Source organism: Eurosta solidaginis, chromosome 5 (assembly GCF_040869045.1).
Source record: "Eurosta solidaginis isolate ZX-2024a chromosome 5, ASM4086904v1, whole genome shotgun sequence".
Classification (NCBI taxonomy): Eukaryota; Metazoa; Arthropoda; class Insecta; order Diptera; family Tephritidae; genus Eurosta; species Eurosta solidaginis.
In genome coordinates, this window is record NC_090323.1 from 140415651 (window position 1) to 140476598 (window position 60948).

General features: G+C 41.1%; 1 protein-coding gene across 1 annotated transcript; it reads left to right on the forward strand.

Moving 5' to 3' along the window:
* The first annotated feature begins 3838 nt into the window (after positions 1-3838).
* MEP-1 lies at positions 3839-49976 on the forward strand. Its single transcript, XM_067786952.1, has 6 exons — positions 3839-6415; positions 23648-23902; positions 24010-24255; positions 24315-24494; positions 24561-24927; positions 45973-49976. The coding sequence occupies exons 1-6, from the start codon at positions 3839-3841 to the stop codon at positions 45975-45977; spliced, it is 3630 nt and encodes a 1209-aa protein (XP_067643053.1). The 3' UTR covers positions 45978-49976.
* The last annotated feature ends 10972 nt before the right edge of the window (positions 49977-60948 follow it).

The following is a 60948-nucleotide window of genomic DNA, read 5'->3' on the forward strand; positions in this document are numbered from 1 at the left end:
CCATTGGAACACGAGGTTCGTTAAGAGGCATCACTCGATACTTTTGTTATTGCCAAAGCAACCCTGTCATGTCGAATGTGATTCTTAAGGAAGTTTTGTTTAATTTTCTTTTACTGCATCCTATATAATTATGCGGTGAAGTGACTGCATAATTACGATTTTTGGAAAGAGAATTAATTAATTTAATACAATCAATAAAATAAACACAAATACCCCACGAAAATGTATAGCAGGCGTTTTTATAAATACATCTGACAAAAAAAAAACCAACGACTACCTTGAGTAAACATCGAGTAATTTGTCAAAGTATGCGTTCTGACGGCTCTTATTAATATATACTCTTTGCTTTTATGAGTAAATTATTGAAATTTAACATTTTTTCATTAATTCGTTTAAATTAGATGATACGAAGATTGCTATTTATATTTTGAGCCTTGGCAACCAATGATGACATGATACGAAACATTCATTCTCTCTCAATTCGTTTCCAGGAATGGGTCTTAAAGTTCATTCAATTGTAAACATTGGTTCATTCGATTGTAAACAAACTTCATTCGTTTCCAAGAATGGGTCTTGAAGATCAGAGTTGCGTAAACCGCGCAAAAAAAATTCCAAGAAAATCGGTGCGTATTCATTATTTTTCATTTCAAGTGTATTCAACTCCATAAGCGGATCAAAAATTTGTAAAAAAGGTACAATAAATAACAAAATTAAATGAGCTGTTATATTAACGCACGAAAAGAGATAAGTACATTTTATCTTAGCTATCAAAAAATTAAATTTCACGTGTTGTCACGGAAAAATTTTTAACGGGTAAAATAAGCTTTTTTTTGTATTTGTGATCCTGAAAAAATTGGAGTTTTTTTATATCCCATTTGACAATCTTGAGTAAGTTTTCGGTGAAAATCATAAATTAAACCTTTACCATGTAAAATACCCCAAAGTTATTCCGAAATGCCCAAATTTGATTTTGAGGATGATGGCATCTATGGTCAATGTTATAAAAAATGCACATTTTCACGCGCTCTCAGAGAGCGAGAAGTTTCATATCATGTCATCATTGTTGGCAACACTAATTGTTTGCCGGCGCTATCTGGCGTTTTCAATTGAAAGTTTGACGTTTTTAAGCATAACCTTCTTCAGAAAATTTTGACATTTGAGCACAACTTGTGTTGTTTACAGTAACTTAAAAATAGTATCTCGGCGAAAAAATGAAATTTAACTCGTGAAAATTTTCGTGCGATGATTTTTTACGACTTTCGACGTGGATTATCAAGACGGGAGTGTTTTGAACAACTTACTTCCACTTTTGGTGCTGAAGCCCCATCCTTTGCCACTGTGACACGCTGGTCTAACGAATTCCATCGTGGCCGCCGTTCGCTCAGGGACGAAAGTCGACAATGTCTCCAAAATATTTTTGTTGTGCAACAAAATATTGACGCTGTGCACGAACTTATATTGCAAGATCATCATACGACTTATCGTGAGATTGAGGCATCCCTGGGCATTAGTATAACGAGCATCAATAAGATGTTGCATGAACATTTAGGTGTGAAAAAAATTTGTTCGTGTTGGATCCCGCATAATTTAACAAAAGCTCAAAAAGATGCTCGTGTCAATTGGTGCAAAGAAATCCTCAAAGAATACAATCGCGGTACATCAAAAGCTGTATATAACATCTACACAGGTGGCGAATCTTGGATATATGCGTATGAGCCCGAAACAAAACAGCAATCCACTGTATGGGTCTTCCAAGATGAGCCAAATCTGTACATGTGGCTACCGTGCCATTAGAGCAACGAAGAACGGTGAATTCCGAATGGTACACAACCATTTGTTTGCCAGTAGTGCTTGGTGAAATACGGAAGAAGAAGCGGCAACGAAGGATCATTCTTCATCATGACAATGCCAGCTCTCACACATCAGCTGAAAGAACCGTCTATTTGACTGGTCAAAACGTCGAATTAATGAGTCACCCTCCATACAGCCCTGATTTGGCGCCAAATGACTTCTTTTTATTTCCGCAAATCAAGAATAAATTGCGTGGCCAACGTTTTTCGGCGCCTGAAAAGCCGTTGATGCATTCTAAAACCATGTTTTGGAGATACCTCAATCGGAGTGGAAAAAGTGCTATGAAAATTCGTTTGAACGCATGCAAAAGTGTATTGATTATCATGGAGAATACTTCGAAAAACAATAAAGCCATTTTCGATAATAAATTAATGTCTTTTCATTATTAGGCTCAAAATATAAATAGCAACCCTCGTATTAATAAACTAAATATCACAAGGGGAGTGATTTGTGCGCTTAAAAGAATCTAAATGTTCGGAAACAAAATCTTCCTGAAGAAACGGTTCGCGGTTAAATTTTAAACGGTTAAAAAAAGTTAACTTCCACTTTCGGAATCTTAATGTAGGCGTAAAAACTTCACTCGAAAATAAGGCGCAAATTTCCGTTGGTACCATAAACTGAATAGTTACCAAAACTACAAACGAGCAAAAAACTCAAATTTAATCTCAAATAAAAGTAATTAAATTGTAATAAAAACCAACCTCAGAACTAAGACCTAGTTTACATATATAACGAGACTATCTTCACTTTCATACTTAAATATAAATAAATAAATACAAGGCGCGATAACCTCCGAAGATATTTTAGGCCGAGCTTCTCTTCCAATTTGCGTAGTGCTCTTTTTCATTTTTTTCTACAAATTATCTTGACGGGACCTACAAGTTTTACGCCGGCGCCGAACGGCATCTGCAAGGTAGATCAGTTTTCACTGAGAAGCTTTCCATGGCAGAAATATAACTACTCGGAGTGTTTGCCAAATCATTGCCGCATGGAAAACCATTAATGTTGCTTTTCCCGGGGATGGAATCCAGGAACTTCAGTGTGGTAGGCGTTAATCTTTAATTAAATAACTAGATTCCCCATATACAATTGTCTCTTTGATAATTGGTAACTTTGAAGGTTTTATAGTGTTATCGATGTTGATGGTCCTTTGCCGGATATAGATCCCGTACGTTCCGGTAACAAGCACCATTAAGGTACTAGCCCTACTCGATAACGATTAATATGACCACATTGAAACCTCTAAATATGTTTATGATACATGCATATTTGTAACAGGATTCGTTTCGCGTTGGTGAGGTTGACAATTGGGATGTGTAAGGTATCAATCTCCTTGAGTCCCCTAGGGGGATATGAACTGGTCATGCAGCGGCACATGTGTTTTACGAATTGTTAACCGGTGTGTTTATTAACTTAAAAATATTTTATAAATTAAAAATTTTAGACAACTAAAAGAATAATAAGTACAAGGTGCGTTATTCCGCCGAGGAGATTTAGGCAAAACTTGTCTTTCAATTTGCGACTTTTAATTTTTCCTCCAAATTGGCGGAACGGGACCTATGTTTATGTTTTATGCCCACTCCAAACGGAATATGCAAACAGATGAATTTTTGCTGAGATTTTCATGTCTTTAATATAATCTGAGTGTTTGCCAAATTACTGCCGATACTTCTTTCTAAAAATTTTGATATTGCTTTTCCCGGGCCTTGAATACAGGACCACCATACCGATCTGTACCTTTACTCGGCATCTACGTAATATTTTCTGATCACAAATTCCGTATTCTAATTTTTTAAAAGGACAAAACGTTTTAAATTTGAAATTTAGTGAATTTATTTTCTATTAAAAAAGAGTAACTCTGAAATTAGATTGACACATCTGTTTTCTAACTATCTCTAGATTACTTCTTTTCTAAGTTTAAATTTAAATATACTTCCCTTTTTTCAGTTATATTGATTAGAAGAAGCTAATCGCTGTGCAAAAGCAAATGACTGAAGTCGATGGTATAATGCCAGAGGCAACTACGCAACCTGTTTCCTCATTACTTCCCATTTCGGATGGGCATCCAGCACCCGCTAGTGGTAATTACACTGAGGATAGTGCCTCGGGGGGAGCCGTCGTCTCCAGTGATCTACCACCATTGAAAGATCAACAGAATGGTTTAAATAAAGACATTAATAGCAGAGTATCAAATATTGATACTCATGACGAACGAATGGATGTTGATGGTGCTGAAACAGAAGAAGATGATTCTCAAATGACTGCATCATCAAATACAGAAAATGGTCATGGAGTAAATGTTGGTGGTGAAGACAGTAAAATGTCAACTTGCGAGGAGGATGGTAATTCCAATGAGAATAGAGAACAATCCAATGAGGAAACTGGCAATGACATTTTGCCTAATTCAACGGCGCCCATTGTAAATTTGAAAGAAAATTCGACAGGTATTAGCAATGACGAACTACAAAATTCGAATACATGCACCGACAAATCAGCAGGTGGTGAAAGTGATGGAGAAGGAGGTAGAGATGTCGAGGAATCTGAAAAGTCAAGAAGTACTCCAGTGGAAGCGGGTGACCCCAAAGATAGTAGTAATGCACCCAGTGAAAGTCTGGAAAGGCCAGCTACAGTTAGCAGCAACACTGACAGTGTAAGTGAAATTGAGGGTGCGGACGTTATAAGTCCAGATGAAAAAGTAATCAAATGCAAGCCTAATCAAATAGATGATACTGCTGATAAGAACAGAAGCGCTGACCCCCACGATCCCATGGATACTTCCAATGATCCGCTTTCGATTGTTAATGAGGTAAAATCAAAGAAGTCAAATGGCGTTCCGAAAAATGAAGCGAGAGGCGGCTTTGTAGACCTGGGTGATGATTCTGATGATGAAGTACAAGCAGTTTCTGATCAAGATACAGTTAAAAAAACAACGGTTGATTCTAAAAACAATAAGCCGGTGCGGAAAACTCAATCGAGGTGCAGCGACTCCGATGGAGCTGTGGTTATAGCGTCAGATTCAGACACAGAAGCAAATACCTCTTCGGCAAAACGAAAATCATCTAACGAGGCACAAATTATAGATGACGATGATGACGATTGTGTGGTAATTGAGGACGACGCACCATCACCAGCAAATGATCTAAGTAAGCGAAAAAATGTGACAATGGATTCGCCACAACATTCGGATGATTCGCAACCTCCAAATAAACGTCAGCGTAGCGTGGGCCCAGGTTCCAGTAGTAGTGCTCAAATATCTATTAAAGATGCACGATCCCTTATGCCGCCTGAAACTGTAGCTGCTACTGTCGCAGTTGTTGCCGCTGCTAAGAAAGTAGCTGAAGCCAATGTTTATCCTATAAATATTACGCCAGCAGCTAGTGTTGCAGCATCAGGAGGTCCGCCGAAGCTCGTTCCTGTAATGAGTCCAGCCGTTGGGTCAAGCACAGGCCCAGGCATTTCCAATTCCACACCATTCCCAGGACTAAGCACCTCAAATTCATCAAATTTGCTACCTGGTCTTACAGATGATATGTTTGTCCTAGAAGCGCCTTCGTTCATTGTCCCATATATCTACGAGAAGCCGCCGTCGGACAATCTAAAAGATATTGTTAAAGAGATTGAAGATAAATATAAGTTGACCAAAGAAGATCTCGCTGAGGTAGATAAGCCAGACGAATTTGATATGATGACGGAGCAAAATAAGGCAGATAAAGATGAAAAAGTCAATAAGAAAAAAAAGCGGAGGCGAGGCGGCGACGATGCTGATGAATCGTGGTCAGAAGAATCAGATGAAGATTATGACGAAGATGATGACTCTGAATCTGGTGGAGTACGTACTAAGGTTTTAATCAAAGAAGTTGATGATGATATGTCTGCACTTAAAGGAGCTATTAAACCGGCGGCGTCACTTGTTCAATCACCTAGCACGGTAGCACAAAGTGCCGTAGTTGCCGCTAAGCCCGGTCAAGAGAACTACTTCGAAAGTCCCTTAGGTAAATTCTTTATGGACATTGGTGTGGGTCTCGTGCAGGAATTCGTTCAATCTGATTTAATACGTTTGCAAAAGCGCAAAATGCGGAAATGTCTTGGCAGGAATTTGAACGAATTTGAACGTGCTATAACAGCGCTAACTGCCAATTTAGAAGCATCGCGTAAGAAGAACGCACCTTTCAAATTTACAATGAAACGATGTGAATTTTGTAATTTCAAATCGGAGTCTGCTCTCTCCATGGCCAATCATTACGAGACTCCACATATGAATGGACCATTATACAAATGTAACTTCTGCGCTTTTGAGATACGTAACGCCACCGAAATAGTTTATCATATGGAAGCGATACATAACATAAAAGCGCGTCTCATTAAACCCTTGCCGTATCATCAATGTCCAAATTGTGGATTTGAGGATAATGGCAAAGCGAAATTGGCACGCCATCAACCAGTTTGTGCGAAAAAATTCAGACCTGAAATAAATTTGGCTCCTCCGGCTGATTGGGAAGCTCCTGCCAAAATACCGCGTATCAAACCTCGTCACGGCCTTGTGGGCACTGCAACTGCATATCAGGTAAGCAAAATCTTTATTATGTAAAATTAACATATAAACAAGTTTAAAAAAAGAAAGAAAGAAGACACATCTGTTTTCATACATCCCTTTAATTTTCATGCGAAATGTAGTCCCCACCCGACCGCTCAAAGCAATTACACTATATGATACTAAAAAATATTTTTTTTTTGGTGCGTAATACAATTTTACATTGGCAGGCAGAAGGAATATCCGTTTAAACATATTTGGGCGATCTAACAAATCGCACCAGCCACTTGTTTTTGCTACCTCTTGCCAATGGGGGATTGCATTCTTCCATAGCATACGTTGTGGTTCGACCACAATGCTTCGTTAAAAACCAAAATTAACTTAAGGAAATGAGTTCGTTAACGCTATAAACGTTATGAGATGCTCGCCTTTAACGTTAACTTCACTCACACACGACCGAGCGCGTGCTATGGTTTTCCGTTTCCGTTAAAAGCGAAATGAAACTTATTTTGATAACTTGCTTTAACAATACCTTTAGCAAGTGTTTCAACGGAAACAATTGAAATTTTGACTAACGTGAAACTTAACGTTCCGATGCATCCTTGGTATAGCGTCATCGAATATTGGGCGAACAGACTACCTGCGCTTCGATGGGCTCTTCCTGTCCCAATATAGACCCGCCGTATAACCAAGCGCAAGACTGCAAAATGTTGAACATCACGTGCAGATCTTACGACCTTAAACAAAGTTATTCTTATAACTAAAAAGAGAGAACTTTAGCAGGCTCACGATGGGTATTCTGACTTGGTACTAGAGGTTTACGCCGATCACTTTTTCGGCGGCGGCGTACGCCGGTGTTCTTACTTGAAAAAGCTTGATTTTTCTATTTAAAAAAAATAATATTTAGGAAGGGTTTTGTTTGTATGTATTTAAGGAAATTAACGTTTTGGCCATTTCGGAAAGAAAGGGTGTTTGCCTCAAAATCTCCCAGATCGTACAAAAATTTTCAGGAGTAGCTCCTTGCGGAGGGATTGTCCCTCATTCACTTACTCCAGAGAGGCGTCGAACCTAACCACAGTCTTTGGAATTGGTACTGCTGCGTCTGCTGAAAAGAAATAGAGATACATAAAATGGTCACACTTTTGTCTGCATATCTCATGCAAAGCGTAATTTCATCTGGGGTTAACTCCTAATATTCGTCGCGAACACAATTTCTTTCAATCATTTATGGCTACTTGGCGGTCACGCACAAATGCGACTTACGGTTGCTATTAATAGTCTATTAATACTCATGACGCTCGTGGCACAGGGCGCCTCCAGTTTTTTCAGATGTTTTTAAGAGCTGCAATTCCCGATATGCGAACAGTAGCAATCCCGACCACCAGTCGCTACCACGCCTCCTGACCCTCACACAGAAGCTATAGTACTGCGACTTCGAACTCATATCTTCATCGACGCCACTTTCCCAGAAGCTCTAGGTGTAGCTCCGAAGACTTTTGTCGCGCTATGCTACCGAGCTACGCCAGAGACACACCTTGAAACGTTAGGGAGTGACTATTCGGCTGGATGTAATTGCGTAACTCATGGGTGAAAATCATATAATCCTCGGCGCATCTACATAATTAAAATTTTACAAGGACCCTGGATAAAATTTTTAAAATGTAGACCAAAGTTTGCAGACGTTTGTGATTGATTTCAATAGTCTTCGTTAAATCAAACCGATATTTTAGAACGACCGATTTTAAGTTGAAAGATGTCAACTGCTGTTTTCCGGCCTTATGATATAAGAGCTCATTATGGATGACAGCGTAGCTTCAGTTTTCAGACTAGTTCGACTGTCCACTATGTTAGGTTAGTAGCACACACGGCCATTCGTTGGACTGTCTTGGGAAAGCTTTTGCTTCACCACTTTGAGTGTTCTTGCGAAGGACAAAGCCTCACCTGGTAAATATATGTGCCTACGTATTCACATTTGTAAAAGGGGCCGTAACGTGTAGGTGATATTTAAACTTGGTTGATAGGCTATAATCAATGTGATTCACTCCAAGGGACTAGTTTTGGATAGGGCCGCCAACTTTAGGAAATGTCAAATCGGGATGCTTGGGTGTTGAAGGATGAAGTGTAAAAATCTAAATTAGCATTGAATACTTTCGCAAATAAACAACAGATGTTTGAATGTAAGCCCAAGTGATTTTTCAAACTCTTCTCATACGTACATATATCCTCAACTTAAGTATGACGTAAGAATCATTTCAAAGGAGTGTTTATGCCCCTAGAACCTACTAAAGGATTTTGCATCACTGATTTCGCTTATTCTTTCAGCCAATCGCAATATAAAATTTAAAAAAAAATCGGCACCTTTTTTGGGTAAGTTGCTTTTTTTAACAACTTTTTTGAAAAAAATATGCAAAGTGAGCATATAATCTATCTTCTATATATATATATATAAAAAGAAGTGTACATTTTGATTGTCACTCCATAACTCGAGAACGGATAGAAAGATTGCCATGAAATTTTTAGGATAACTTAATAGGAACCCGGAGAGTGTTTGTGAAAAGTTTTTTTTTCGGGAAGTGGACCAGGGACCGATTTATTCTAAACTGTCGTATATATGGCTCGATTTGCCTGAAATTTGGTATGTAGGTAGCGTTATATCTAGAATAAAATGTCGGATAATTTTTCTTCCGGGAAGTGGACCAGGATACATATTGGTGACTAGGGTCTCGAGAAATAGGACAAAAAGTGGACCCGGGCTCCCCTAGAATGTGTTTATACAATATGGATATCAAATGAAAGCTGCTGATGAGTGCTTTAGTACAGGGTAGTTTTCATACCTATTGGTGACTAGGGTCCCGAGATATAGGCCAAAACGTGGACCCGGGCACCCCTAGAATGTGTTTATACAATATGGATATCAAATGAAAGCTGTTGAGTGCTTTAGTACAGGGTATTTTTCATACCTATCGGTGACTAGGTCTCGAGATATAGGCCAGATCGTGGACCCGGGCGCCCCTAGAATGTGTTTTTACGATATGGATATCAAATGGAAGCTGTTGATGAGTGCTTTAGTACAGGGTAGTTTTCATACCTATTGGTGACTAGGGTCTCGAGATATAGGCCAAAACGTGGACCCGGGCACCCCTAGAATATGTTTATACAATATGGATATCAAATGAAAGCTTTTGCTGGGAGCTTTTAAGTAATTTTCATTGTGATATTCGATAAACTGGCAAAACTGATAAATATGCATGCGAAGCCGAAATAAAGACATGAATTAATAATACCTACATAGCTATTTACATATGTCCTATTCGATTTGCCTGAATTTGGTATATAAATTTGCCTATATTAGTATTTCCGATGCTTTTTTCCGGGAAGTAGACCAGAGACGGACTGGGACTGGGATTAGGACTGGGACTGAGACTGAGACTCGGAGTGGGACTGGGACTGAGACTCGGAATGGGACTGGAACAAAATACATACCACCCTCTGGGACTGGCAATAAGATATGAAGAAGATTGAGAAAAACTTGAGAGAAGAGCAAAGAGAGAAGGAGAAGGAAACTGAGAAAGAGATAGAATGAGACGAAGATGGAGATAGATGAAGCGAAAAATACGGAGGGAGGAGTGAATACAAAGATTAGGAAAAAGTGTAGAGGGGCGAGGGTGAGTTAGACGGAAAAAGCTTATTAAAATGTATGCAGATATACAAATTTAGGGCAGAACAACTTCTGCCGGGTCTGCTAGTTTTATTTTATAACTTTTCTGTTAGTGTTTTTTTTTAATAACTTGGTGAAGTGGGTGATGCAAAGTCCGTGTTAAGCTGACATCGAAAGCGCCTTTTTTTTTAATCACTTTGAAACAGTTAGAAAGAGTTAAATTTCGCAATTAGTTTCTTATAACTGGCAGTGATGCGCATCCGTTGATACCACTTTCGACCATATCCGACCAATTTTCGACATGAACAATAAATGGCCTAAACAGTCTTAAACGATTAGAAAATATAGTAATAACAACAAAAACACAACAGTAACGCGCCGGACGCCGTCGCCGCACCAATATTTTTGACATTCGGCGGCGGCGTGCGAAAAACCACAAAAATAGGCGGCGGCGGCTTATATCTCTACTTGGTACTACCTTCTGGCGTCACATGCTTTTAAATTATGACTCGTCACGGATACTAGATGTAGGTTGTGCCGTGCGCCCGTCAGGCTAATCCACCATATATTATAAGTGACACAACGATCACAATAAGAAGCAGAAAGTAGCTAGCTCCTAGAAAGCTTCTAATATTTGCTAAAAGGACGGAGTTATTTTATAACATAAGTCCTAGTTTTTGTTGTTGTTGTAGCGATAAAGACACTCCCGAAGGTTTTGGGGAGTGCTATCGATGTTGATGGTCCTTTACCGGATATAGATGCGGCACGTCCGGTATCAAGCACCGGTAAGGTACAAGCCCGACGATCTCGTGAACGATTTAATATGATCATATTGAATTTTCTAGGCCATTCTTCCCCCACCCCCTATTTCCATGAGGAGCTTGGGTTCGCCAGAGCCTCGGTTGGTGAGGTTAATAATTGGGTTGGAGGAGTTATAAATTGCGCTGGCAATCCCTTAAAATGGTTGTGCTGCACAATCCCTTCAATCATTTGGATTTTTTAGTTGCGTTTTACGACAACCATACCTGCCGTGGGTATATTCTAAGCCCCCTAACCCCTGGTTTTTGATAGGGATTTTAAGTTTGGTTGTTGTTGTAGCAGTGCTTCGCCCTATCTAAAAAGTTCGACTTCTCACAAATTGCCATCAATATCACCTAACGGGAGTTCACGGAAAACTGCAGTTTTAGCAGGGGTTGACCAGAGAGAGAGTGGTATTAGAGGCGTTGGTTCATCAGTGCAATTGAAAAGATGGGCGGTGTCATGTGGGGAAACGTTGCAAGCAGGACATACATTGTGAATCTGGGGACATAAGACAGCCAGGGGCGGTCCTGAGAGCGTTGTTTTGATAGGTCTGTATTTTCTTCCAGTGAGTAACCTTTAGGCTCAGCGACCATATCGGGGACACGTAGCATGCAAACGACCGGCCAATTGCTTTGTAATTGGTAATGAGCGTCTCTTTATCTTTACCCGAAGTGCTCCGGCAAGAGATCTGAAGATTTTATTACGGCACTGGATTTTAGGTGCAATTGCGGTTGCGTGCTACCTAAATGTAGATCCTGATCGAACGTCACACCCAAAATTTTTGGGTGTAAGACAGTCTGTAGTGTAATGCCATCAACGCGGATGTCAAATATGGTCGACATTTTCCATGTCCATGTTGTAAATAAGGTCGCCGGAAAGATCAGGGAGATACATAGTTGTTTAATAAACGGATTTATTTAGCTTGGCCCTGTGTAGCGTTGTTTACGAATTTTGTAATTGAAATTTAAGTAACTTCCCGATAAGCTACAAGCTTGAAACTTGGAATATAGTTCAGAACTGGATGACAATGCAATAAAAAGAAAAAGAAACTCCGCTAGGTGGCGCATTGATCGATATATTTAAAAAAATCGTATTTTTGGTCCGTTGTGGCTCATATTTGGAACACATATTACATACAGAAATAGAAATCGCTTTATGAAAAAAATCTACTGCACGTGTCACTGAGTCGAGTAAAGTCCTTGGAAGGATTATGTATTGAGGAGTTAGGTTGTAACAATTTGTCTGAAAAGAGTCCTTGTAATAATGACTAAATGATCTAAATAGAATGAGAAATTATGGGCAGCTAAATAAAAACTAAAAAATAATAATTAAAAAAATTTTTTTTTTTAATTTTGAGTTAATCGATTTTATTGAAAACAGTACTTACACTAAGTAATATTAAAAGCTAGAAATTAATTAGGTAGGTCCTAGTAGTCATCTTTTACATATATGAAAATATAATTTGTAAAGATATGAGAGGTTGACTATTAACGCTTTTATTTATTTGTCTGATCAACGCCCTAGATTGATGAGGAGTGCCTAGGACCTACTTAATTATATTCTAGCTTTTAGTATTATTATTAATTAATGTAAGTATTGTTTTCAATAAAATCGTTTAACTCAAAATTAAAAAAATTTAATTATTTTATTTAGTTTCTATTTAGATAATTTAGTCATTATTACAAGGACTCTTACCAGACAAATTGTTACAATCTAACTCCTCAATACATAATCCTTCCAAGGACTTTTTTCGACTCAGCGCCACGTGCGGTAAATTTTTTTCATAAAGCGATTTTGGCTACTGGCGATATGAGTGATATCGGATGATAAGGTTATCCTACGTTAGCGGTAACACCCTTGCCATTTTCCATTTTTCGGGGATGGCGAAGGTGGACAGATACAAGTTGAAGACATGTGCTAGAAATTTGAATCCCTCTTTGCCAATTTTTTTAAGCATCGGCATGGCTGTACTGTATGTGCCTACTGCTTTGGATTGTTTAGTATGGTCGATGGCACCTTCAACTTCTTTGCCGGTGATATTAATAGGGGACCTGCCACACACTGCTTTATCAGTTATGTGACATAATGGAAACGCCTTTGCCTCTAAATGATTTTGTAATCGCACATTAAACCTTCTAGGCCATCCCGCCCCAAACGCTACTTTCATGAGGCACTTTGGTGGGTCGTCTAGCTTTGTGATCTGTGGAATGCTACAGCTTTTTAAATGCTCCTCCAATTTCACCCGCTTGTGTTAATCCACAAGCTGTCTGATGCGTTGGTTTATGTCCCTTATTTGGAGGTCGCCGGGGTCGTGCTGTCTTATAAGCGGCTTCGCTGGAAAGTCCAGATTTCCAGGCTTCTTCCAGCAGGAATAAAACGAGCCGAATCGGACTCAATGACCTTGCGGAAAGCACGCTCCCTTTGACGGGCATCAGTCGGGATAGGGAGGGCAGCAAAACGATTGTCAGTATAAGTTTTGTAATCTTCCCACTTTCCTTTTTTAAAATTGATGAAAATGCCTTTTTTACTAGTGATGAAATCGGTATATCGCTGAAGCGAAAGGAGTATGAGAAGGTGGTCGGATGCCAACGTTACCATCGGCTGCCAGTTAACGCAGTTTACGAGTCATGCCCTCACGATTGAGATATCTGGAGAACTGTCACAGCTTCCTAACATACGAGTGGGGCGTCTCCGTTTATCGTGCAGAACGTCGTTTCTTCTATTTGATCCGCCAACATCTCACCCCTGCTGTCCGCCTGCAAGTTTGAATGCCATAGATGTTGTTGTTGTTGTTGTAGCAATGCTTCGCCCCACCTAATAGCTGCGACCGATCATAAATTGTCATCAATATCCTCTAACGGGAGTCCAAGGAAACTTGCTGTTTCAACAGGGTTGGACCATAATGAAAGGGGTGTTAGAGGCGTTGGTTCCACATTACAATTAAAGAGATGGTTGATGTCATGTGGGGACACATTGCAAGCGGGCATACATTTTGTATGTCGGGCTTGATTCTGGATATGTAAGAGTTTAACCTGTTACAGTATCCAGAACGAAGTTGAGCCAGAGTGACTAGCGTTTCCCTGGGGAGTATGCGTTCCTCTTCCGCAAGTTTTGGGTACTGTTTTTTGAGTACTGGATTCACCGGGCAATTCCTAGCATAAAGGTCCGACGCCTGTTTGTGGAGTTCACCAAGGACCTGCTTGTGTTTTTTTTTTGCTTCATACGGCTGGGATCTCAGGTGCCGTATTTCCTCAAAATGCTTACGGGAGATGACTCCTTAAGTCCCTATGCGGCGTTGGCTCATCAATCAGATGTCTGTTGGGATGCCCAGGTTTCTGGGTATTCAACAGGAACTGTTTGGTTAGCATCTCATTTCTCTCCCTGATGGGGATTATTCTCGCCTCATTATGTAGATGGTGTTCTGGGGACTTAAGAATACAGCCCGTGGCGGTTCTGAGAGCGGTATTTTGGCAGGCCTGTAGCTTATTCCAGTGGGTAATTTTTAGGCTTGGCAACCATATAGGGGCGCGTAGCATGCAATCGGCTGGCCAATTGCTTTGTATGTAGTAATGAGCGTTTCTTTGCCTTTTCCCAGTGCAAGGGATTTGAGGATTTTATTACGGCTCTGGATTTTCGGTACAATTGCGGCTGCATGCTCACCAAAATGTAGATCCTGATCAAACGTCACACCCAAGATTTTGGGGTGTAGGACAGTCGGTAGCGTAGTGCCATCGACGTGGATGTTCAAAATGGTCGACATTTGGGACGTCCATGTTGTAAATAAGGTCGCGGAGGATTTAGTCGGTGATAATGCCAGGTTTCGCGAGAAAAAACTGGAGAGATCAGTTCAGATCAGTTCATCAGATCATGCCATAAATCGTGATGGGCATTGAAATCGCCTAAGATAATGCGTTTTTCGTCAGTGAGTAGTGCGCTGATGTCAGGGAAGTATCCACTGGGACAACAAGTGACAGGGGGATGTAGATTAGGGCGGGTCGATTTAAAAATCGCTCATTGCTCTGTGAAAATAGTATTCTAGGGATCAAAATAAGAAACTTTGCCGAAGGGACCATACCTCTTAAACGAATTCTGAAATAATAAAAAAAAATTTGTATTAAAAAAATTTTTTTAGTTAAACGGTTTTATTGAAAACAATACTTAAATGAAATAATAATAATACGAAAAGCTAGAAAATAATTAGGTAGGTCCTAGATACTAGTCATCACACTCCTTATCAATCTAGGGCGTTGATCAGACAATTAAATAAAAGCGTTGGGCGCGTGAAATTTCTAAAAATGTGAGGCGTACCATAACCCGATTAAGGTTCAGTTGGTTTTACTTATGACTATCAATAGAAATATTACGCGTCCAACGCTTTTATTTAATTGTCTGATCAACGCCCTAGATTGATAAGGAGTGTGATAACTAGTACCTATGACCTACCTAATTATTTTCTAGCTTTTCGTATTATTATTATTTCATGTAAGTATTGTTTTTTCAATAAAACCGTTTAACTTAAAATTTTTTTTTTAATTATTTTATTTTCAAGTTTTTAGTCTTTATTTAATTGACTATTATTTCTCATTCTATTTAGTTCATTTAGTGACTCATTATTACAAGGACTCTTTCCTCAATACATAATCCTTCCAAAGACTTTATTCGACTCTGCGCCACGTATGCTTGTCCCTCCTCCAACTCCAAAATATTTTGATGTCACTTCTACTGGACTGTATGCAATATTTGTTCCAAATATGAGCCAAATCGGGCATCATAGGTCGCTTTCTATTCATGTATGTATTATGTGTTCCAAGCATGAGCCAAGTCGGACCACAAATACGATTTTTGTGAATATGTCGATCCTTGCGCCACCTAGCGGCGATTTTTTTTGATAGGTCGCTTTCTATTCTTGTATGTATTATGTGTTCCAAGCATGAGCCAAGTCGGACCACAAATACGATTTCTGTGAATATCTCGATCCTTGCGCCACCTAGCGGCGATTTTTTTTTTCATAAGTCGCTTTTTATTCTTGCATGTATTATGTATTCCAAATATGAGCCAAATCGGACCACAAATACGATTTTTGTGAATATCTCTATCCATGCGCCACCTAGCGGCGATTTTTTTTCACAGGTCGATTTCTATTCTTGCATGTATTATGTGTTCAAAATATGAGCCAAATCGGACCACAAATACGAATTTTGCGAATATCTCGATCCTTGCGCCACCTAGCGGCGATTTTTTTCTTATTGCATTGTCATCGGGTTCTGAACTATATTCCAAGTTTCAAGCTTGTAGCTTATCGGGAAGTTACTTAAATTTCAATTACAAGATTCGTTCACAACGGCCTTGCGGCCGTGCATGCATGCCCAAGCTAAATAAAACCGTTTAAAAACATAGGCATTTCAAAGTGGGACTTTTCAAAATTTGACCCTACAACCCAAAGGGGGGCATCAGAATTCGTTTTAGAGGTATGGTTCCTTCGGCAAAGTTTCTTATTTTGATCCCTAGAATATGATTTTCACAGAGCAATGGGCGATTTTTTTGCCTCCCCACAAATCGACCCGGCATAATGTAGATGTTGATGATGTCTAAATTTGCATCGCCTAATTGGACAGATATGCCTTGACGTTCCAGGACACTGTCCCTAACGCCGATGTCGGGATCAAATAGATTATATTGCACTAAGTGGTGACTAGCAAATGCTAATCCGCCTCCATTTCCGCTTTTGCGATCTTTTCTATGGACTTCGTACCCAGAGCAGGTCTGCAAAGCAGTTAATGCCGTGAGTTTAGTCTCTTCGACTATCTCCATGATCTTCCCAGTTAATCCATTGCTGTTTAAGTGCATTATTCTTGTCGTTGGCTCAGGCTTGCGAATTTAACGCACCCAGTTGTAAACAATTGATGTTGGCTTATTAGATGGTAGGTTGGGTGGTTTATTTCTAAATCAGGTTACAGGTTAATAAAATCTCATTACAAATGACAAAATGACAAATTTCCTACTTACCGCTGTGTGCCTTATCCGACTGCTTGCCAACGAATAGCGGTTTTTCATATTAAAAAATGGGACTTGGCAGACAGCGGCGAGTTTACATTTCAAGGTTACCAGATCATAAAACTTACTACTAAAATTATTGAACACAGGGCGTTCTGCAACATCCCCGCCCCCGTGAATCACTCAATTCACCAGACACAACGTCCAGAACGACCAACTTGGCTACAGCTCTTCTCTTCACCCCAGAGTTCGTTCGTACGTCAACTTGGCGGACAAATCCGTCTTTCGAAGGATACAATCGCTCCACCACACCACGACACCACTCTATTCTTGGCACATTTGGATCGCAGATGAACACTAGCGCTCCTTCTTTCAACGGTTTCGTAGACTGACACCACTTCGTTCGACGTGTTAGCGTGGGGAGATATTCCAGCATCCACCTTTTCCAGAAGTGATCTCTGAGTTGACGAGCCACGCGCTACTGTTGTCGTAGAGCCACGGGACTTGCCAATACGTTGTCCACGCTGGGTGTATGCGCAGTATTATTCGGCCCCAATAAAAAGTCATTCGGCGTCAATGGATGCTCTTGGTCTGGAGAGATGGGCAAGTGCGTTAGTGGCCGGGAGTTGACGATGTTTTCCGCCTCAACAAGAAAGCTATATAGTATATGTTCCTGAGGTGCCTCTTTAAGCATTTGATGCAGGACTCGCTTGACACACTGCACCATTCTCTCCCAAACGCCACCTTCAGCTGGGTTATACGGTGAGCTGAACACCCAATATACGCCTCGTCGAGAAAGCTCGCCCTGGACACGCTCGCAATCGAATACCTCGGTGAATCTCTTGGCGTCGTTGTTGACACCAATAAAGTGTTTCCCATTGTCTGACCTCAACCTTGTAGGGACGCCCCTACGATTAATAAAATTTCTGATTGCGATGATGCAGGTGTCAGTGCTCAGGTCGTGAGCTACCTCCAGATGCGCAGCCCGCGTGGTTAAGCATGTGAAGAGTGCTACCCACCGCTTTTCTGTACTCCGCCTCACTGTTACGTTAAGTGGCCCGAAGTAATCCATACCAGTGTAAGTAAACGGCCTTGCGCAGGGCGTAAGTCGATCCACTGGCAACGGCCCCATTAATGGCGGGACTGGTGCTGCTTTGCTTAGGCGGCAAACCTTGCAGTTAGCGATGATATTTCGTAAAAGCGTTCTTAGACGCGGCACCCAGTACTCTCGGCGAATAGCGCATATGATGGCTTCGGTATTTTGATAGCCCATGAGTATGTGATTCCGTTATTAGTTTCGTGTGCACATGTTTTGGCGGCAATATTATAGGGCGTCTAGTACATATAGGGAGCCAGCTGGCTGCATCTATACGTCCACGAACACGTAGCACACCATTCTCATCCAGATACGGCGACAACTGCACCAAAGGGCTCTGATTTGTTATTTCATTTCCATCTAGGATATGTTGGATATCTTCAAGGAAGCATTCGTTCTGAACAGTCCGGCATAGGAGAAGCTTCGCTACTTCGAGATTGTCAGCTGTAAGACCATACGGATTCTTATTTTGGGTTCGGCGGCATATCTCGACGAACAGCACAACCCAGGCAGTAGTTCGTAATAGCTTATTGTATGAAGAGAACCGATCGAAGTCAATGAAATTTTTACATACGATGATAAATGTATGCTGTGGGCACAATTCTTCTTCATGAACAATATCGGTAGAGATTCCATCTTCAGTAGGCCAGGCAGATTCCTCTTCGCGCAGAAATGATGGACCTTATACCCAACGAGTCGTAGAACCGAGCACGATATTATGATTGGCTCGAGTGGCTTCATCGGCCACGTTTTGTGCTGTGGGTATCCAGCGCCAATCGGACTCGTGAGTAGCGGCTAGGATTTCGGCGATTCTATGCTGCACGAAGGGCTTATATTTACGATGTTTGCTTCGAATCCATTTGATCACTGTCCCCGAATCACTCCAAAGAAAACATTTGTCGATTTTGAAAGAATGTGCTTCTCGACAGCTTGTTGAAGACGAGCTCCTAAAACTGCGGCCTGCAGCTCTATTCGCGGTATGGTTAAAGTTTTTAGTGGAGAGCACTTTGATTTCGCGCAGATGAATGTGACCTCTATCTCACCTCGGGCATTCGTTGCTTTCCAGTATGTGACAGCAGCAAAGGCATTTTCGCTAGCGTCGACGAAAACGTGTAACTGTAGAGATTTCGGCGCACCATTTCGGAAATAGAAGCTAGGGCAGGCATACTCCATTACCGCTGGCGGTTGCTTTCGCCATCTTTCCCATAATTCGGCTATGTTTGCTGGGAGTGGATCATCCCGTGCCTCCACACTTCTCGCATCAATAACTTTGCTCTTATCACGAAGTTACCTAGAAGTCCCAGTGGGTCGAATATGGACATAACCACACTTCTCGCATCAATAACTTTGCTCCTATCACGAAGTTACCTAGAAGTCCCAATGGGTCGAATATGGACATAACCACACTGAGAAGTTCCCTCTTTATAGGGCACCTACCTCCGTTCACTACCGCCCCGCTTACTTTATTAAACTTCAGTCCAAACTTAAAACAGTCCGTCGTAGAGTGCCAATGCAACCCAAGGACTCTCTCAGTCTCCAGTCCTTTGCATCGAACACGAATCGAAGTTTTCCAGGCTTGTTCGGATTTACTACGGCAAAATGGGGCAGGTACCAGGTACGCGGCGATGACAAGATAGATTCCGACGTGGTAAGTTTACGTGCGTAACCCTTCCCTATATAACTATCAATAATTTGCTTATAAGCTTTAGCAAACTCGGCATCGCAGTTCATCTTCCTTTCAACGCTCTTTAGCCTCTTGAGCACCATATTGTAACTGCTTGGCAACTGAATATTATCATCCTTCCATATAAGAACCGTCTGAAATATTCGTCCAACACGATAAGTTGTTGACTCCAAAATAGATCGTGCGCGGATGTCGGCGTCGCTTTCGATTGGTGGCGATGGTCTAACGCCAAAACTTTCGGTCTCGAAAAAATCGGCAACAATGTTATGAAACACTTCATCTGGATTGCATTTCAAGAAAAGACATCCAGCTATAGAAGGAGGGGATTTGCTAACAGGACCAAACACTACCCAACCCAGTTCTTTTTTGGCTGCAAACGGACCGTGTTTCCTCATCGTGATGATTTTTGAACCTATGCCCAAGTGGCAGTTATCAATCCCGATGAGAAGTCGAGGTGTGGCTCCTGAGTGCGGCTGCACTGGCAGTTGACTTGCTTCCTTGTCGTCCATTTCCAGGTCACTCCAACTAAGGCTTTATGTTGGCAGCTTCAGATTACGTACGGCATGGACCTGTCGCATGGACCTATGTGCCTTGTGTTTTTTGTTCATACCAGCAGCGCTTATTTGTAATTCGACTAAGGTGGCGGGCTCTTGAACCGAATGTCCCCCAAACCATTGAACGTTCAGACTGTACGGCCGTCCTACTAGGTTTAACTCCTTCACGAGGCTGTCTTCCATCATCGCTATAGATGAACCTTCATCTAGTAAGGCATATGTATCCACGCAACGTTGCTTTCCGTACAGTGTGATAGGGAGAATGCGGTAGAGTAACTTAACCTTCGGCGAGTTGGTAGAACAGTTTAAAACGGTCGCTCCCTTATCGCTAAGCGGCTGCTGCCGAGCATTGTTTAGTGGCGAAGTAGATCTGGACGTAACAAGGGAGGCGCTTCGTGACGACGATGTTGATGGAGCTGGCGGACGCTCTGACCGAGACTCATGAAGTAATTTATGATGTGCTCTACTGCATCCATCGATGCCGCAAACCTTTCGCCTTCTGCAATTGCTGGTGATGTGACCCCCATTTAGGCAGGCAAAACATAATCGTCGAGATTTAACTAGGGTCCATCGATCGGCTACCGTGGCTCCAGTGAGGCGTTTGCACTCTGATGGCTTGTGTTGACCTTGGCAAATAGGACAACTCCACCGCAGAGTAGTATCATCTACATGGAGGACTGTACGGCGTTTAGGTTCACGAGCAGCGAGTTGACAGTCATCATTGATGGGGCATATGACATTGGCGAGTGAGGTTAGCCAGTCGCTAAAATGTATTATTGTGGCTCGAGCAGGTATGGTGGCTGCATGCCGACCCCACTCAATGCGTTTGCTCATGGGTAACTTGGCGATAAGTTCGTCGAGTAGCATAGGGTTGGCGATATGATGCTCGGCACCGGCAGATTCCAAAAGTGCGCAGATGTTTTTTTACCTTCATTGCAAATGATATAACTTTCCCTAACATACTCTCAGAGATTGGTGCTATCTCTTTAACCTGCGCTAACTGACTACGAATCAGCTGCTTTGGTCGTCCAAATCTAAACTTCAACTGTTCTAGAATGCAATTTACATTGTTAGGGTGGATGAGTAGTGACTTGACCGTTTTGCGTGCATCACCCTTAAGGCACTTTTGGAGACGCTGGTTATTTTCGAAGTTGCTATATCTGTATGCCGCCGTCGACTCTACGAAAGATGCATAAAACATAGGCCAGTCCTCAGCCCTACCGCTAAATTCAGGCAAATCTAACAATTTTTTGGAAGGGTTCAAATTATAGGGTACGTACTGTACGTTATTGCAAGTCTCACTGACTTGAGGCGTCGACGTCGGAGCGGCTGACGACTGAGCTGAAAATAAATTATTTGAATGTAGCGCGCAGGTATAGCGCAAATCATAGGGTGTTGCATTGGGTTGGCAAAAATTGTATAAATTTCTACAATTGAGCGGAGGTACACAAGGGGCTTCGATAAATGGCGTAGAGGCATTCGACTGTGTGTTAGTTGGCATTGGCGACGGCTCAATCCGCGTCTGGGTTGACTGTGACAGCACTGGAGGTGCTTGCGTTGACTGCGGCAGCATTAGCTACGACTGCGCGGCGACGCTGTTGGCGTAGGTAACAGCAGAACTACCGTTATGCAATCCCGTTGACCGAAGGGCATAATTCTGGGACTCCCGTTCTTGTAACTGTACCTGAGTTGCTTTCAGATGGAGCTCCAACATGGCTATACGTTTTTCCATCTCGTCGTAGTTATGACCACCGTGGTTACTTTGGGCATGGCTTGGCGTCGGCGAAATACCCCTGGTTATAACCGTTTGGCTGGCAATTGGGGCTCCATCATGGATGTGTACTGGTTCGGTTACCGCGGACTTACTAGGGGCACTGTATACCTGTGCTTCTGAACGTGTCCTTAAGACAGATTCAGATACGCTGGATGGCGTTTCCGTTATTGGGGATAATGTGGCGTTCTTATCCATGTTGTTACTACTATTCATAAGGCGATCACTTCTACGTGGCGGTGTGTGCAACATATGTAGCAGGTGTATTGAAGCAGTTAATACAGAAGCTATTAAATTACATATATGTATAGAGGCAGACCCGTGGCTTAACTGCGCAGATTCGTGTTTATAAATTTATTAATTACCCGAATCTTTGTTTGATATATGTGGCGCAAATAGCAACGTATTTACTGCCTTGTGGCGGCGATGTTGTGAAATATAGGCAGAAATATGCATACATACCTTGCGTTGCGAAGTGGTGCTACGACTTTGCTAGCGCTGCGACGTTGGCTTAGACGGCGACGTTTACAATTACAACATTGATATCGAACTGTTGCACATTTAACGGAGTATATTTTTTTGGCAATAAAATGCTCGCTGCTGTTATTGGCAAAATATTACGGGCATGGCGTTGCTGATGTGACGGGTGCAGTAAGCGCAGCCAATTTGGTCAACAGCGAAATAAAGATTTTGTCGTTGGGTCAGGCTTGCGAATTTAACGCACCCAGTTGTGAACAATTGATGTTGGTTTATTAGATGGTAGGTTGGGTGGTTTATTTCTAAATCAGGTTACAGGTTAATAAAATCACATTACAAATGACAAAATGACAAATTTTGTACTTACCGCTGTGTGCCTTATCCGACTGCTTGCCAACGAATGGCGGTTTTTCATATTACAAAATAGGTCTTGGCAGACAGCGGCGAGTTTACATTTCAAGGTTACCAGATCATAAAATTTACTACTAAAATTGAACTGAAGTGCAACGGGAAAGACGTCGTTATTCTGGGGGTGACAGGTGACTGCGCCTGGGTTGAGTGAATCTAGGTCACAAGGGCTGTTGGGTCCCTGGGACCGGACGTCCTTGGGTAAACATCGGAGTTCCCGGTGTAGTTGGTTTGTGCTGCGGCGCAGACCACGGTAGGCCCTTGAGCGTGAATAGCAAGGTGCCACAAAAGATTTGGAAAAATTACGTGGTCGACGGATGTTGGAATCTAGCCCAGAACACTACGTGCCATACAACCATCCTTTGCACGTCCCACACTGGCAAGAGTAAGACCGTCCTAAAAATATTCCTTTCTGGCACACGCAGCAATAAAATTTCTCTGGACGGGATCAAGTTTTGGCCCCGGATTTGGTTCAATACCTTCCCGGAGCGAGGAATATGGAGCAGTTCCGCTGCAAGGATGATAATTTGTAGGAGGGGCGCCACAAATTAAATGGGGTTGTACTGAAATGACTGCCCTTGGACGGGAAAAATCCCGAGTCCCTCTGGTACATAGAACTGACTGCCTTGGGAAGCCTTTGGTCCGACCGGCCAGTTCAGCCTAACTTAAGGTTTGAGAGCCCCGCAATCAGTGCTCAATCAGCACCTATTGGGACTTACCTAGAGGGATGAGTGCATATCAAGCTCTACTACTACGAGCAGACTAACGAATGAAAAATGTTAAAATATGTCTTTATTTACTAAGATTCCTTTTTTCTTTCAGGCTATGGCTGCACAAGCAGCAGCCCAAAAAGCAGCACTTGCTTCTATACAACAACAACAGCATGCAGTTGCGCAAGCACGCAACATGCAAGCCGCTGCGCTGGCTGCCCAAAATGCAGCCAACAAACTTCGTGGCCGTTCCCCAGGTATTACGGGACAAAAAGGTGGGCCCATACCAACTGGACAAATTTTACGTGGACCTACAGCAATTAGATCCCAAATGGCTACAAACATTGTGCAGCCCAACAATTATCAGGTAATAAAAGTGGGAAATTCCTTGTATGTGTCTCTATATGTGAACTACCTAATTCATAAAACATAATTTTGTATATATACATATATAACATGTTTCGTGTATTATAGGCAGCCAATGCTTTTGCAAAAAAATCGCTTTCCGGACAACCAAGTATTTCGATAACACCACTACCTCGCCAAAATACTGCGCAATCACCATCAACAAGCAAAATGCCACCTGCTGGAATGAAGCCAGGCCAAAGTCCTATGGGAGGTAATAACAAAGCACAGTTTGTCATCTGCGAAATATGCGACGGATATATTAAGGATCTAGAACAATTACGTAATCACATGCAATGGATGCATAAAGTGAAAGTAAGAATAGTATACAAATACGTAAAAAAAACTAAAGTTTGATGTATAACTGTTTCTAGATACACCCGAAAATGATTTATAATCGGCCGCCGTTAAATTGCCAAAAATGTCAGTTCCGGTTTTTTACTGATCAAGGCCTGGAACGACATTTGTTAGGCTCTCATGGTTTGGTTACAAGCTCGATGCAAGAAGCCGCAAATAAGGGAAAGGACGCTGGTCGATGTCCAGTTTGTGGCAGGGTAATATTTGCAAATATTATTAACATTATGAAAATGATCAGAAAATTTGTATACTCTTAATAATAGATGTATCAATGGAAGTTGTTGAATCACGTCTCTCGCGATCATCACATGACATTGAAACCAGCACATTTGTCATATAAGTGCACAGTTTGTACCGCCACTTTTGGAATGTACAAACAATTTGAAACACATGTATACACGGCACATAGTACAGTCGCAAAAAAGGCTATGGATGGAAAAAAGAATGCAGCTGCTGGGGTATCAGGAAGTCCTGGTATCGCAAGTGGTAGCGCAATGAGCATTGGCCAGCGTAATTTAATGGCTACGAATGACTCATTGCTAAAGCCCTTGAAAATAAATGATGAAATCACAATTATACCGCAACCGGCGTCAAAGCCTCGTATTACAAACATGGAGAGTCACATCATAGGTAAATAAAAACCAATAGTAACAATCATTCATCAAATTACATGCGGAACTGTATTTTACTCTTTTTTTTCAATCTCAATCTCGTAAAACGAGTGAACTTGTCGCTAATATAAACAGTTATCAGGCGCGTTCAGCAAAAAGTTGATAAATAGTTAGCGAAGTTCCTGATTTTTTCAACTCGACAAAATTTTCATTGGCAAACACTTAGAGTGTATTTCTGCCATGAAAATCCTCTCAGTGAAAATTCATCTGCGTTCGGTCTCGACAATCTGTAGGAAAAAATTAAAAAGAGCAAAATTGGAATAGAACCTTGACCTAAATCTCTTCAGAGATAATCGCAATAGGTATATATTTTAGTTTTTTAAATTCAATCAACGTTCTGGCATTTCTTGTAATTTTTTCGATCAGTTCAAATTAAGATTTATATGAATTATTTCAGGCTTGGCTGATCCATTTATTTTGGTGCAAATGAAAGAATTCAATTCACCATTCTGCCCAACGTTTCGCTGACAAATTTCAGCATTTCATTGACATATTTAAGTGTTGGTTATGGACACAATTTTTCCTCTCAATATTAAAGTGAAGTGTGAAAAATATTTCAAGAAGTAATTTTCCTTAAAATTTACTATCAATTACTTAATTTGGCAATAGGGCGGCCGCCGTGGGTTCATGCCCAGGGCAAAGCAACATCTAAATTTTAGAAACAAGTTTTTTCAATTAGAAGAAAATTTGTCTAAGCGGGATCGCCACTCGGCAGTGTTTGGCAAGCACTCCAAGTGTATTTCTGCCATGAAAAGCTCTCAGTGAAAACTCATCTCTCTTGCAGATGCCGTTCGGAGGTGTCATAAAAAAATTAAGTCCCGTCCTACCAATTTTGAGGAAAAATTAAAAAGGTGCACGACGCAAATTGAAGAGAAGCTCGGCAGCGGGTTAGGGGGCAGGTATGCCTGTCGTAAAAGGCGACTAAAATACCAAATTGATTCAAGGGGTTGTTTAGCGTAACCCTTTCAAGGGGTTGCCATCGCAATATATGTGACCCGGTCTATGAAAAGGGGGCTTATGACTCAAAAAACACATCGGTTTCTCGCAAAAAAAAAACCGCTGTTAACAGCTGTTTCTCGCAATTTCTTTTTTCAGTCATAAGCCACTTTTTCATAGACCGGGTCACATGTAGCTTCTCCAACCCAATTGTCAACATCACCTACCCGTGGCGAATCCTGTTTCTTTAACAGCCGAGGCTCTGGCGACCCCAAGTACCTTATGGATCTAGGAGATGGGAAGGCGGTATGGCTTAGAAGGTTTCACGTGGTCATAAAAAATCATTCCCGAGATGGTGCTTGTTATCAGAACGTACCGGATCTTCATCCGGCAAAGGACCATCAACATCGATAACACTCCCCAAGGCCTTCGGGGAGTATCCTGATCGCTACAACAACAACAACGACAAAGAGAAGCTCGGCCTAAAATCTCTTCGGATGTTATGAAGCCTCACATTTAATTTTTTTTAGTATGGTCAACTTTATAAAACAAAATTTCTGTCACTCAACTGCCGAAAACATGTTCGCAACGTATAAATAACGATTGGGCGCTTTCAGCGAAAACTATTTTTAATTTTTTTCAGCGAACACAATTTTTTTGATACGTTGCAAACATGTTTCCGTCAGTTGAATGATAGAAAATTGTTTCTATGAATAGAGGTGGGAAAGGGGTAAATTGGTTTATATGGTAAAAATGGGTAAATACACAAATATTTATCCAAAAAAGGGGTATAAATTATCTTTTAGAAAATATGGGAAAGAAACATACAAATTCAATCCAAAATGTACTAAATCCTTGGATTCTTATCCATTGCTATGTTGTTGTTGTATTAACGACAAAGACACTCCGCGAAGGTTTTGGGGATTGTTATTGATGTTGATGGTCTTTTGCCGGATATAGATCCGGTACGTTCCGGTAAAAAAGCCCTACATCTCTGGAGCGATTAATATAACTACATTAAACCTTCTAGGCCATCCCGCCCCCACCCCTAGTTCCACGAGGAACTTGGTATCACCAGAGCCTCGTCTGCTAAATATGTGTATGATACATTCATATTTGTAAGAGGATTCCCCTCGCGTATGTGAGGTTGACAAGTTGCGGAAGATTTGAAGCTATAAAGCTTTGCATTGAGCTTATCAACCCCTTCAATCCCAATTGCTATCGGTTGAATTAGTTTTAATCTGTAATCCAGCGTTTTCCAAAAATCTTTACCCAATAATGCATGCCGTTGCAAACATTATAATTTTAAGTCAAAAATTAGCCAGAAAAAATATCTAAATCGGGGCGTTTAAAGTCGTTGCGCCTGCTAGGAGTCATACCGCATTTACTTCACGCTCCTAAATTAGTTGGCACTAATTATTGACTTCGAATGTTTGCTAGGTTGCTTGTTTAAAATCAAAATGAAAATGTCTTAATTTCAAGTGACGTAATCCTGGTATATACCCATAAAAATGGTAAATAAATAAACCTGTTAGAATCCCATCTCTTATCTATGAACGGCGAGTTGAGCCAACTACCAAATGAAATAATTATCCTTAAATTTTAATGAAAAAAACTTATTAAATTGTATTCGTAACTATAAAATGTGAAGGAACTGCCAGAGAGCCAAATACACAATGTTGATTGAATGTAACAAAAAAGTAAAAAATATTCAACGGTGCATTTAGAAAGTAACCACTCAACGGCTGATCAACGGTTGTGTTCGCTGAAAGCGCACATTGATAACCGCTTTTTTGCCAGTGCCGCTTTGACCGCGGAGATATAATCGATTATTATTTTTGTAATGGGAAACATTTTTTAAGTATACTAGGGGGCTTTGCACCCTGCTCGCTACGCTCGCCAACCCCCACCCCATCATCCGATAGCTTCGCTATCTCCAGTGGGGACAACATGAATGTTTGGAACGCGATATTTCATTTTTGAATGTGAGAGCGTGATAATGTTCTCATTCTGTTTCTAAATCTCCCATACCCAATTATTCAATATTCGACTCCGCATCATATAACCCTAACATGAATTTGCTTTTCTTTGCTTTTGCCATACGGTAATTTTCTCGTGCTGATTTACGCTTCTCGGCTTTCCTCTCTTCATATTTTTATGCACGGTTTTTCAACATTTTTGATTTGTTTTTCTTATAGAATTTCACATCGAAATGTAATATTTTCACTTTCAGACCAATTCTAAATATTCTCGCGGAATTTTGTTCTCGCGGATTTTTTTATTCCCGCGGAAAAATTCCTCCAATTCTGTTCTCCTAGGGAGAACAATAATTGGGGAATAGGAATCTCGAATTTTCGAAGTCAGCTGTTTTGTCAATTGAAATTTCTTTGCACATTTCTTATTTTGTTTAAAAAATTGAAAAGTTTAATTATTGTTGCAAATTTGTTGGAAATTAAGAAATAAAATATAAACAATGCACAGTATTTATTGCATTTCATGTGGTATTCACTGAAATGAGTAATGAATTGGTGCCACAGCAACATCAACAGCGGAACATGAGAAGAAGACGGCCGCATAACACAAATCTGCCGGAGTTGCCTGCTTCCATTCAGCAAAGCAATTTTCTGGCGGCCAAGTTGAGTTGAATTCGTCCTTCGTCATATGCCAAAATCTATTTAAGTCTTATTAAAAAATCCTTGCGCAATTTCTGGATGGCTGCATCAAATGAGCCGTTTATTTTGAAAGTGGCATAAGTCATTTCATGTCGTTTAGGTTCAGTGGTAATTTGTTTGTATCTCTCCTCGCCTCCAGTTTTTTAGAGTCCAATATCCAAAAGATGCAATTCTTATTATTATTTTATAATTGTAGAACCATCTATATATGCATTCGTTCAAAAATAAGAATGCATTTAAGACCATGAGTTGGAAATGACTTATGCCACTTTCAAAATAAACGGCTCAAATATGTATACCAAGAGCTCTACCGTTGCTTATGATATACTTTTCAACTTAAAATAAAAGATTATTGTGGTTGTAGTTGTTGTTGTATTAACAGTTAGAATATTGTGGTAGAATGTAAATACATATTTCAGCACAAATTTGTACAAATAAGTGTTCTTTCTTAAAAGAACCAATTTCCTTTAACTATTTTGATGCATTCCCTTTAATTTAACAAGTGAAAAAACTCCTATGAAATGGCAGAGAAATCTCCCTCTCCCTCACATTCATAATACCTACTTTTCTCCCATAACCGGTTTCCGCATTTTCGAACATTGTTCAGAATAGGAGGAAAGGGAGAAGTGAAAAAACTCACAAGGAATTTTTATTTAGAATACGAGGAAGGGGAGAAGGGAAAAAACTCGCATGGAATTTTGGTTTAGAATTTGGCTGTTTGTCTTTCTCAACAAATATTTTCTTAGCATTGCGACGTTGAATACGTTTTCTCTCCGCCAACTCAGCTTCGGTTACATTAAACTCTTTCTATAAATTAAAAAAAAAACAGTACATACTACAGAAAGATCATACCACTGAAATAAAATATTCCCGTAAGAAAAAAACTTATTTATATAATACAAGGATTAAAAATTAAAAAATATTCCTAAGCAAACAATTTGAAATTGTCAAAGATTTGGCAATTGTTTTACACAATGGCAAAACAAAATGTCTACAAGTCGATCAACAAAAGTCGGCTATTGCAATTCGATATTGAGTTAATATATTACTAAAAATAATAAATAAAATTTGCAGATAAAAAAAAATATAGCAAATTGAATAATGGCAAAGTATTTCACAGATATATTTATTGATACTTAATTTATTTAATAACAATGTTTTTTGCAATAATTGCAACTTCATGAAAAATGAGAGGGACACATCAGAAATATCAACTCTACTGATAATAACAGGATGCCGAAAAAATTGATGATGTGGTGCAACAGTTTTTTGATTCCATGGCATCAACTGTGCGCTCGTTATCGCCATCTGCAATAGCAAGAATTAAAATGAAAGTGGCACAAATCGTAGGTGAAGAGGAATTGGCTTGGGCGGAAGAGAATGCCGCACGAAATGTTAACTACATTTATTTACAACCGTCAGAACCACCATTAAGCAGCATTCAACATAACATATCGCTCAGCACAAATCTATTGCACCAACAAATATGAAATATGAAATAATATAATAATAATAATACGATACAATGTTAATAATTTTATTAATATTAATATATTTTTTGTCATTATAATAAATGTGTAATACATGTACTTATTTTTATTTTTTTTTTAATATAAATTTTACTTATTCAAGTTATCATGTTTAGTTGCCAAGAAACTGCTCCTTCACCATTGAAATATTTGAATTTTTCACGTATTGCTGTTCCCTCTATCGTTGGACGACCAATGGCATTTGAAATTGGGATAAGATTTTCTGATGGTAAAATTATATTGTCGGTAATATTAAATACTGATTCTGTAGGACATGGTATTGTTTGCTCGCGCATCATGTTATGTAAAATACAAGAAGCCATGATTTTATCAATTTTTTCGGGTGTGGTTTGAATTGGTGTGAAGAAAATTCGAAAATATGATGCCATGATGCCAAATGTATTTTCAGTTTTGCTCGACAATGACGATAATTGTATATTGCTTTTGTTGAGTCATGTAGTGGCAGTGCTCTTGGGTATTGCTTCATCATTGTATTGGACAAAGCAAATGCTTCATCGCCAACAATAACGTTTGGCAATACAGCATTAGATGATGCTTAAGCTGCAGGAGGTGGAATATTGAAATGACCGTCGTCTATCAACTGGCCCATAATAATTTTCTTATAAATGTCTGCATCTCCTTCTCTTCCGTATGAGCCAACGTCTACCGCAATGAACTTGCAATGCGCATCAACTATTGCCAATAAATTTATAGAATAGAAATCTTTGTATTTGAAAAAAGTCGAGCCAGCTCTCTGTGGGCGCTTAATTCGAATGTGCTTTCCATCAATTGCGCCACAACAATTAGGGAAACTCCATTTAAGGAAGAATGGTTGTTTTGAATAAAATATTTGTTGGTTTTGGCATCGGTACTTCCTACGGGAAAAATTCAAAGAATATTTCAATGGTGAAAGAGCAGTTCCTTGGCAACTAAACATGATTACTTGAATAAGTAAAATTTATATTAAAAAAAAATAAATACATGTATTACACATTTATTATAATGACAAAAAATATATTAATATTAATAAAATTATTAACATTGTATCACATTATTATTCAGCCCTATTCTGCATTTCGACTTGGATTGGAATTTTTTCGATTTGCCAATTTTTGTATTCTGTGTTCCAATCTCTTTCGATCCAACTTCGAATCGTTTGATTTTGTGTATTCTGCATTTCGATCGTAGTTCCGTTTTCCTAAGTTGCAAATTAGTTGGCGGAAAAATATTTTCTTTTTATTTTTTTATTAATTTATAAAAATTTTTAACAAAAATGTAAGTAAAACTTGTTGAGAAACGTAAAAGGCTTGATGATGAATGTTTTTTATGTGTTTCCAGGTCAAAACAACACAAGTGCAGTATGAGACGTTGGCTAATTTAATGGCAACAAAGCATTCTGTGATCGCACACCTTAAAAACATAAAAGAAATCAATACAATTTTTGTTGTTATATCGGCCTACTGATTTTTAGATCGCGGGTTCGAATCGAGCTCAAGGCCTAACAATAATTTTTTTATCATTATTATTGTTATGATAAATTTTTTCTTAATTGAAAAAATTTTTAAATTAGAATAGAAGAAAGAAAAAATTTAGACAACTGCCAAAGCTCGTTGTATAGATCCATTTCGGGAACTGCTAAATTCCTTCATCGGCAACGTTTAGGCGCCGCTGCTATAACCATTCAACCATCACAGCGGTTTTTTGTTTGTCTTCATTAATCCTACTTCTATTCTGGTTCGTGCCAATTGATATTCACAATCAGTAGGCCGAAAATTGTTAATACATCCCAGAGCACGGGGAAAAAGTGTCAATAAAATATCGCACTATGGCAGCATTGCCAACAAACAAGTCCAATTTTCACAGCCATTCTGCAACAGATGTCGCAATGTTGTGAATATCAATTGGCACGAACCAGAATAGAAGTAGGATTAATGAAGACAAACAAAAAACCGCTGTGATGGCTGAATGGTTATAGCAGCGGCGCCTAAACGTTGCCGATGAAGGAATTTAGCAGTTCCCGAAATGGATCTATACAACGAGCTTTGGCAGTTGTCTAAATTTTTTCTTTCTTCTATTCTAATTTAAAAATTTTTTCAATTAAGAAAAAATTTATCATAACAATAATAATGATAAAAAAATTATTGTTAGGCCTTGAGCTCGATTCGAACCCGCGATCTTAAAATCAGTAGGCCGATATAACAACAAAAATTGTTAATACATCCCAGAGCACGGGGAAAAAGTGTCAATAAAATATGACACTATGCCAGCATTGCCAACAAACAAGTCCAATTTTCACAGCCATTCTGCAACAGATGTTGCAGTGTTGTGAATATCAATTGGCACGAACCAGAATAGAAGTAGGATTAATGAAGACAAACAAAAAACCGCTGTGATGGCTGAATGGTTATAGCAGCGGCGCCTAAACGTTGCCGATGAAGGAATTTAGCAGTTCCCGAAATGGATCTATACAACGAGCTTTGGCAGTTGTCTAAATTTTTTCTTTCTTCTATTCTAATTTAAAAATTTTTTCAATTAAGAAAAAATTTATCATAACAATAATAATGATAAAAAAATTATTGTTAGGCCTTGAGCTCGATTCGAACCCGCGATCTTAGAAATCAATACATAATTTACGCTAATGTTACGGAATAAAATTCTCACCACCATAGCATTTATGCCATAAAATTTTTCTGTTGTAATACAGAAAGCACTCTTCAGATGGCCTCATTATTTTTATATGCATGCCATCAACGCAAGGATGACTCTTGGAAAGCCAGCCTTCGCATAAAGTTCTTGCTTCGCTTATATTTTCTCCTCTTCACTTTGTTCAAATGGTATCCACTGAGGGCATTATTTTGGTTCATTACATCCAGAAACGTAGACAGTGACTTTGACACTGTTGACTCTCCCATTCCTACATTATAATCCCCCCCATTCCATGCTGGTAACTGCCTTCTGCAAAAAATCTCGAAGCAGCTACTACAATATTAAGGGCAGATGTCGATGTCGAAGGCCTTGGACAAATTTGCCCCGCAAAAGTATCTAACACATACTTGAAAGCATCTTTCTTAAGTCGAAAGTTTTTTTGAACCTAAATAAGAAAATAAGGCATAAAACTTTACCACTTTTAAGTTCAATTTCTTGCAATTCGTCACTCATCTCAAATGGATTACATAAATCTCGTAATATTTGCCTTTCCATTCTCGCCTGGCCATTTTCGTATGCGTTGCTTTCCAACTCCACAAATAATGCCGCGGTTATTGATTCCATTCTAATAGACAGCTATAATTTGTCTGTTCGTTGGGCCCAGTTATATGCCACAGCAAGCTGCCGGAGTAGAGGAAGGTGAAGCGAAAACGTAAACAATCCTTGCGGAAAAAATAAATCTTCATAAAGTATCTTAGGCCAGTGCAATGAAATTAGCATCCATAAAATTCAGAAAATGTCAACTATGTTCGTGCAGGAATCCGTTTTAACAAAACTTGGTGGCCACGACAGGGAATTGGCCAAAAGAACGCCAAAAACACACTTACAATTATGAAAGCACTTCACTCAAGAAAATACAACACTGCGGCAATATATTCTTATTGCTTTTTTTGTACAAAATGGCGTGGATAATAAAATATAAACGTTTTTCAGTGTTTTTTTTTTTACAAATTTTCTTTCATTTATCTTGTTCTAATGTTCACACATTCCGTACCAACAGCTGATTTCGAAAAATCATTTGCTCTTCCTCTTCTCGTTACAATTCCGTCGTAATGTAGAATACCCAACTTCGATTAAAGCGGAGCGTAGAACGGGAACGTAATCGAAATGCAGAATAGGGGTGATTCAAAATATATAATTATGAACAATATGGATTTTTTTTGTCGCAGACGAAAAAGCCTAATTATGGTTAAAGGTTACAATGAACTTATAAAGTGTTATATTTCTTTACAGTCAATTTATTTTTTACTTTTTAGTTAATTTTATTAACAATAATAAAAGCTTATTTTTAAAAAAGTTTTTTTTTTCTTTAATTTAATTTTATTTTTATTTTTTAATACCAAACGGATTAAGCCCGCCCAACCGACGTGAGGGGTGCATCCGCATGACGCACGGATTTGTTTTTGCCGAGTTGTTGATAGGCGGAGGTTTGTTAACAGTGATGATAATCATGGTACATTTGTACTTTTTTTGATACATTTCACTTCCCGAAAGTACGTTGGTACTACATTGACATATTTAGTACATTTTTGTAAAATACAGCACTACACTTCAAGTCATTTGCAAAGCAGCTCTGAATGTACAAACAAATTTTTAATTTTTCGAAGAAAATATATAGTTAAGTTGTTTTGTTGCCGAGCACAATTTGCAATTTGCAATTATGGATCATTTAAATATGCTTATGAAAATAGCATAACTGATTCTAAAATTGTGAACAAATTTTGCATCAATAGAATTAAAGTACAGAAAATAATAACTCAAATAACAGGGCCAGAAAATTATAAATCCATAATTGCATTTTGTCAGAAGAATTTTTACTCTTAATAATAGATTTATTAACCGATATCGCGCCATCGATTTTTCGATAGGATTTGGGCTCAGGAAAAAAAGTTCCACTACGCATACCCAAAAAAATAATTTTCGAGCCTGCGAAATTTCATCGATTTTTTATGCATTTTTTTTTTCATTTTCAAGGCTCCAAATCATTTTTATGTATTTTTTTTTCGTGTAAATTGGCAAATGCAAAATTGGTAAATGCAGTTTTTTGAAAATTAAAAGAATTTTGGTCCAAAAGTCGACTTTTTTTCGCAGGCTCGAAAATTATTTTTTTGGGTAGTGGAACTTTTTTTCCTGAGCCCAAATCCTATCGAAAAATCTATGACGCGATATCGGTTAACTTTCGTCCATACAAATCGACCCAACCCAATATGTATATCAACAAATTTGGCAGTTTCGATTCGAATTTTTGATAAAAAGTGCATTGATATATTTTTAGATTTGATACCTTTGACCGATAGTAGCACGGAGGACATTTTTAATGCCATTATTAAATCTTTGAAAGACAATTCAATACCACTTGAAAAACTGCGCTTCCCAAGGCAGTCGGTTCTATGTACCGGAGCGACTCGGGATTTTTCCCGACCAAGGACTGTCATTTCAGTGTGACCCCATCTAATTTGTTTCGTCCCTCCCACAAATTGTCATCCTCCCAGCAGCTCCTTGCAGCAGGACTGCTCCATATTCTCTTACTCCGGGAAGGCATCGAATCCAATCCGGGTCCGTCTCCTGACCCCGGTCCTGAGAAATGGTTTTGCTGCATCTGCCAGAAAAGAATCTTTTTAGGACGGTCATACTCTGTCCAGTGTGTCGTGCAAGGGATGGTTGCATCGGACAGGTTGTTCTGGGATTGATCCCAAAACCCGACGTCCACGTAACTTTTATAAATCTTTTGTGGCTCCTTGCTGTTCACACCCAAAGGCGTCCCGTAGTCTACGCCTAAGCGCCCCCCCCCCCCACTACCTTCCAGCAGCCCCGCTGCTCAGCAAGCCACAACAAGTACCCGCTGCTGCTCGCGCCCCTCGGCGCCAACAACTCAAACAGCTGATACCACGCATCAGCCCCTGCCCCCGTCTTCTCCCCCCTCTTTTCCGGAAGCAATCGTGCAGGTCAGGGAAACAGACTCTTAGTCCCTACCTCCGTTTGCACCGTCTGCCAGCACAGAATATATAGGTTTGCGACATCCGCCCAATGCAGCTCCTGCCTTGGGTGGTGCCACTATCCTAGATGTTCTGGTCTCCGCGACGGCAACCCCCCGACGGGTTTCATCGCGCCATGTTGCCAGGTCGCAAACCCAAATCATCCGGGTACCCCAATGCTTGCCCAAGGACGCCCAGTCCCAAGGCTACAACAGCAATTGCGTCCTGGCCTTCACAACCCAGGCATAGTCACCCGTCACTTACCCCCAGAGTGGCGACGTCTCCCCTTATGCACTTCAGAATTCTGCAGTTAAACTGTAATGGACTAACTGGGAAGATTACGGAAATAGTCGATTTCATGAAGCGGCACAACATCCGCATTGCTGCGATTCAAGAGACAGCGAGAGCGGAAATGGAGGCGGTCTAGCGTTTATCATACACCACTCTGTGCAATATTATATATTTGATCCTGGCATCGACCGCAGGGACAATGTCTTAGAACGGCAAGGCCTATCTGTCTGGTCAGGCGATGCAAACCTAGAAATCATCAACATCTACATCCCTCCTGCCACCTGTTGCCCCAGTGGATACCGCCCTAATATCAGGGCCTTACTCACTGTCAGCAATCGCATTATCTTAGGCGATTTCAATGCCCATCATGATCTATGGCATTCAACTTGCGGGCGGACAGTAGGGGTGAGATGTTGGCGGATCAAATAGAAGAAACGACGTTCTGCACAATAAACGGAGACGCCCCCACGCGTATGGTAGGAAGCTGTCACAGCTCGCCAGATATCTCAATCGTGAGCGCAGAACTCGTAAACTGCGTCAACTGGCAGCCGATGGTAACATTGGCATTCGACCACCTGCCCATACTTATTTCGTTTGAGCGTACCGCCGACTTCATCGTCACTGAAAAACGCACTTTCATAAACTTCAAAAAAGGAAAGTGGGAAGAATATAAATCCTTTACAGAGAGCCGCTTTGCTGCCCTCCCTATCCCGACTGATGCCCGCCAAGGGGAGCGTGCCTTCCGTAAGGTCATTAAATCCGCCTCGGCACATTTCATTCCCGCCGGGAGAATTCCCGAAATCCGGCCCCACTTCCCGGCGGAGGCCGCAAACTTAGCGAGAGAACGTGACCTTATAAGACAGCTTGATCCAGGCGACCCCCAAATAAGGGATATAAACCAACGCATCAGATTGCTTGTGGATGAACACAAGCGGGCGAAATGGGAAGAGCACCTAAGAGGCTGTAACCTCTCTACCGGTGTGGGTAAACTTTGGTCCATCGTAAAGTCCCTATCGAATCCGACTAAGCACAAATACAAAGTTTCCATCGCCTTTGGCGACAAAGTGCTGTTGGACGCGAAAAAATGCGCGAGCGCTTTCTGCCGACAATATATATATAATGGATCCTACGGTCGACAAAGATAGACGGAGAGCCAATAGACACGCACATAAACACAAATTCAGCGCGTCACCAATCACCATCACCGCTAAAGAGGTTGAGGACGCCATTGGTCGTGCTAAACCATCCAAAGCAGTGGGCCCAGACGGCATAGCCATGCCGATGCTTAAAAGCCTAGGGAAAGAGGGTTTCAAATATTTAGCGCATGTCTTCAATCTCTCTTTCCACCTTTGTCATACCTGAGAAATGGCCAAGGTGGTCCCGCTACTAAAGCCTGGGAAACCAGCTAACATAGGTGAATCGTATCGTCCGATATCTCTCCTATCGCCAGTGGCAAAGACGCTTGAAGCCATTTTGCTCCCTTATTTCCAAGCAAATTTGCAGCTAGCCCCTCATCAGCATGGCTTCAGAAAACTCCATAGCACTACCACCGCGCTAAATGCCATTAGCACCCAGATAAATTGCGGTTTAAATCAATACCCCCACCATAGAACAGTACTCGTAGCGCTAGACCTATCAACAGCTTTTGATACGGTCAACCATGGCTCGTTACTGCAAGACCTGGAAGGGTCTACCCTTCCCCCATGTCTTAAAAGGTGGACCGCAAATTATCTGGGTGGTCGGCAGGCATCGGTGCAATTTAGAAACGAAACATCAAAACCAAGGAGAATTAAACAAGGGGTGCCACAGGGTGGTGTCCTATCCCCACTTTTGTTTAATTTCTACATATCTAAGCTACCTTCACCACCGGAAGGAGTCACAATCGTTTCCTACGCCGATGACTGCACAATAATGGCCACAGGCCCAGGCCCAACGATCGATGCGCAATGCAATAAAATAAACGGCTACCTCCCAGATCTCTCCAGTTTTTTCGCCTCGCGAAACCTGGCATTATCACCGACTAAATCTTCCGCGACCTTATTTACAACATGGACGTCCCAAATGTCGACCATTTTGAACATCCCCGTCGATGGCACTACGCTACCGACTGTCCTACACCCCAAAATCTTGGGTGTGACGTTTGATCAGGATCTACATTTTGGTGAGCACGCAGCCGCAATTGTTCCGAGAATTCAGAGCCGTAACAAAATCCTCAAATCCCTCCCTGGGAGTACTTGGGGAAAAGATAAAGAAACGCTCATGACTACATATAAAGCAATTAGCCAGCCGATTACGTGCTACGCGTCACCCATATGGTCGCCAAGCCTAAAAATAACCCACTGCAAGAAACTACAGGCCTGTCAAAATACTGCTCTCAGAATCGCCACGGGCTGTCTTCTTATGTCCCCAGAACACCTGCATAATGAGGCGAGAATTCTCCCCATCAGGGAGAGAAATGAGATGCTGACCAAACAGTTCCTGTTGAATACCCAGAAACCTGGGCATCCCAACAGACATCTGATTGATGAACCAGCACCGCCTAGTGGCTTAAGGAGTCATCTCCGTACGCATTTTGAGGAAATACGGCACCTGAGAACCCAGCCGTATGAAGTGAAAAAACACAAGCAGGTCCTTGGTGAACTCCATAAACAGGCGTCGGACCTTTATGCCGGGAATTGCCCGGTGAATCCAGTACTTAACGAAAATTATCCAAAACTCGCGGAAGAGGAACGCATACTCCCCAGGGAAACGCGTGTCACTCTTGCTCAACTTCGTTCTGGATACTGTAACAGGTTAAACTCTTACCTATCCAGAATCAACCCCGACATACAAAATGTATGCCTCGCTTGCAATGTGTCCCCACATGACACCAACCATCTCTTCAATTGTAATGTGGAACCAACGCCTCTAACACCCCTTTCCTTATGGTCCACCCCTGTTGAAACGGCAAGTTTCCTTGGACTCCCGTTAGAGGATATTGATGACAATTTGTGATCGGTCGGGGCTATTAGGTGGGGCGAGCATTGCTACAACAACAACAACAACTTGAAAAACTGATTGGTTTCACTACCGACAATTGCTCGGTCATGATGGTAGCAAAAAGCGGAGTACAAGCAAGGCTGAAGCAAGTTGTTCCAAAGTTAATGGATGTGTTTGTCACATTTTAAATTTAGCTTCAATGGCCGCTTGTGTCGTATTTCCCAACAAAATTGTTAAATCTTTAAAAGACGTAAACTATCATTTTTGTAACGGTCCCCTTAGGAGGGCAGACTTTAAGAGTTTTCAAGAAGATAGAATTCTTGGTCAATGGGATGCCCTCAAGTATTATTTTAATCTTTACGTATTTAAATAAAATAAATGATATGAATATAGAAATGCAGTCTGAAGATATTCGCATACTTTTACTTATTACCAAATTGAAAATTTTATAAAAAATCTTATTTAGACTCCAGTCCTATTTGGATGTTAAATATTGATTCAGATGAAAATCACTTAATCCCAGATGAAGTTTACTGCGGTGTTAATGTGGATATTATTCTATCAAACAGCCTTTTCGAAAAAGATGACGTACACTTATTTAAGAGCTGTGCTAAACAATTTTATGTACAATTTTGTAGTACTTTATTAAAGAAAGTAAATTTGAATGATAAGACTTTGCTGTGGGCTACAAAGCTTTCAGCAGAAAGTATTTTAAGCGGTGAAACAAATATTGTTATTGTGCCTTTAGTTATGGGCTTGCTTCCGCAATCTGCATTTGATAAAATAGAGAAAACTAATTCTGAATTTAGAGCTTTAGCAGCGCATGATAGCCTTATGCGCAAATGTTTTCCAATATTTATAGAATAGTTTAAGGCATATTGTCGATCCCACAATCATCCACAAACGTAGAAATGATATTTTCTATACAAAATTTAATTTAAACTAAGTGTGTTAGAAGGTTTCCTCACTAAAAACACTTTTTGGATAAAGAAGCAGAATATAGCTCTAGTTTGGTTCAAATTCACATCCGAAGACTTTTGGTACATTTTTGGATGAAAAATGTATCAATTTTTTTTCTCGTTTGGTACAAAATGAGAAAAGCCATTTATCATCCCTGTTAAATTTTACATTTGATTTTAAACTAATTCACTGTGCTGATAGGTTACACAAATTACGTACAAATTTTAATAAGAAAATTCGTGAAAAGTAACTGTTCTAAAAGAACACATTTAAGGATGCCATGAAAAAATATTTAAAATGCTCAGTTGTTTTGTCTTTACGATCAGCATTCAAATGAGCATAAAACATATATTGAAGAATTAAATCCCTTTAGTGCAAAAATATTAGCATATACATACATACAAATATACTAAAAAATAGAACTTTTATTTAAGAATGACGAACGAAAATGTTTAAAACTTTTAACGAAAGAGTATTTTTCAAGAGATGTATGCATTATTAACTATTTATGTGCATTAAATACCGCTAGCGAATGCTATGGCGCATGGTCGTAATCAAAACAAAATATGTTTTCAATTTAGTTGCAGCTTTTTTGATAGATAGCTCAAAGAAAATTAGGTCAAGAAGCTGCAACTAAATTTAAAATATATTTTTTTTTGACTTTGACTATGCGCCTATGTATGTACGTATGGGCCGTATAATGTCTCACTTAAAGCAAGTTTGCTTGTGGAGTTTACAGCGAACAAACACTCGCACTGCATTTTTGTTAAAAATGTTACTTTTGTTTAAACAATTTTGTTTAAGTATTTTTTTGATGCAGAACGAAGGCAAATATTTCAAAGTTTTACTACAAAGAAGAAATATTCCAATCGATCCATCCGTTTTGATTTTTAGCCGTGTAAACAAAAATTTTATGACTTTACTACTTTTCCTCAAATTATTACGAATCTTTTGTGTGGGAGTATAGAAAAGTGATGTTTTTAGACTTTCCGAGGCAATTTTTATAATTTTTCTCCGTAAGAACCATCATCGTACTTTAAGTAATATCCATATTAATAAATAAAGAATTAGCGAACCGTTTTCGAAATTTGGGCTTAGCAACACATTCAGCAAATTATTTTCATATTATAGATTTATGGCCAAATCCAGCGTCCCTTACGTTTCACTGCTCTACACAAAAGTTCCACTATCTAACGAACGCTAGTCATATCGAACAGTCCTGCTGTTGTTGTTGTTGTTGTTGTAGCGATAAAGTTGCTCCCCGAAGGCTTTGGGGAGTGTCATCGATGTGATGGTCCTTTGCCGGATACAAATCCGGTACGCTCCGGTACCATAGCACCATTAAGGTACTAGCCCGACCATCTCGGGAACGATTTATGTGGCCACATTAAACCTTCAGGCCATTCCCTCCCTCCCTACCCTCAAGTTCCATGAGGAGCTTGGGGTCGCCAGAGCCTCGTCTGTTAGTGAAACAGGATTCGCCGCGGATAGGTGAGGTTGACAATTGGGTTTGGAGAAGCTATATATTGCGCTGGCAACCTGAAGGGTTGCGCTACACAACCCCTTGAATCTGGTATTTTAGTCGCCTCTTACGACAGGCATACCTACCGCGGATATATTCTGATCCCCTAACCCGCTGGGGGGAAACAGTCCTGCTCTCGCATCTCACTGCGAATCTTCGCCACCCATCAACATGGCTTCCGCAAAATGCATAGCAATACCACTGCGCTAAACGCCATAAACACTCAGATAAAATACGGACTGAAACAGAAAAAACTGCATTATAGAACGGTGCTTGTGTCAATTGATCTGTCAATGGCTTTTGTAACAATCAACCATGGCACCCCACTCCAAAAGATAGATCACAAATTATCTGGATGGGCAGTAAGCGTAGGTTCAATTGAGGAACCTCAAAACCTAGGACAAATAAGCAGGAGGTACTCCTGTACCTGATCCCGGTCCAGAGAAATGGTTTTGCTGCGTTTGCCGGAAAATAATCTTTTTAGGACGGTGTCAGTGTTTCACGTGTAAGGGATGGTTGCACCGGACAGATGTTCTGGGCTTGACCTTAAAACCCGACGTCCTCGTAACTTTTACAAATCTTTTGTGGCTCCTTGCTGTGCACACCCAAGTACCCGCTGCTGCTCGCGCCCCTCGGCGCCACCAGCTCATACGGCCGCTCGTACTCATAACTAAAATCTTCGTAGTAGAGTCGGTAGCAATGCCGAGCATAAGCCCCTGTCCCCGTCTTTTCCACCTCATTCCGGCACTAGCATTCGAGTAGGCCAGGGAAACAGGCTCTTAGTCCTTACCATCTTTTGCACTGTTTGCCAGCACATAATACATATGTTTGCCTTGGACGGTGCCACTTTCCTAGATGTTCTGGTCTCAGCGACGGCAACCCCACGACGGGTTTCTACACCGGGTATCCCAATGCTTACCCAGGGACGTCCAGTCCCAGGGCAACAACAGCACTTGCGTCCTGGCCTCCCTCAACTCAGACAAAGTCACCCGTCACTTACCCCCAGAGTGACGATGTCTCCCCCGTTGCAGTTAAACTGTAATGGGTTATGAAGCGGCATAACATCCGCATTTCAGCGATCCAAGAGACGAAAATCACGGCAATATCTGCTTTGCAGAACTGCTCTGGGTATAACGTCAATAGAAAAGATTGCGAGGGCGGAAATGGAGGCGGTCTCGCGTTTATCATCCACCACTCAGTGCAATATAATCTATTTGATCCCGACATCGCCCGCAGGGACAGTGCCCTGGAACGTCAAGGCATATCTGTCCGGTCAGACAATGTAAATTTAGAAATAACATCTACATCCCGCTTCCCAAGGCAGTCGGTCCTATGTACCGGAGCGACTCGGGATTTTTCCCGACCAAGGACAGTCATTTCAGTGTAACCCTATTTAATTTGTTGCGTCCCTCCCACAAATTGTGATCCTCCCTCCTGAATCCAATCCTGGTCCGTCTCCTGACCCCGGTCCTGAGAAATGGTTTTGCTGCATCTGCCGGAAAAGAATCTTTTTAGGACGGTCAAACTCTGTTCAGTGTGTCTCGTGTAAGGGATGGTTGCATCGGACAGGTTGTTCTGGGCTTGATCCCAAAACCCGACGTCCACGTAACTTTTATAAATCTTTTGTGGCTCCGTGCTGTTCACGTCCAAGGGCGTTCCGTAGTCTACACCTTAGCGCCCCCTCCCCCCCCCTCCCCCCCCCCCCCCCCCCAGCTCCTGCCTTGGGCGGTGCCACTTTCCTAGATGTTCTCGTCTCCGCGACGGCAACCCCCCGACGGGTTTCATTGCGCTATGCTGCCAGGTCGCAAACCCCAATCTACCGGGTACCCCAATGCTTGCCCAAGGACGCCCAGTCCCAGGGCCACAACAGCAGTTGCGTCCTGGCCTTCCTCCACCCAGACGTAGTCACCCGTCACTTACTCCCAGAGTGGCGACGTCTCCCCCTATCTACACCTCTCCTGTCACCTGCTGCCCCAGTGGATACTGGCCTGACATCAACTCACTACTCACTGGCGAAAATCGCATCATGTTACTTGATTTCAATGCCCACCACGGTCTATAGCACTCTAACGTACAGGCGCAGAGCAGGGGTGACATGTTGGCGGACCGAAGAGAGGAAACGACGATCTGCACAATAAACGGAGACGCCCCCACTCGTATGGTAGGAAGCTGTCACAGTTCGCCAGATCTATCCATCGTTAGCGCTGCGTCAACTGACAACCGATGGTAACATTGGCATCAGACGACCTAACCATACACCTTTCGCTCGAGCGATCTGCCGACATCATCACTACTGAAAAACGCACTTTCATAAATTTTAAGAACGTGCGATAATTATAAATGTTATACTGTTAATCGCTTTGCTGCCCTCCGTATCCCGACTGATGCCCGTCAAGGGGATCGTGCTTTTCGCGAAGCGCTTCGGCTCGTTTTATTCCCGCCGGAAGAATTCCGGAAATTCGGCCACATTTTCCGGCGGAGGCCGCAACTCTAGCGAGAGAATGTGACCTTATAAGACAGCAAATAAGGGATATAAACCAACACATCAGATTGCTTGAGATTTAATTTCCTAGCGCATGTCTTCAACTTGTCCCTATCCACCTTCGGGCTTGGAAAATGGCCAGGGTGATTCCGCTATTAAAGCCTGGGAAACCAGCTAACATAAGAGATTCTTATCGTCCGATATCTCTCCTATCGCCAGTAGCCAAGACGCTTGAAGCTACTCTGCTTCCCTATTTTAATGCAAATTTGCGTCTTGCCAATCATCAGCATAGCTTGCGAAAATTACATAAGACTACGTCCGCGCTAAACGCCTTTAATACGCAAATAAACTGTGGGTAAAATCAAAAACCGCACCAAAGGACAGTAGTCGTTGCGTTAGACCTGTCAAAAGCTTTGATGCGGTCAACCACGGCACGGTACTGCAAGACCTGGAAAGGTCACCCCTTGGATACTTGCATCGGTGCAATTCAGGAACTTGACATCCAAACCGAGAAGAATTAAACAAGGCGTGCCACAGGGTGGTGTCTTATCGCCACATGTGTTTAACTTTAACATATCGAAACTCCCTTCGCCACCAGAAGGAGCCACGATCGTTTCCTACGCCGATGACTGCACAATAACGGCCACAGGCACAGGCCCACAGATTGATGAGCTTTATAACAAAATAAACAGCTATCTCTCTGATCCCTCCAGTTTCTTCGCGTCGCGAAACCTGACATTGTCACCGACTAAATCATCGGCGACCTTATTTACAACATCGACGTCCATTTGGGACCATTTGAACATCCACGTCAATGGAACTACGCTACCGACTGTCTTACACCCCAAAATGTTGGGTTTGTCCTTTCATCAGGATCTACATTTTGGTGAGCATGCAGCCGCAATTGTACCGAAAATTTAGAGCCGTAATAAAATCCTCAAATCTCTTGCCGGCAGCACTTGGGGTAAAGATAAAGAAACGCTCATCACAACTCGCAAAGCAGTCGGCCGGCCGATTGCATGCTACGCGTCCCCGATATGATCGCCAAGCCTAAAGGCTACTCACTTGTAGAAAACACAGGTCTGCCAAAATACTGCCCTCAGAACCGCTACGAGCTGTCGCCTTATGTCCCCAGAACACAGTCTACATAATGAGGCGGGAGTACTCCCCATTAGGGAGAGAAATGAAATGCTAACCAAACAGCTTCTATTGAATACCCAAAAATCTGGGCATCCCAGCAGTCATCTGATTGATGAGCCTACAGCGCCCAGTGACTTAAGGCGTCATCTCCGTAAGCATTATGAGAAAATATGGCACCTGATAACACAGCCATATGAAGCAAAAAAGCATAAGCAGATCCTCAGTGATATCCACAAACAGGCGTCGTACCTCTATGTCAGGAATTGTCCGGCGAACCCATTACTTAAAGAAAAATACCCTGAACTAGCAGAAGAGTAACGCACACTCCCTAGGGAAACGCGAGTCACTCTAGCTTAACTTCGATATGGGTACTGTAACAGGTTAAACTCTTACCTATCCAGAATCAACCCCGACATACCAAATGTATGTCCTGCTTGCAATGTTACCCCACATGACACCAACCATCTCTTCATTATGGGCCACCCCTCCTGAAACAGCAAGTTTCCTCGGACTCCCGTTAGAGGACATTGATGACAATTCGTAATTGGTCGCACCTATTGGATGTGGCAAAGCACTGCTACAACAACAAGAACAACAAAAACAGAAGCTATATATTGCACTGGCTACCCCTTGAATAAATTTGGTATTTTAGTCGCCTCTTACGACAGGCATACCTACCGCGGGTATGTTCTAAGCCCCTAACCCGCTGGGACAGAAATTATGCGTCTTGACCTCTCTTGGTCACACATATTTCGCTGCTTTTCTTTCTGAAAATTTTCTTATTTATTTCTTTTTGTTTTTTTTTCTTTCAGATTAAAAGTATTGATTCAATCAAACAGCGTTGGAAAATTTTGTATGAAAAGGATAGTAAGCGGTGGAAAAGCGTTTCCAAAATTTATCAATCAGAGGTCGGATTTTGATTTTATTAAACGCTACTCACAACATCCCACCCCATCCACACTTGTTGAAGGAACATACCACATATTTAAGATGTACTATATAGGTATCCATATATATATATATACGAATAAGAGGAAGCTTCGCTGAACCTAGCTTCAATTCAATGATTATATATTGTAATTCAACATTTAAAAACAGTACCAACGTTTGCCGGCGAGTTGAATCGAGTCTGACTTTACAAATTTGTATTTTTAACAATTTAATTAAAACAATTTAAATGACAGCAAAAAAAATTTAATTTAGAAGATGTGGTTTCTTCTTTTGGAGGGAGTGATAGTTCAAGCATACATTGTGTTTTTTGTTTTTTTTTGGGGTAAATATTATTTATGAACATTGTTAGTACGTAATGAATATTTTAAAGATGTGAAAAACAAATGGTAAGCACATTAATGGCGTGTAAAATAGTAAAATAATAAATAAAATAAAACTAAAATTCAAAATTAAAAGTGAATACACTTCAATAAGTACATAGAAAAACTGAAAACACACCCCAACTTACACTCTGAATTAAAAACGAATAAATAAAGAACTATTTGGTAAAATTTAATAGTGGAAAGTATATTTCAAGTAGTAGAAGGAAAACTAATTTTTCGAAATTCGTTCACTCCGCCTCTTGAAATATGTTAGGAAAATCGAAAATTAGCTGAGTAATAATGAAATACAATTACTTCAAAACTTTTCAATTTGTATACAATGCAAAATAAATTTGTGTTTAATTATTTGCAATTGCCCGATACCTTCGTGAAAATTAACCCCCTATGCTTACATTAATTTAGTCTTCAAATACCGTCCTCCGCAAAAATTTGCTTTCCAAATATTAACACAGGCCTGCAAGGTTTTTTTGTTTCGGATCAGGAAGTCATTTCTGACGTATTTCTGCGTGCTTAGTCCGAATCCGTCCTCAGATTTGGTGCAGCACGTCAGGTTTTTGAGATATCCTGACCTAAATGTGCGAAAAACGCTGTTTTTAGCATTTTTTGAGTTTATATTTTAATAATAGGACATTTTTTTGTGCAGATCTGCTTACAGTATCTTTGAGAACAACTCTTTCCACACAAAATCCATTTTCGAACGCCTCGATTCGATTTTTTTCCCCGAGATATGGTCAATTCAAGTTGGGGTCTGTTGTCGAAGTTACATATCATGAGGTGGCCGCTAACACTTTGGGTCGCGTATTTTTCTTGCAATCGGTTTTTCGCGACAACTTGTATCTAGAGATTTTCGGTTTTGCTGATTACAAATTCGCTATAAGACTATCAAATTACAAAATAATTATTACAAAATAAACAATGCTAAAAACAGCGTTTTTCGCACTTTTAGGTTAGGGTATCTTAAAATCCCGACGTGCTGGACCAAATAAGAGGACGTATTCGGATTCAGCGGGCAAAAATACGTCGGAAATGACTTCCTGATCCAAAACAAAAAAAAAAAAACCTCTTTTTGCAGGCCTGTGTAATTAACTAGTGGGGTCGAATCGTAGCATATATCTTTAATGATATGGTGTCTTCGAGCCGCACAAATTAAAACAGCAGTACTGCAGCAATGCTACTTAATTAATGGAATAATGCTGATACTCAAATTCATAAGGCGCTGCAAAAGCGCAGTTACGTTTGATTTGCCAGCGATGCGGAAGAACGTGATGCTCCGTCATAAAAGTAATACTGCTACATCAACTGCAGCTCGTACACACCCACACATCAAGGAGTAATTGAACGTAATCGTTAGGTTGATCTTTTTTATTACAACAAAATTAATATTTTCATATCTACTGTGAACTTAAAACAGAATTCAAGCTGGGTTCGATTTTAAAAAGCATCAACACGAATTTATGCCCCTATTACCGTTTACAACTCAACTCTGTTTCAGTTGAAATTCTGCAATTTGGTATTACAGATTACAACTCAACCTGTCAAAAAAAATGTCGGTTGAAGTTGTCTAGTCTTACAACTTTTTGTGGCATTACCGTTTACAACATTGTGTTGGTGTGGTTGTCAAAGACATCAAAATCTGACAACTAGCAGTTGTCTCATACAATTTTGCAAATGTTTGGAAAAAAGGTAGGTAACGTTTTACAAGACAGTTCACCACCTAATTTTTAACAAAAATTTTCAAAGTTGGTATCAAAAGACACGTTTCGACCTCCGTTTTTAGAATCCGAAATCAAAAATTAAAAATTGCATTTCTGTCGTATCATTTCGTTTCAAATTTTCATGTGGTTATATTTTTCCAGATTTTTTGTACACACCAATGCAGAAAGGTGTTGGACCCAACCAGGTATTCTGTGCAAAAAAACTATGGATCGGACCTCATATTTCGGACCCTCTCGGGTCATTTTATGGGTTTTTCGGATTCCTAAAACGATACCACCTATGATACTTTTTGAAAAAAATTTAATGAGACACCTTCTTGTAAAACTTTGCCGGAAAAAATTAAAAAAAAAACTGAAAAACGACCTTTTTTACATTAATTTAAACAATCTTTGTAATCAGCAATTTTGTACACATTTATAGAAAAAACAAGTTTTCAACCAAAGATTACATTGAACATCTTTTGGACCTTCTGGAGCGACATCCCGAAGTTTGACGAAGCAAGGCGCAGTTCGGATGCAGCCAAAATAGGTGAAATTATGCGAATGTGAGTCCCATCGATACTACCCACTACCTGTTTTAGAGTAAAATGCGGTTTTTGTACCGCTTTGCTCTGGAGTCATATGGGTTTTAATCCAATTCGCACAAATATGCTCCTCAATATCTAAAACCTCTTTATTAACTGTAGATGTTGTCCAGTCCAACCCTAAAATCATTTTCACAGCATTTTTGATAGCTGCCGTCAACAAGGAGTGTATATTAAAATGGGGGTACAAGCGTCCCTCGAGCAATATTCTTCCTTACTTAACCGAAAATAACTTACAAATCTGCAAAATAACTTCATTAGAAGCTCATCATTTGTCACTTAAACGTTTTCTTACTTGGTGTTTTCTAGTTCCAAGGGATTGGAGTGATCACGTAAATTATTTCCGTTTTCGCGACATGACAATTTTGACGGCAAAATTTTCGTCGTTATAAAAAAAATTTAATATTATTTAATTGATAACCATTTTGCTATTAATATAAAAATCACTTTTGCAAATGCTTGAATTTCCGCCATAAATTGATCAGCTGCTCATTTATCTGTCAAATCATAAATTTTTTAGGTTGGCTACATCAATTCAACTTCAACTGAAATAAGTTTTAATTCGTAATACCAAACAAGGGTTGAGTTTTTTTTTAATTGCAACCCAACTAAGTTGTGTTGTAAACGGTAATAGAAGCATTAATTTCGTCCCATTATAGATCCGTGATCGCATGTTACGATTCGACTTCAACAAATATATATACGGTTACCAAAAACTCCAATTAAGAAAACTTATATGTATGCACAGAGCATTATCATTTACTGTGCCGTGAAAAGTACAGAGAAATAATTATATATAAATAAACATCAGTTGATTATAGTCCTTTCCTTTTGGGTAAACATTTATATATACATACATACATATATAACGAGTAATCAATGAAAACTTGTGTAAGGCACTAATTATAATTAAATTTTTTTTAAAAGCTCATTAAAAACCCTACATAAATACTTTAATAAAAATATGAAAATCGTAAAGCTAAATTAAAAGGAAATAAAAAATATTTAAGGTATATAGAAAGTAAATTTATGCTATTATTTATAAAAATTCTATGTGTATATCGTAATTTTAATTTAAATTTCTTACTTCACGTCATCAATTATATAAGTAATAAATACAATAAAAAACGATTGCCAGTTTTAAATAAAACCATTAGTTACTATTACAGAAACAAAAACAAAATGTTTTTTCTTCAAAATGCTTTTACACACAGGGACAACATCCGTATTGGTAACTGGTACCGACCACCTACTCAGGCTCCTCTCGCTCGAGCGATCAGCCGAAAGGGAAGATTGCAAAATATATACAGACAATTACTTTGCTGCCCTCCCAATCGTGACTGACGCTCGTCAAGGGAAGTGTGCTTTTCGCAAGGTCATCGAAACCGCGTCGGCTTGTTTTATTCCCGCTGGAAGAAACCCGGAAATCCGACCTCTTTCCAACGGAGGACGCAACATTAGAGGACAGCACGACCCTGGCGACCCACAAATAAGGGAAATAAACCTACTCATCAGACAGCTTGTGGACAAACGCAAGCGGGCGAAATGGCAGGAGCATTTAAAAAACTGTAACCTCTGCAGGTGTAGGTAAGCAATGGTCTACCGTAAAGTTCCTATCAAACCCGACTTGGCACAGCGACAACATATCCATCGCCTTTGGCGATAAAGTGCTATCGGATGCGAAGAAATGCGTGCGCGCTTTTTACCGACAGAATGTAAAGCATTCCACGGTTGAAAAATCTAGACGGCGGGCCAACAGACGCAAATTTCATTGCTTCCCAAGGTAGTCGGTTCTATGTACCGGAGCGACTCGGGATTTTTCCCGACCAAGGACTGTCATTTCAGTGTAACCCCATTTTATGTGTTCCGTTCCTCCCATAAATTGTCATCCTCCCAGCAGCTCCTTGCAGCGGGACTGCTCCATATTCTCTTGCTCCGGGAAGGTATCGAACCCAATCCGGGTCCGTCTTCTGACCCCGGTCCTGAGAAATGGTTTTGCTGCATCTGCCGGGAAAAGAATCTTTTTAGGACGGTAATACTCTGTTCAGTGTGTCTCGTGTAAGGGATGGTTGCATCGGACAGGTTGTTCTGGGCTTGATCCCAAAACCCGACGTCCACGTAACTTTTATAAATATTTTGTGGCTCCTTGCTGGTCACGCCCAAGTGCGTCCGGAATTTACGCCTTACTCCTAGAGTGACGACGTCTCCCACGTTGCACTTCAGAATTCTGCAGTTAAACTGTTGTGGATTAACTGAGAAGATCACGGAGATAGTCGATTTCATGAAGCGGCACAACATCCGCATCGCCGCGATTCAAGAGACTAAACTCACAGAAAGATCTGCTCTGCAAACCTGTTCTGGGTATAATGTCCACAGAAAAGATCGTGAGAGCGGAAATTGAGGCGGCCTCGCGTTTATCTTATACCACTCAGTGCAATATCATTTATTTGATGCCGACAACGGCCGCAGGGATAGGTCTTAGAACGTCAAGGCTTATTTGTCCGGCCAGGCGATGCAAACCTAGAAATCATCAACATCTACATCCCTCCTCCTGCCACCTGTTGCCCCGTGGATACCGCCCTAACATCAGCGCCTTACTCACTGGCCATACACGCATTATTTTAGGCAACTTCAATGCCTATCACGATCTATGGCATTAAAACTTGCAGTCAGACAGTAGGGGTGAGATGTTGGCGGATCAAATAGAAGAAACGACGTTCTGCACAATAAACGGAGATGCCCCCACACGTATGGTACGAAGCTGTTACAGTTCTCCGGATATATCTATCGTGAGCGCAGGACTTGTAAACTGCGTCAACTGGCAGCCGATGGTAACATTGGCATCCGACCACCTGCCTATACTTATTTCGCCCGAGCGTACCGCCGACTTCATTGTCACAGAAAAACGCACTTGCATAAACTTTAAAAAAGGAAAGTGGAAGGAATGCAATTCCTATACAGACAACCGCTTTGCTGCCCTCCCAATCCCGACTGATGCTCGCCAAGGGGAGCGTGCTTTCCGCAAGGTCATTGAATCCGCCTCGGCTCGCTTCATTCCCGCCGGTAGGCCGCAAATTTAGCGAAAGAACGTGACCTTATAAGACAGCTCGATCCCGGTGACCCCCAAATAAGGGATATAAACCAACGCATCAGATTGTTTGTGGATGAACACAAGCGGGCGAAATGGGAGGAGAACCTAAGCGGTTGTAACCTCTCTGCCAGTGTAGGTAAACTTTGGTCCACCGTTAAGTCCCTATCGAATCCGTCTAAGCACAATGACAAAATTTCCATCGCCATTCCGATGCTTAAAAGCCTAGGGAAAGAGGGTTTCAAATATTTAGCGCATGTCTTCAACCTGTCTCTTTCCACCTTTGTCATTCCCAAAAAATTGAAAATGGCCAAGGTGGTCCCGCTACTAAAGCCTGGGAAACCAGCTAACATAGGAGAGTCATATCGCCCGATATCTCTCCTATCGCCAGCAGCCAAGACGCTTGAAGCCATTTTGCTCCCCTACTTCAAAGCAAATTTGCAGCTAGCCTGTCATCAGCATGGCTTTAGAAAACTCCATAGCACCACCACCGCGCTAAATGCCATTAGCACCCAGATAAATTGTGGTTTAAATCAGAAGCCCCACCATAGCACAGTACTCGTTGCGCTAGATCTATCAAAAGCTTTTTATACGGTCAACCATGGCACGTTACTGCAAGACCTGGAAGGGTCTACCCTTCCCCCATGTCTTTAAAGGTGGACCGCAAATTATCTGGGTGGTCGGCAGGCATCGGTGCAATTCACAAACGAAACATCAAAGCCAAGAAGAATTAAACAAGGGGTGCCACAGGTGTCCTATCCCCACTTTTGTTTAATTTCTACATATCAAAACTACCTTTGCCACCGGAAGGAGTTACTATCGTTTCTTACGCCGATGACTGCACAATAATGGCCACAGGCCCGGGCCCACAGATCGATGAGCTTTGCAACAGAATAAACGGCTACCTCCCTGATCTCTCCAGTTTTTTCGCCTCGCGAAACCTGGCATTATCACCGACTAAATCATCCGTGACCTTATTTATATCGGGATGGCCGTTTGATAGAATGAGTAATTCTTTCACCCATGATTAATTTATAATTCAAGTTCATTTATTGATTGAAAATAAATAATAAAACATTAAAGATTTAGTTGTAATAGAGAAAAATGAAAATTGTTCAGTGCTCCGAATTGACGTCCGTTCGCTTTCGCTGATGCTTTACTACTCCCCTTTTGCTTTGTCATTCGATCGTACTTCTCATGTGCTAAAAGGGTTGCCAAATAATTTTACAGCTCGGCCGCTCCTGATGAATCGTCTCCCCTGGACGATTTTGGATTGTTGGAACTTTCTATATTTATATCTTCTTCGGAATCGTTGATAATTGAGTTTGTCTCGTTGCAATCTTCTGCCCCTAAGGTGCACCACCGTTTCATATTGTCATTGGTAAACACCCCGGAATACCTTTTGCAACTCCTCAGTTGGTCTGGTAAATCTTCCACCAAATAACGGTCATGTGGTCACGATGTATGGTCCTTTTATGCTGGCTCTAGTTTATGAGACATACCTGTAGGAGAAGGGACATGAGTGATTAATACTAAATCACCTTCGTTATACGGCTTCGGTGCACGATGTTTCGCATCAAAACGCTGCTTCCATTTAAGCCGCTCTTGCTCTATTCGTTCCCCTACTGCTGGTGTTCGAAAGTCATCACACGTAATTTTAGATTCCTCTTCGTCTTGCACAGCTTGTATTAACCGATTTATTGGAACATCTTTCAGCTTATAGTTGAATACCAAGCTGTTAGAACTCTGCCTAGTCGTAGCGCTAGTTTGCGAATTTAACTGCCATTACAGCTGTGGCAAAGCCTCGTCCCATTCTTTGTCATTCTTAGTGCTACACTTAAGTGATGCTAGTACTGTACGGTTGATACGTTCGGCTTATCCATTGGCTCTAGGACTTCGCACTGCCGTCTTCACATGTTGGATGTCATGATCCGCCATAAACTTTTCAAATTCTTTGGACGTAAAAGCTGTTCCTCTGTCGGTGACCACACATTTTGGACGCCCATACACGGTCATGTAGTCTTTCATAACATTCAATACTGGATTTGTTTTTGTGTTGCTTAACGCCGTCAACACAACATATTTCGTAAACGCGCATACGATAACCAAAATATAGTACTTGCCATGCTTGCTTCGCACAAATGGTCCCAAATGATCAAGATGTATAGTTCTGAACAGAATGGATACCACTTCCCCAACATGTAGTTGTGCCTCTCGTTTCCCTCCACGCACCTTGTTCAAACAGCAGTCTGGACAAGATTTAATGTACGACTTTACATATGGTCGCATTCGGGCAAACGAAAAATCTTTTGATATGCGTTCAGCAGTTTTGTCTACACCAAAATGCCCTGCTTCGTCGTGACATGCCCTTGCTAATTGCCACCTCACAGCTTGTGGAACCACCAATCGTTTTTCATTACCCATCTTACGATACAATCGATGCCCGTGTATCACATAGTCACTTCTAATTTATTTTGCGTTCACCCCATCATTGCCGTTGATGATTTCTATAATCTGCCTTAGCTTGTCGTCTTGCCGTTGCATCGTTGCTACCCAATCTTCCGAAATGCTAGTAACAGCGTACACTGCATCGGCAACCGTCATCGGTTCAATTGATGGAAAAGTTGGACATCGGCTCAACCCGTCGGCCCCTTCGTTCTTCGTTCCTGGACGATGCTCACACTCAAAATCAAATTCTTGCAATCTGAGCCACCATCTAGCTATGCGAGGCAACAGCGCCGTAGTTGTTTTCATTGCTGCCAACGCATTACAATCCGTTAGCACTTTGAAATGTTTTCCCATCAAATACATTCTATATCGCTGCAATGTTTCGACAATCGCCAAAACTTCCAATTCATGGCTCGCATAATTACGCTCGGCATCATTACATTGCCTGATAAAGTAAATTACAGGCTTCAGCCCATCTTCTTCATGTTGCATAAGCACACCAGACAGACCCTTAGAACTGGCATCTGTATGCACTTCATGCGTTTTTGTTTCATCGTACATGGCTAAAACCAGTTTTGTGGTAATAGCGCCCTTAAGTGCCTCAAAAGCATCTCGTTGCAAATTTGTCCATTCGAAAATTGCACCTTTACGTAATAATGCTGTAAGCGGTCGTGCTACAACACCATAGTTATTTTCAAATTTACGGAAGTATCCGGTTATACCCAAAAATTGTCGTACCTTTGTTGCCGTAGACGGAACCGGAAACTCCTCGATAACTTTTGTCTTCCTCTGCCAGAAATGTACTTTTTGTTGGCCTCAGCGTAAGGCCATGACGTTTAACTGTTGTCAAAGTATCGTGCAAAAACTCTAAACCTTCATTGACAGATTTGGTTGCAATAATAACCTCGTCGACGTAATTGATAACCTTATCTGGATGCTTCGTCGTCTTTATAACGTTAACGATGACTTCTTGGAAGACCATCGGCGCATTGACCAACCCGAAGGTCATCACATTATGTTCAAAAAGACCCTCGGGTGTCAAAAATGCCGTATACTTCTTAGATTCCTCCGACAATGGAACCTGATAATAGCCTGACGTCATGTCAACAGTGGTAAAGAATTTATTTCCTGCTAAACGTGAGAGTTGTTCCTCTACCACTGGCATGATATAATTTTTCTTGACCGTAATTTCGTTGAGACTTCGGAAGTCGACACACATTCGACTTTCCCCGTTGCTCTTTTTTACCAGCAGTACTGATGTAGCATTCGGTGAATAGCTTTTCCGTATGATACCACAATCCAGTAGCTTACGCACTATACCCGACAATATTGGACGCTGTGAAAATGGAACCTGGTATCGCTTCCCTATAATCGGTTTATCTGTCGTAACCTGAATTGACATCTCGGTACTCTTGACTCGCCCAATGTCACAAATGTCTTCTGCAAAATAAGATTTAAGCATTAGTAAAAGATCTAGCGCCTTACCACGCTCTTCGATGCATACATCGTTCGATATATTAAAATTATAATCGCCTTCCTTGATATTGTAACGAACATTAAAAACACTAAGGGGCACTGTCATCTCTAAGCCGATGCTAAGCAGTGACGTGTATGCACATCAATAATTCAATCATTATGTCTACACATATGTACGTACACGCAGCGGAGAATCAACGCACAAACACACGCGCATGAGCTGTGAGAGAAGCTATAAAATTGCGCATCTGTAGTTATAGCTGAGAAACTTATAGCAGATAACCAACTAGTAGTTTCTAGAACAGAACCGCCTAGAAATGTCAACGAGGAACCCAATTTCCTTGGGCTGTGGACATATTACCAACGATTTGTACAACATTTTTCCAGCGTAGCCTATAGCCTCCACGAGCTTACAAGAAAAAATAAAGCTTTTGAATGGAAGAAGGAGCAAGAAGTGGCTATCCAAACATTGAAGGAGCGGTTGTGCACTGCCCCAATGTTAGCACATCCGATTCCAGGAACAACATTTATTCTAGATACAAATGCGAGTGAATATGCTATAGGAGGCGTTTTATCACAACTGGTCGATGGACAGGAGAAGGTAGTTGCATATTACAGCCGTTCGATTGGAAAACCAGAGAGGAAATACTGCGTTACGCGGAGAGAGCTGTTGGCATTGGTAGAATGCATTAAATATTTTCACAAATACCTCTATGGCCAGCGATTCCGTGTCAAGACAGCTCACGCAGGGTTAAAATGGCTTCTGCAGTTCCGTAATCCGGAAAGACAATTGGCACGGTGGATCGAGCGACTTCTAAGCTATGACTTTTCCATTGAGCATCGAAAAGGTAGTACCCATGGAAATGCCGATGCAATGTCACGAAGACCATGTAGTTTGGAATGCAAGTACTGTTCAAAGGCCGAGGCTAAAGAAGACATAACAGATGTCCTGCTAATGACTATAACGTGTACGGATGAATGGGACAAGGAACAACTAAGAAAGTGTCAGCTAGAAGATGCAGATCTGTCACATGTTATGCAAGGGCTCGAACGAAACGAAAGACCAAGAGAGAGGAGATGTCCGCAGAGAGTCTTATTGAGAAGTCATATTGGGCACAGTCGAACAGTTTAGAATTGATATCCGGTTGCTTGCATCGAGTATGGGAGAGTGAGGATGGTCAAAGAAAAAAGAAACTGATAGCTGTTCCCAGAAAGAGGATTCCTGACGTGCTCAGCGAGCTGCATAATGGTCCAAGCGGAGGTCATCTGGAATCACGAAGACGCTCGAGAAGATTAAACAGAGATTCTATCAGGTTGGTTGCCGTCAGTCGGTCACTGAGTGGATTGCGAACTGCGAGGTTTGCAGCAGAGCGAACGGGCCCAAAACCCGAATTAATGGCCAGATGAAGCAATATAACTCAGGTGTGCCAATTGAAAGGATCGCTATGGATGTCGCAGGTCCATTTCCTACTAGCAACTGCGGAAACAAATATGTACTGGTAGTTATGGATTATTTCAGCAAATGGCCAGAGGTATACCCAGTCCCAAATCAAGAAGCGGAAACAGTAGCAGAAGTGTTTATAAACAATTGGGTTGCAAGGTATGGTGTACCAATGGAGTTACATTCTGACCAAGGCAGGAATTTCGAATCAGCTGTGTTCCAGGAAATGTGTAAATCATTGAGCATTCGAAAAACATGGACAACTGCATTGCATCCTCAGTCCGATGGTATGGTGGAACGATTCAATACAACATTGGAGGAGCACTTAAGGAAAGTAGTGGACAAGTTCCATAAAGAGTGGGATACCCGCATACCATTATTCTTGATGGCTTACCGATCAGCAGTGCACGAGACAACGGGCCAAACCCCTGCAAAAGTAATTTATGACAATGACGTTAGACTGCCAGCTGATTTGAAGTTTGGGATAGATGCCGATGCAGAGCGAAATATCAAGAAATCCACTGATAATTTGGAAGAAGAGCTGAGAGAAATACATGATCTGATAAGGCAACGAACAAAGATTATGAGTGACAAGATGAAAGCCCGATACGATAAAGCAATTAATTCGGAAGGTTTTCAGGAAGGAGATTTGGTGCTGTTATACAACCCACAACGGAAAAGAGGTTTGTCCCCGAAATTGCAGTGTAATTGGGAAGGCCCATACAAAGTCGTAAAACAGATCAACGATGTAGCGTACCGCATACAAACCATCGGTAAACCATGAACCAAAATGAAAGTGGTCCATTTGGAAAGACTGGCAGCGTTTAGATCGAGAGATTTCTCTGATCGGGACGATCAGACTTAGGTGGAGGGCAGTGTAACGAATATTAGCAACACTAAGGGGCACTGTCATCTCTAAGCCGATGCTTAGCAGTGACGTGTATACACATCAATAATTCAATCATTATGTCTACACATATGTACGTACACGCAGCGGAGAAGCAACGCACAAACACATGCGCATGAGCTGTGAGAGAAGCTATAAAAATTGTGCATCTGTAGTTATAGCTGAGAAACTTATAGCAGATAACCAACTAGTAGATTCTAGAACAGAACTGCCTAGAAATGTCAAAGAGGAAACCAAACGCTATAAAAGGCAGCAACAGTAGAGGCGCGACAATCAGTTGGATTTAAGACGCTATCTAGCGAGCAATAGCAGTCTTATTTTGAAAATCAGTTTCATTGAAGCAAGCTAAGGGATGTGAAGTATTAGTGTTATTGTGACGTACTTTAATAAAGGCCATTTTGCATTATTAAATATTGGAGTTATTTATTCAACAGTTTAGCGATACGAACGTTAGTAGAAAGTTGCGAATAAGAGGATTTGCAGTAAATTCGTTGCAATATGATAGACTCCGTCATCAACAACTAGACGATAGCCATATTCTTGTAGTATATCGCGGCCCAACAAAACGTCATCAGGTAGCAACTTATCTTCTGCAACATACAAGGTCGCCTGTCGTTGCATATTCTCCATCATTATCGTTGCCTCTATTTTTTCAGATGCTTCAACCTTGCACCCGCCGAAACCAATAAATTGCTTTTGCACCATAACTTTGTTATGCATAAGGTCTGCTGTTTTTTTAATGAATGAACATCCACTGCCAGTGTCGACAAACGCATTTACACATTTGCCGTCCACTTCGATTCGTTTTGTTACTGGAGTAGTCTCCTCCTTAACGTGCTTATCGTTAGAAATCTCCAATACCGTAGCCGTATTCGTACAATCTTTCGCGATGTGACCTGTCTTTGAGCATGATGTACACCTGGGCCTACGTTGTGGCTGTGAACACTTAGCCGCTATGTGTCCAAGCTCGTTACAATTGTAACACTTTACTTGCCCTGGAGTCCTAACGTTGGACTTGCCCTCTACTTTTACTGGCTGCTGTGTTGTACCTGTGTTCATCGTCACTTGGTTGCTCATTGCCTTTAAATTCTTTACAGCTGTCAATAATTCTCTGCAAGATTTAATGTCTTTGATAATGCATTACCATTTAACCCACTAATTATGTGCGTAATAGATGACAAATCACCAAACGCACCCTGACGCCCAATAGATACCATCGCATAATAAAACTCAAAATAGTTTTCATTGTTCTTACGTTTTCGGTTGGTCATCATTTTGTGCACCTCAGCTGTATTATACCCAGTAGGAAAGTACATAGAACGTTTGCACAAAGTCTGACCAACTGCTTGTTGTTGTTGTTGTAGCAATGCTCGTCCCACCTAATAGCCGCGACCAATCACAAATTGTCATCAATATCCTCTAACGGGAGTCCAAGGAAACTTGTCGTTTCAACAGGGGTGGACCATAGGGAAAGGGGTGTTAGAGGCGTTGGTTCCACATTGCAATTGAAGAGATGGTTGGTGTCATGTGGGGACACATTGCAAGCGGGGCATACATTTTGTATGTCGGGGTTGATTCTGGATAGGTAAGAGTTTAACCTGTTACAGTTTCCAGAACGAAGTTGAGCAAGAGTGACACGCGTTTCCCTGGGGAGTATGCGTTCCTCTTCCGCGAGTTTTGGATAATTTTCGTTAAGCACTGGATTCACCGGGCAATTCCCGGCATAAACGTCCGACACCTGTTTATGGAGTACAGAGAGGACCGGCTTGTGTTTTTTGGCTTCAGACGGCTGAGTTCTCAGGTGCCGTATTTCCTCAAAATGCTTACGGAAATTACTCCTTAAGCCCCTAGGCGGAGCTGGTTCATCAATCAGATCTGTTGGGATGCCCAGGTTTCTGGGTATTCAACAGGAACTGTTTGGTCAGCATCTCATTTCTCTCCCTGATGGGGAGTATTCTCGCCTCATTATGCAGATGGTGTTCTGGGGACATAAGAAGGCAGCCCGTGGCGATTCTGAGAGCAGTATTTTGGCAGGCCTGTAGTTTCTTCCAGTGGGTGATTTTTAGGCTTGGCGACCATATGGGTGACGCGTAGCACGTAATCGGCTAGCTGATTGCTTTGCATGTAGTCATGGGCGTTTCTTTATCTTTTCCCCAAGTACTGCCAGCGAGGGATTTGAGGATTTTGTTACGGCTCTGAATTCTCGGAACAATTGCGGCTGCGTGCTCACCAAAATGTAGATCCTGATCAAACGTCACACCCAAGATTTTGGGGTGTAGGACAGTCGGTAGCGTAGTGCCATCGACGTGGTTGTTCAAAATGGTCGACATTCGGGACGTCCATGTTGTAAATAAGGTCGCGGAAGATTTAGTCGGTGATAATGCCAGGTTTCTCGAGGCGAAGAAACTGGAGAGATCAGGGAGGTAGCCGTTTATTTTATTGCATAGCGCATCAATCTTTGGGCCTGGGCCTGTGGCCATTATTGTGCAGTCATCGGCGTAGAAACTATTGTGACTCCTTCCGGTGGTGAAGGTAGCTTAGATATGTAGAAATTAAACAAAATTGGGGATAGGACACCACCCTGTGGCACACCTTGCTTAATTCTCCTTGGTTTTGATGTTTCGTTTCTAAATTGCACCGATGCCTGCCGACCACCCAGATAATTTGCGGTCCACCTTTTAAGACATGGGGGAAGGGTAGACCCTTCCAGGTCTTGCAGTAACGAGCCATGGTTGAGCGTATCAAAAGCTTTTGATAGGTCTAGCGCTACGAGTACTGTTCTATGGTGGGGGTAT

Excerpts from the sequence above, each read along its gene's own strand:
- MEP-1 (XM_067786952.1), top strand. The coding sequence starts at position 3,839 with ATGACTGAAGTCGATGGTATAATGCCAGAGGCAACTACGCAACCTGTT. Across the intron at positions 6,416-23,647 it reads GCACTGCAACTGCATATCAG|GCTATGGCTGCACAAGCAGC; the intron begins GTAAGCAAAATC and ends TTTTTCTTTCAG. Across the intron at positions 24,256-24,314 it reads AATGGATGCATAAAGTGAAA|ATACACCCGAAAATGATTTA; the intron begins GTAAGAATAGTA and ends AACTGTTTCTAG.